The 72,089-nt window shown below is 38.9% G+C and overlaps 5 protein-coding genes and 1 non-coding gene across 7 annotated transcripts; 3 read left to right on the top strand and 3 right to left on the bottom strand.

The window, feature by feature from the left end:
• The first annotated feature begins 8,554 nt into the window (after nt 1-8,554).
• On the top strand, nt 8,555-16,764 carry LOC130471590 (uncharacterized). The gene is made up of 10 exons (XM_056841806.1): nt 8,555-8,639; nt 8,759-8,871; nt 9,007-9,028; nt 13,926-14,045; nt 14,180-14,694; nt 14,774-14,986; nt 15,071-15,166; nt 15,258-15,356; nt 15,457-15,726; nt 16,347-16,764. The coding sequence occupies exons 1-10, from the start codon at nt 8,555-8,557 to the stop codon at nt 16,545-16,547; spliced, it is 1,734 nt and encodes a 577-aa protein (XP_056697784.1). The 3' UTR covers nt 16,548-16,764.
• Nucleotides 16,765-20,759: 3,995 nt separating this feature from the next.
• LOC130471589 (elongation factor 1-alpha-like) lies at nt 20,760-21,836 on the bottom strand. Its single transcript, XM_056841805.1, has 2 exons — nt 21,818-21,836; nt 20,760-21,172 (listed from the first exon to the last, which is right to left on the bottom strand). The coding sequence occupies exons 1-2, from the start codon at nt 21,834-21,836 to the stop codon at nt 20,760-20,762; spliced, it is 432 nt and encodes a 143-aa protein (XP_056697783.1).
• A 3,080-nt stretch (nt 21,837-24,916) lies between these two features.
• On the bottom strand, nt 24,917-28,242 carry LOC110777528 (DNA repair protein REV1-like). 2 transcript variants are annotated; one of them, XM_021982141.2, is made up of 5 exons: nt 27,981-28,242; nt 27,207-27,307; nt 26,521-26,640; nt 26,245-26,337; nt 24,917-25,180 (listed from the first exon to the last, which is right to left on the bottom strand). In XM_021982141.2, exons 2-5 carry the CDS (start codon nt 27,273-27,275, stop codon nt 25,169-25,171), a joined length of 294 nt encoding a protein of 97 aa, XP_021837833.1. In that variant the 5' UTR covers nt 27,276-27,307; nt 27,981-28,242; the 3' UTR covers nt 24,917-25,168. The 2 variants fall into 2 exon arrangements, with proteins under 2 accessions (XP_021837833.1, XP_021837827.1); XM_021982135.2 differs by having other exon boundaries at nt 24,918-25,180; nt 26,264-26,337.
• Nucleotides 28,243-29,758: 1,516 nt separating this feature from the next.
• Nucleotides 29,759-31,847, top strand: LOC110777516 (NDR1/HIN1-like protein 6). The gene has a single exon (XM_021982127.2). The coding sequence runs from the start codon at nt 30,204-30,206 to the stop codon at nt 30,930-30,932; it is 729 nt and encodes a 242-aa protein (XP_021837819.2). The 5' UTR covers nt 29,759-30,203; the 3' UTR covers nt 30,933-31,847.
• Nucleotides 31,848-41,377: 9,530 nt separating this feature from the next.
• On the bottom strand, nt 41,378-41,480 carry LOC130460412 (small nucleolar RNA R71). Its single transcript, XR_008920286.1, has one exon. It is a non-coding gene; the product is annotated as a small nucleolar RNA R71 (small nucleolar RNA).
• Nucleotides 41,481-53,423: 11,943 nt separating this feature from the next.
• On the top strand, nt 53,424-56,659 carry LOC130471588 (uncharacterized). The gene is made up of 5 exons (XM_056841804.1): nt 53,424-53,637; nt 53,731-54,659; nt 54,759-55,004; nt 55,064-55,955; nt 56,106-56,659. The coding sequence occupies exons 1-5, from the start codon at nt 53,424-53,426 to the stop codon at nt 56,657-56,659; spliced, it is 2,835 nt and encodes a 944-aa protein (XP_056697782.1).
• The last annotated feature ends 15,430 nt before the right edge of the window (nt 56,660-72,089 follow it).

The raw sequence follows: 72,089 nt of genomic DNA, 5'->3' as shown, positions 1-72,089 counted from the left end.
CATAAGATAAATGTGATCTAGTATGGCCCGACTTCATCTTGAAGCTTCAACTTCAAAGTCCGTCTCGAAAATCTCCATGGGAGGCACCATTTTCTTCAAATAGAATAAGCTATGATTAAGCTAATTACAACTATTTGATGGTACGCAGACCATATTTGAATTGAAAAACAATTTTGGTACTTTAGACCAATTACATTCAAATTAATGGTACGCAGACCATATTTTCTATCCTATTTGGGCCATACTAGTCACTTCATAACCTGCAAAACAGTACATATACAATATATATCATTCACCCATTCATTATCATGAATGGCCCACATAGCTGGTTAGTAAAACACGTTATGCATCACATAAATATTTGCAGCAATTAATCAAGGGCACCAATAATCTACAAATTATTCAGTCCTTATTAATTCAAATCAAGTTGTTTAGCCTTAAGGATTTGTAGACCTAATTAAGAGTTTATGACTAAAAGGGCTCCCACTTAAACCAATAAATTCATATGCTTTACTAATTTTAAACATAAAAATGTATTTCTAGTCTAACCGGAAACATACAAATTTAATTAAAATTTAAAGCTCATATAAATTTATAATTGAATCCACATATTTAATTTATTTTCAATCGTATTTAAATTAATTCATGATTTTAATTTTAATAAAATAATTAGAATAAATGAAATTTATTATAATTATAATATTCAAAATTAAAATCCAAGAAAATAATTTAAATTATTAATTTTAAAATTAATTAAAATTACGTAAACTGAAAATTTCAAATTAAAATTTTAAAACGGTCTAATCGTAACATAAGGTACGCAACATCAACATACAACGCATAGCCATAGGCCACACGCACGCAGCTATCGCTGGCCATGTGCGCGCAGCCTATGTGCTGCGTCGCATCTGCTGCTGCTCACCATCGCAAGGCATCGTCGAAGCACGCTCGCTGCTCACCATCGCTGGGCGCGCGCCAGCGCTCGTCGCACGTGAGCCAGCGCACGCTGCGCGCGAGGCTTCGATGCAGTCGTAGCGCTCGTCGCACGCGAGCCACCGCTCTCTGCGCGCGAGGCTTCGATCGCTGCGCGAGGCAGTGCGCGTTGCACGCGACTGCTCGCTGCCTTGCTCTCGCTCTTGCCCACTCGCCCATTGCACACAGCACACGACGCAAGGCAGGGCTGCTGCCTTGTGCTCGTGCACCATGGCCTTGCTCGCTGCATTCGTACCGCATGGGCGACAAGCTCCCTTGCTCGTCGTCGCATGCCCGCACTCTACAACACCCCTTAAGGGTAACACATAGCGTCCATTGCTTTGTGCGTGCAAGTTATATGAGCGAATCGCATAAAAATTAAAAAAATTTATTTTCAAAATTAATGACAAATTAATAAATCATATTAATTTCATAATTTTAGGGCGAAAAATCGAAAATTTATTAATTAATTGATTTCCGATTAACATGGATTCAAGTCTAGGTCATAAAATTTTAAAATTTAACACAACTTTACAATTTTTATGGTGGTTTTTAATCATAGGTATCTAATTAAATTACTAACTAATTATGAAAATCAAATTAATTCTAAATTATTCCAACTTTCAACAAATTAATCATAATTACAAATTAGATTGCATAATTAACAAGGCTAGACATTCAAACTTGTTAAACATATACAGTAGGTCAATCAAAAATTCAAGATTTAACAACAAGAATCGCAAATATTTAATTTAACATCTTAAATTTACAAAATTTTACTTTCGAAAAAGTAAAACCTCCGAAAAATCATAGTTAGGCTTCGAATTTGACAATTCTGGGTTTACATAAACTGACAATTCTAAAATTTTAGAATGCCTTTTACATGCGAAATTGACACAAAAATCACTCGATTTGGATGAGTAACGAAGAAGCTGCCGAAAAACTGCGTACATATAATTAAATAAACGCAATTTGCAATTAATTAACAATTACGAAAATTAATCACCCCTTTTAATTCTTGCAAATTTGTAATATTTAACCATGTTTATGCAATTTAGATTATGAAAATAATAAGAGGCTCTAATACCACTGTTAGGTTATGATACATATGACAATACATAAATCATGCGGAAAAACCATAAAGCCAGGAAAGCATATTATTTACACATAATCATTTAGCATAGTATAGATGCATACACTTTGCAGCGTGCCTTCCCTAGCTGCGCCCGAATCGAACAAGAACAAGTCTTTAGGACTCCAAATGTCGTCCCTCCGTAGATAGTCCACAGTACGTCCGGATCCGCCTCAAATTTGACCAACTAGAATCGCCCTTAAGGTAGTATAGATTTTCGGCTAGGTTAGTGCAAGTGTATGGCTGAATTTTTCTTTCAAAACTTACCCTTTTGAATACTTCAATCGTGTCTGTAAATAATGACCCTAAGCACTTATTTATAGAGGTATGGAAAATGAACTGGAATCCTATTAGGATACTAATTAATTTAATTAGAATCCTGCTAAGACTCTATTAAATAAACTTTATCTAATAGGTTTAGGATTTAATCTTTTATCGAATCCCGATAGCTTTAGGATTCGCACACGAGCATCGCACGAGCACCATACACCCGCGCAAGCCTTGCGGCCCACGCTGAGCGCACAGCGCTCGGCCCATGCTGCTGTCCGCGCGCGCCCATGGCTTCGGCTGGGCCTGGCTTGCGCTGGGCCTGGTCGAGGCTTGGTGTGTGTTGGTGATGCGTGTGGCTTGCTGGGCGATGGCCTGGCTTTGTGCTGGGCCTTCGTCTAGCGAGCCTCGTCCGACGCTAATTCGTACGATACGCTTCCGATTAAATTCCCGAATTCGGAATTTATTTCCGATACGAACAATATTTAATATTTCCGATTCCGGAATGAATTTCCGTTTCGAACAAATATTTAATATTTCCGTTTCCGGAATTATTTTCCGATTCCGATAATATTTCCGATTCTGACAATATTTCCGTTTCCGGCAATATTTCCGATTCCGGCAATATTTCCATTTCCGATAATATTTTCCGATACGTACCATGTTTCCGTTTCCGGCAACATCTACGACTTGGATAATATTTATATTTCCGATACGATCCATATTTCTGTTTCCGGGAATATCATCGTTTCCGGAGTATTCATTTCTTGCTTGTGACGATCTCAGCTCCCACTGAAACCAAGATCCGTCGATTCCGAATATCCATAGATAGAGTATTTAATGCCATTAAATACTTGATCCGTTTACGTACTATTTGTGTGACCCTACGGGTTCAGTCAAGAGTAAGCTGTGAATTAATTATCATTAATTCCACTTGAATTGAAGCGGCCTCTAGCTAGGCATTCCGCTCACTTGATCTCACTGAATTATTAACTTGTTAATTAATACTGAACCGCATTTATTAGACTAAACATTGAATGCATACTTGGACCAAGGGCATTATTACCTTCAGTAACTTTACCTGGAACTATCATCTAACAAAAACGAATTGCTATCCGCATTGTTGGAGTCCTCCGTCATTAGGACTCTTATGCTCCCAATAACCTGCAGGGAATGGTAAAAAAAAAAGATTTCAAGAATTTTTTAAATTGGCAGCTATATTCGGAGTTTTCATTTCAATGTACACATGTCTGGTCCTAAAAACTCTGAAAATGGAGATATGGAAACTTGCAATTTGTGCCGAATCATACCCATCACCACATGAGTGTAAGTAATATAGGATGTCAGTATGATACCAAAAAGAAAAAAAGACTTACATCAGGAGATACACTTCGAGTATTATAGTTATCGTCCCAATACAAGGTACATATTTTGTACAGTTGCTGGACACTCAACACCTGAAACATAACCACATATCAACCCTGACCAAATTTTTGCATTTAACAAGTCCAATAAGGATATTATCAATTAAAATCTAACTAAGTTGAATAACCGCAAGTTTTATAAATAAACCAATAAATATCTGGCCAGCAAAATGTTACTTCTACTACAGATTATCAAAGTGGCCCGTTGAAATCATGTTTATTAGAGTCATTAGAAGAAATCAAGATCAGAAGAGCAAGGATAGCGGAGACTTACAGGGCAGATATCATTTATTATTTCATCATAAGAAATTCTGTACTTTTGATGTATAACCTGTGATAGAAAATGCAGCCTTGCGTAAGTACGTGACTCGAGTTTGAAAGACACGCCGTTAAATACATAGATATAGAGAACGCTAAAGCATGAGTTTCAAATATTTGAGGAAACATATTAGATACCTTTCTTTTCCGAAATGGAGAAATATTCATCAAGGCACTAAATAATTTCAGAGATGGAATTATGGAAAACAATTAATCAAATTACTACTCCATATCGCATATGAAGGTTAGAAGTGAAAGGAAAAAGACCGAGATTTACATCCTATAACATAATGGCAACTATAGACATAAAAGAAGGAACATACCAAGAATCCAACAGCTTGTCGTATGTGCTTGAGTTCATCCCATGATGAACCTGCATCCATGTAATTAAACTACCACGCAAACACATGAAGAATCAAGAGAATGGCTGTTGATAAACAGCTGGTGAATGATAGGAACGCTACCTCTTCCTTTGCTTGGGTATGGCCAAAAATGGCATTTTCGATCCCAACTACCAAAGAACGAACCTATTTCTACATTCTAACCCTTTTTCATGATTCATATGATTATTTATATGTTTATGGAACTCATTTCAAGTTCGTTATGCACGCCTGTGAATCATTTGGGTCGATATAGGTCATTTATGGTCAAAAATGGCATTTTTAATCCCAACTACCAACAAACGAACCTATTACCACATTCTAAACTTTTTTAATGATTCATATGATTAGTTATATGATTAGGAAACTCATTTCAAGTTCGTTATGCACGCCTATGGTTCATTTGGGTTGATATAGGCCATTTATGGCCAAAAATGGCATTTTCGATCCCAAGTATCAACAAAAGAACTAAAGTAGATGAGAATAAGGATCGGAAACTAAAGTAGATGAGAATAAGGATTGGAAACCTAATACTAAGTATTTTAAACATGTAAAGGGTTAAGAATTCCTATTTTGGTTCATTAGTTGAGAGTTGGGAGCGAAAACGGCTATTTTAGTCAAAATATGACACAAAACGATCGAACGAGCCTCAAATGTGCATAAATTGGCCAAAGTAGATGATAATTAGGATTGGTAACCTAATACTAAGTATTTTAAACATGTAAAAAGGGTTAAGAATTCCTATTTTGGTTCATTAGTTGATATTTGGGAGCGAAAACGGCTATTTTAGTCAAAATATGACATGTAAGGATCGGACGAGCATTAAATGTTCATAAATTGACCAAAGTAGATGAGAATGAGGAGTGGAAACATAATAATAAGTATTTTAAACATGTAAATGGTTAAGAATTCCTATTTTGGTTCATTAGTTGAGAGTAGGGAGCGAAAACGACTACTTTAGTCAAAATATGACACATAACGATCAAACGAGCCTGAAATGTGCATAAATTGACCAAAATAGATGAGAATGAGGATTGGAAACCTAATACTAAGTGTATTAAACATTCAAAAGGTTTAGTATTCCTATTTTGGTTCATTATTTGAGAGTTGGGAGCGAAAACGACTAATTTAGTCAAAATACGACATATAACGATCAAACGAGCCTTAAATGTGCATAAATTGTCCAAAGTAGATGAGAATGAAGATTGAAAACCTAATACTAAGTATTTTAAACACTATCTACATAATTCACAACAATAATGAGTTTCTTTTTAATGATTTAGGATTAGTTTCTGTGTTCTTACATCATGATTTAGTGCTGGTTATATTATATGAGACCTTAAGCTATACTTTTATCATGTTATGGCTGATGACTGCTCTACTGATCTACTGATCTTCTGTGTAGCAGCAATAACAGTAGCAGTATACAGCCCACTGCTGCAGCTATAACAGCAGCAGTATAGAGCCAACTGCAGCAGCAACTACAGCAGCAGTAAAGAGCTGTGTAGAAGCATTAGCAGAGTAGTACAAAGCCGGGATAAGCAGAACAGAAGAGAAGAAAAGAGCAATACAAAGAAGAGCAGACCCACAACAACAGTATAGCAGAAGCAGTACAGAAGCAGTAGCAGAGCAACAACAACAGCAGTATATCAGCAGTACCTGATAAATGGTCTTGCGGGTTATTGTTAGGCATGTATTCGTAGATAAGTGCAGTGCTCTCTCTTTCATCGCAATATCCAACAAGAGAAACCAAATTCTTTTGGTGAACTCTCATCAACAGTTCTTCCTGTCAGACATTTAATAAGAGGAAAAATCAGAATCACAGATATACTAATGTTTGCGCCTGAATTCAGGTTCAAGACTTATGTGTAGGTTTTAAAAACGTTTAATGGGTGTGGATTAACTTACCTCAATTCGAAATGATATCAGAGTAGATGGTAGATTGAGTATCTTGACTGCAACTTTAGTATTATCTCCTAGAGAGTTGTAATAAACAGCTCCAAATCCTCCTTTTCCTAAGATTCTTTGAAAATTGTTGGCCATACTAATACCTAGCAGAAAAAAATGAAATCTATCACCTAGCAGGTTCTGCACCAACTCAAGCCAAAAAGGAAAGGATTAGACCAATCAGGCAAGCAGGAAGATAAGTTGACATCAAGTTGTTGCTGAGGTGCAGAACTGAAACTATAGCTAGAATTTTAAACAAAGGACAAAAGAAATAAAAATAAAAACCAAGCAGTAAAAAGAAATTTCACTATTAGAAAATAGGCCAGACTATTTTATTCTCACACAGCCAAGGTATTCAATAACTGAGATTTATTATTCAAAAATTGATTTTAATAGAGTACTTTCCCAATGATACCATAGGGGGTGGGGGATGAACAAGACAAATCCTGGAAAACCAATAGCATAACAACAAAAGAATGCAAGCCAAATTTCTCCAGCACTGTTGCACATATGCCTCTGGGAAAAACCATTGGTGCATACGTAATGTTTTTCAATATGAAAACCATAGGCTCAATAGAGTACTAAAATCAACCAAAGAAATTTTCAACACGATCAAGTAGAGAAAAGTAGAAACTATGACGGATACATGACAACCAAAATTCAAAAAGAAACCCAATTAAACCCTCCTTAAACCCTAGAAATTCCAATTCCAATTCAAAAACAATATTCGCAACAAAATTGCAAGCTAAATTCGCACAATTTTTAAATTATATTCACAACAAAATTCGAGGAATGATTCAGCACACAATCGCACAATAATTCGTGTCTTAAATTACATAATAAATGGAAGTAATTCGCAGCAAAATCCTCTATAATTCGTAGAAACAAATCGAGCAATAATTCAATTCGAATAATAATTTGAACACAAATTCGTGGATAATAGAAAATTTATCAAAATTAATCACAAAATTAACAAAATCTGTGATAATTAAAAAAATTCAGAAATAAGCTAGCGTTGTCCAGTGGTAGGCGAGCCGGCGAAAGTGGTGGTGCGCACGAGTCTTTGTCTAGGAGAGGAGAGGCGGCGGTTGTGGGGTGGCGGCTTCCGGAAGTAGGCGAGTTGGCAGTGAGAAGCAGGGGGAGAAACACGCAGGAGAGGCGGGGTGCTTGGAATGGCATCCACAACATGGCGGTGCTTTGGGGTGGATGGTGGTGGGGAAGAAGCAGTGAGAAGCAGAAGATCGAGTGAAGTGAGGGAGACAAGAAGGAGCATCTGGGAGGAGGGGTGAAATATTTTGTTTGGGATGCGCTTTTCCAAAATGAAGGGAAGAGTTTTTTGTTTTAATTTTTTTTTTTAACCATCAAAGGTTGCACTTATATTATAAGGGCAACCTTTGATGAGCCACCTATAAGCATTTTTCCTCTAGTGAAGGTCTAAGGGTGTATATAAACCACTTGCGGCATGATTATTCTGAAAGTAAAAAACATTCAGCTAAGATATGGGTATATGACACCGAAATCATGGGAGTCTTGACAATTTTACTCTAAGTTTAAAAGACACACACTCCATAGTTACTCGAGGAAAGGAACTCTAGTACTTTAACTTCTTTACCTAATATAATCCAACACCAAAGGTAAGTGATTACACGTTATAGGTAACCGGCCCCACTAATCAAATATAACTAACATTGAATATATTCCCATCTATATATATTCCCGTGTATATGTAATCCTACAACTGTCCATATGTTGTACTCCATGTTCCGTCTCTGCGAAAGAATCCCGTGTCTTCTGGATACTGTTGTTACTGGCCCGAATCATGTGGGCCACTTCTTCCCCATTCTTGCTCTCCAAACGCCTCAGTTGCTGCTTGTAATGATGCTTTCATATACTTTTTTTCAATGAAAGAAAAAGGAAGATGAGTCAATGTCTGATGATTTCAATTGGTTAGTTAATTGTGAAACAATTCAATATATAAGTTTGATTGGGAATTTTTGTGTGCTATTGTTTACTGTGGACTTCTCTTAATTTATTTTTACACCGTGGTAGAAACTATTATTAACCGTTTGTATAATATTTTTTTCTTAAGGTCCATGATGCATTTGGAGATAATGATGGTGGAAGAAAAGAATCAAGTGGTGATGCATAGCTCGTTCAACTATGAAGCTGATATCCTTGAACCTATATTGAGTGGCCTTTGTTTTGAAGATGACATTTTAGAATAATAAGTTGGATGACATTTTTTCTGCTGCTTGGTTGCTGTTTTGGTTGCGTGTTTCTGTCTTGTTTGACCTGCTGCTGCACTGCTGTTTCTGCAGGTGTTTGGTGTTGTTTTCAGCTGCACATGTGTTGCTTCTTGCTGTTGCAGGGTGTGGGTTGTGCTCCTGATGCGTGCAGGCTGTTCTGCAGGGAGTCCAGGTGCTGCAGTCAGGTCTACATGGAGTGTGGTGTTCTATTGCTGTTGTGTGCAATCTTGTGTTGCGTACACTTTTATTGCGTCTGTTGTGTTTGGTTGTTAGGGAGTGGTCTGTACTCCTCTAACATTTTCTGTTGTTTCGTTGTTTAGATGCTTTTGTTCATACCTTTTGGTATTAAATTTGTGTTTTGGAGATATATAGTTAGCTAATTTGATAGTTTGGACATGTGTAAACTTAATTTGATGATATGATATGATATGATTTGGAGCGAGCTAAGTACGTATTATTGCATATATATATATATATATATATATATATATATATATATATATATATATATATATATATATATATATATATATATATATATATATATATATATAATCTTGTCATTTATAATTTTAAAGGTGTTCGTGCTAAATATATAGTTAATTGCATCTGTATGGTTTGGTTTTAATTAATTAGTTTCATGTTAATTTTGCTTTGGGCAAAATGAACGATTAAAAAAAAACTAAATTAAATTCTCGACGCTATATAGTGTCAAAAGATGATTCGCGCAAAAAATTGTTGGTAAGCCAGCAAAAAATATTACTACGCAGATGACCGTCGAGAAATATTTAGCTACATCAAACACCGTGGAGATTCTCGACGCAGATTGGCGCCAAAAATATTCTGTAGAGAACAAACACCGTCAAGATTCTCGACGCTGCGCAGCGTCGAGAATTTCTCTACGGCCAAATTCTCGACGCTGACTAAAACTCTGAGACTTCTAAACCGTCTACAATAAATCATAATATATGATAAATGTCAAAAAAAAGCGTCGAAAAATGACGCGTTTTGTAGTAGTGGCTTAAACTCTAAGCATTTAATCTTTCCTAAAATGCTTATGCAAACTAAAACTCTTAGACTCCTAAACCGTCTACAATACATCATAATATATGATAAATGAGACCAGGTATGATATGCATTCCTAGAAGACTCCTACTGCATATCTAACTATATGAAGAGTCCTAAGCACATACAACTATATGTACTTATGATAGGATAATATAAGAGACCAAGACTAATGCAAAGTCCTAAGTCTAATAAACAACTTATCCCAATATGGACTCTTACCTACAATATAACAAACATACTAGGATGCAAATATGAAAGTATTATATGCACTCCTAAACTCTATTAATTCACATAAGTATATCTTGTACAGGTGACAAGGAACAGGCCGGAACAATCAGACAACTAGGAACTCCTTTAAATTATTTCTGCTCTCTTTCTGGTTGTTCCTGCTGGACCATATAATGTATCATGTTCGTTCCTCCTTTGTCACTTTACTTACCACATGAAGTTTACCAATGTAAATGCTAATTTATATATAACCAACATGTATAACGTAGCCATCTTCACTTTAGTGAACAAGCTTGTTTCTTGGTTCAATCATAACTTGTTCATTCTATGCGCATCTTGACAAACATGTTAAAAAGATAATCATCATTATTTTACAATCATCAAAACCTCATTACTCAACAATCTGGTTCAAAGGCTGCAACTAATTTCAGTAAAATGTTGGGTAATGCATCTAAGTTATGAGATACACATAACTATATTCATCTTTGTAAACTGTATTTATCTTCTACGACTAGTTCTCTAGATCTTTCATATTTGTTATTATATCCATGTTATCACTTCTTTGATCTGATGTGTTGTTTTGTGTGATAAAATATCATGTTCATATCCCATATTGTTTTTCCATACTTTTTTTGGGAACAAAGAAATTGTTATTGTGGATGGAATTATGGTGGGGAAGTTGTAGAATCATAGAAAGATATTAGGGGTATGTTAGGTTGGAACAAAAATCCTTCATTAAGAATTTTTTTATTTTTTTCCCATTTTCCCATTTTTGGTCTATTCGGTGGTAAAATATTTTATTCGGGTTAAAGATAGTTTTCATTTTGGGTGTGATTGGAACTATCACTGTTTCACTTAACTTTGTTTCACCTAACATATGCTTAATGATTTTTCAGTATAATAGAAATGTGTTTGACTACGGAGTATGCATGTCGACTTCCATGTCAATAATTGTATAGAAGCTATCCATTTTCCTTGCCTTTGGCTGGTGTGAGTTTTGGTGTCATTTGGGATATGTTCTTGATGATCGATTGTTCTTGTGTTTTAATATGTTGCCGTTCAAGTCATCCTTTTACCCATCATGTAGGTTGTCTGTCAATTTCCACTCTACGCTCATTCCTGAAGCAAATATGTCGTTCACCCAAGGTGCACTAGTCTAGTACCAAAGTCTCAGATTAATTACGAACAATTAATTCAGTGAGGTCAAGTGATCGAAACAGCTGGCTGGAGCAATGATTCCGATCAGTGAGTTCTAATCCTAAGTAGGCTCACAATTTACTCTCGACTGAACTCATAAGGTCGCACCATTGGCATGTAACAGATCATCGAATTAAATGAATAGGAAATTCGTTTAATAGCTTTTCGGGATATTAATTCGGAAAACATTATTATAGGATTTAACATTGGATCATAAAATTGTATATCGTGTTGCATATATTCGTAAGTTAGTAGAAACAAATAATTGTATCTTACGACAATGGATCATCAACTACGAAATGATAAATAAATTATCGAATGATAATTTAATAGCAAAAACGAAAGCAAGCCCACTAGCCAAGAACACGAGGCGCAAGCCCTATATCTTGATCTTTAGATTGACTTCTTCGTTGATTTTCTCAGAGTTGAAGCAGAAATGCGTGCTTTGGTTAATTATTAAAGGAATTGGACCCTGTGTATTAAAATATAAGGTCCTACAGACCCTCCCTTAGAAGATGAATTTGATTGATAATTCAGGAGAACGGAAAGTTAATGGCTAATCAAATTTTGTATTGTCCTGATTGCGGCCAATAACTAAACACACTTCAATTATGAAATTCTCCCTCTAATCCTATTTGTTCTACCCATTTAGAATCTTGGGTGCACTACAAGAAACATGACTTATAACAACAAAAATCTACCAATACTTTATATATTCGTTGGTGTTAGTTGGCATTACCAACAGATATTTTATCTGTTGGCTATAATACACGGGCTCCTAAAACCACAATATTTTGCCAACAAATAGTCTTTAATTTGTTGGTAAAAGTTTTTATTACCAACAAAAATTTCACCAACTATATTAAGTATTGGTAAAATATTTCATTGCCCGCTCATTTTTTCACTCTTCCCGCTTTAACACAATTTCCAAAAGTTGAAAAAGAAAAGTATGTATTTTTAATTAGGGTGCAGCAATATCAAGTACTAGGGTAGGAATTAAAAAATAATTTCATTCATAATTTTTTTTTTTCAAAACGTGAGATTTAGAAATCTAGAACTATCCTTGTTATTTCCATTTTCATCTTCTATGTCTAGAAATCCAACAAAAAACCTTTCCATCTCCATTTTCACCTAGCAAAAAACCTCTATTCCACAGAGAAGACTATGGATTTTACTTGCTCCCTCTTTTGTTGAAATACGTAAACAAAGCCCACACAAGATTCAATTAGCTGCTTTCCGGTAGAAATTACACAAACGGCGCAACCCGATACCCGTTGCCCACCTCTCTACAGTAGAGATCTCGCTCGTTTTTTCTCCTGATCGGTGCTTGACCTGCTTTGTCTTAATTTAAAAGGTAAATTTTTAAAATTTATAGTTTAATTTGTTAATTGAAATTTAGTTTTTTCCGCCGGGTTTCATGATATTTCTTAAAAAATTGAAGGGTTTGTATTGTCAATTTCTTGTTAGTTTTGAGAAAAATATCTGATATTCAAGGTGGATGGTTTATGTTCTATTTTCGATTTTTAGGGTTTGGAAAGTTAGGTTGAGAAAGTTGTGTAATTTAATGTTCTGTCCTTTGGCATCTGCGCAAACTAAATTTTTGTAATAAGTAGGGTGATTGAGAAGAGAATAAGAGTGGAGCACTAGCACTCCCCTGTGACTAGATTGTTGAAAAAAAAATCATACTTCTATTACCAAAAGAAAATTAAAATATATTGTGGACTACTTTTACTTTCTAGGATTTTTCTACTTATAGCTCTAAAGAGATGGGATTCCTTAGACTAACATCGATAATGCTATATGTTAAGATGCGGAGACCAGATAAGATTATTTTTACTTTGTATTCAATAGCAGCTATTGTTTTGTATGACCAGAATCTTGCTTGATAAGTCAAACTACAAGTAAATAAGGAAGGGGGTACTTTAATTTATTGAAAGTATGAAGAAATTAAAACGAGTACTTAATTAACATTGGTGCCAAATTTAATCTACCTAAGTTTGGGTAGAATTAAAGGTATGTTATAGGTTGATTATATTAGTTTAAAATATTTAAGGAGAAAAGAAGAAAAAGATATCAGTGGAGTAGATTGTGACATTATATATTCATATGAACCATTATATGGTGCTATACATTGCTGTAATTAAGAGGGACTTCGCAAAAGTAGTATTTTCTAATTCTCCATGCTTTATACTTCTGATAAATTATTCCTTAGAAGTCATATCAATCAGACCCCTCGAGTCTTTACATAATCGTGTTTGTTTTTAAAACGGATTATAGGAATCAAGTGTATAGATTTTGGAAATCAAGTATTGTGTTATTGCTGGGTCTTAATAGGTTAGCAGGCTCTTCTACTCTTCATTTATTTTGGAGTAAATATAGGCTCGAGTGCTAAGTTTGATCTTCGATCAACCTTTTTACTGTTGGTATTGTTATTGCCGGGACAAATATGTATAACAAACAGAGAGACGTTGGACACCAAAACTAAAAGGGGAGGGGGGAATCCTGCAGATTAGAATAGAGATAGTGGCTACCATCTTGAATTGTTTCAAGCAAACACACGCTTCAGTTGAAATGGCGGAAGGACGCCATTAATAGTGCTGCCAGACTGAAGGACATGGATTCCTTCAAGGTGGCCAGTGGAGACCTCACTCTGGTATCGTGTGTGAAAATATTGGATTTATAAGTAACAATGATCTTTCTTCCATTTGGTATCATGTCATTTAATTAAATTTTCTTATCTTAATAGCTCGACGCCGAGAAGACCAAAATTCACAATGTCGTAATGCTTACAATAATCCACAAAGGGATAATCGTTTGCAGCAAAATTTTAACCAAGATAAAATTGTTCCTTCAAGCGTTCCTTCGGGTAAAGGATATTTTCTCTCCCTCTTTCCCTGTCTATATATATATATACATTTCATCCTTTTTTTTTCTTTTCTTTATATGTTGTTTGGATATGTATTTTCTTTTAACATTATGTATGTATGTTTTTTGTGTAAGGATTACGATGTAGTCCTAGACACATCAATTCTAGAGGTCTCAACTCAGGTCTTAGTTCAGGAGGTCTCAACTCAGGTCTCAGTTCAGGAGGTCTCAACTCACAGCTCCATTTAGGAGGTTTCAACCCAGGAGATCTGAATTCACGAGGTCTGAATCCAAGAGGTCTAGAATCTGATACATTTGCAAACTTAAGTCAACCAACGCAAGAACATGAAGCAGAGGATATAAGTCACACGATGTCCACACAAGGTGGTTATAATACCACAAACAGAAGGAGAATTCAAGCAACTCAACCAAGGAATGAGAAGGGTCGTGGGGCTAATAAGACCAAGATTTCAAAGCAACGTGTATTTGTTGAGGTAAATGAATATGGACAACCCATTAGTGATACTGAGAGGCAGCTATCCTCACTACTTGGTTGTCTAGCTAGAGATCCTAGAAGATTGCAACTAGATTGTTGGGACTGGAGGTTTTTAAGTCAAAAGAAAAAAGATGATGTGTGGGAGGAAGCAAAGGTATATGTAAAATGGTAAATCAATATTTTTTATGTCCTTGCACAAAAAATATATCTTAAGTCCTTTATTTATTTTACAGCAATCATTTGAGTTTACTGAGGGGCGAGAGCCCTATGATTGGGCAATGAAGACTAGGAATGCTGCGTGGAGACTCCAAAAATGTGAGTTAAATATAAAACATTTTGATAGAAGAACTCATGAAGAAGCTATAGATCAAAGGTTACAAGTACCTCATATACCTGAAGACATATGGAAGAAATTGGTGGAGTTTTGGGAATCTCCTAAAGGCCAGGTAAACCTTACTGAATAAAAATATAAATATATACAGTTGTTTCCATTTATTTTAAGAATTAATTATATGTTCATTAAAATTTAGGAAAGGAGCAAAAGAAATATTGAAAACAAAAGAAAGTCAATGATGTGTCACTATGCTGGTTCCAAGAGTTTTGCACGTAAACGAGGAGAAATAAAGGTATATCTACTAATTTGGTTTAACTTTTATGTTACTTTATGTGTCTGTGGTTTAATCATATTATCATGAATTTGTATTGGACTTAAATTAGGCAAAAGACGGAAAAGAGCCTGATCCCCTTGATGTATGGCTTGATACCCATGTACCTAAAAGGGGTTCTCGACTTGATGATGCTTCGGCGGCTGCAAAGGTGTATTTCTTCTACATTCATTTTAACTTATTATGACACTGAATTTCAAGCTGGTATAATTTATAATTTGTAGTGTTTGTTCTTTTGTCACAATTTATAGAAAGCAATTGAAGAGGATTTGGCTCGCCTGCCTCAAGGTTCTTGTAGTGGTGATGATCGCATATCTATTTTTAAAAAGCATGTTGGGGAAGATAAAAATGGTTATGCAAAAACTTTTGGTCTAGGGGTTAAGGTTCCCCGTTCTCGCACAAAGAGATGTGCGTTGGAGGAGGAGCGTGCCAAAAGAATTAAAGTTGAGACAGAAGCTCAAAAGATGGTTAAGAAGTTTGATAAGATGTCTAATTTGGTGATAAAACTCTTGGAGCTCCAGGTAAAACTTTTTTTTTACACCTTTTCCTTTTGTTAAATTTATTAGTGTTGTGGTTATTGATCTAGTTCTGGTTACCTGTAAAGTGGTAGTGGATTATCTACTGATATTTTTTGTTGTTGAACCCGTTGTATTTAGGTCAACAATAGACCAATAGTGGGGTTGTGATTATGGTGATAGTGTTGATTTCACATTTTAATGCTACTGTGGTTATTGATTATTTTACAATTGGTTGCTCATTGCTAAATTTGGCCTAGTAAACATGATTGTTTTTATTTGTTCCTCTATTTCCAAGTTGCATTCCATTGAGTTTCTGTATTAACTGGTGATGGTTGTCTTTAATTGTATGAAAGTTGGTAGGTTGTTTTTGGTTGGTAGTTTGGTTTATATCACTTTCTACAGATGTAGTCTTTAATTAAGATTGGTGCTTGAACTTTCTTTCACAAAGTGCTTAAGTGTTTGGTATAAATATACAACAAGTGTCTTGGGCTTTGATTCTTACTGGTTTTTAAGGATTCCATCATTGTAGGTGGATTTTGTTTACATGGTGGAAAATCTAGTGGAATTGGTTTAAGGGTGGAAAATCTTTTTAGTTTGTTTTATTGATGATTGGATATTTCCAGGGTATGTCCAAAGAAGAAATTCTTACTCTTCTATCAGATAGTGAGGATGTTGATAATAGTGATGGTGAAAACAATGATGCAAATGAGAACGAAAATTTTGAAGAGGCTAACGATGATGTAGGAGAGGAAGATGACTACAGGGTACAAGATGACTACCAAGCACAAGATGAAGAAGGCGAGGAATACTATGATTATGAATAGTAAGCAAAACATATGCATCCCAATCCTAACATTCGTTTTTGGATGGAATGAAAGTTTGTTCCTATCATGTTTTATAATCACGAGAAAATCGTTTTAGACCATGAGGTCTTTTTTGAATCGAACTTACTAGGATGTTGTTTATTGTATTGGATCTTACTATAGTCGATGGGTTCTAGTAACGTATAATGTACAAGGTTTTGCGTGGTTGGTGAGGCCATATGTGTAATGAACAAGTACATATTCTATATATGGAACTTGCTTTCATATATTTTGTGTAAGTAATTTTTAATTTGTGTACACGATTATGAAATATATAATGTAATGCATACATTACCAACAGTTTTAGGTGTGCAAATAAACTAATTTTTTTAAGGTAAAATTTTACCAATAGATTTGGATGTTGGTAAAACTATTACCAATATTTAATAATTTTGTTGGTGAACGTGTTTACAACACTAGAAACCGTTGGCAAAACATAATTACCAACAATAACTTTACCGTTGTTACAAATAATACACGCCAACAGATCATCGTTATCTGTTGGTAATACTTTTAGCAACGGACTTTTTCCCAACAGATGGCCAACAGATGAATACCTGTTGGCAAAAAATTTTACCAACAGAAAAGTGCCCTCTCCCAACAAATAAGGCCATGTTGTTAAAAGTTAGTTTTCTTGTAGTGGTGGTTTTTAAGAAAACTGGAATCTTAGTTTATATGGGTATAAGTGTAATGATTGGGTGTAAGAGAAATGGTTGTGTGTAAGAGATTGGAATAAATGAAAGAGAGAGAAAATAATAAAGAAATAAGAGAAAAGGTAGATATTTTATTATTTATAATAATAAATCAGATTATATGTTCTCATTGAGATAATTCATGAACAAAAATTCAACTAACATTACCAACAAAAATTCAAGAACATTACCAACAAAAATTACCAACATTCAAGAAGAAAAATCACCAACAAAAATTTACCTTAATCGAACAAATTCAATGAACCCAGAAAATCGAACAAAGAATTCACCAAAATTAAACAAAAATCGAACGAAAATTCAACGAATCCAGAAAAAATCAAACAAAAATCAATAATGCCCTTTCTTAATGCCCTTTTGGTTTTTGATGATATGGTAATTGTAAGTTTGTAACTGATCGACTTTTGATTTTTAATTGTTTTGTTGTTGATGCTGAATTTGTAAAGAAGAATTCATGGCCTGAACTTGCTCTATTGTTTCCACTTCTCATCAGGTAAATTTGCTCTATTGTTTCCACTTCCTGCTTCTCTAGTTTTACACGAGTACTATTTTTTTTATCAAGGTTATTGTGATTGCGATCATGATGTTTTGTATTTGGTGCTTTGGATGAAATTCTAATACAATTTTTATATTCAATTGATCAAAATAATTAAAGTGAGATTAGTATTCAACATTCGTTTAACCAACATCGTGTTGTACTGTAATATGAGTAACTTGATACAATTAAGGTTTACAGTTAAGCTTTAACTTCAGGTCCCAATTCAACATCTGATGTTGGGTATGATAATGAAATCAGTTCAGACCAATAGGCCACACTACCATCCTTTTTAGATATTGTATTACCAACATACTTCACCTTCTTTGAATTATTAGGTGAATTACAGAGAATTTCAGGTGACGAATAAGATAAAGCTATGAGTGATTTTCGAGTCGCATCTCTAACACTATCATTCACAAGCATCTTCTCAGCCATATAATTTCTACTTGCGGAATTTCAATTAAAAAGATCAATTCCAAGCTCTACTTTCAAAATGTACCATACTTTAATCACAACCTAAACAAGGCTCATAACAATCAGATGCGTGTTTCGAGGACAATCACCTCAAAAACATTTGGAGCCAGGCTCCTCAGTGAAGTACTCAATGAGGATAGTGAAAAAGAGTTGAATCGTAGAAGAAGTAGTCAAAGGTCTCCGGTCAGGCCCGAGTATGAGGATTGTGCATTTTTCCTCCGAATTAGGACTTGCAAGTTTGGATGAATTGCAAGTTTAATTATCCTCCTAATCATAACACATATCTGCTAGTTTTTAATTTGGTATTGGTTTATATTTTCTTATTTTGATTACAGAAATGAGTTGATATGTTCAGATTAAAAAGAAGATATGTTAAGAAATGGTTTTTATTTTCCTCTTTCCACTTGATTTTCCTTGCTCAATTTCTCATATTATCTGGTGAAATGTAACTTGGATATTGATTGAAATTCTGGAAATTTTTGAAATGATTTTATTTCTCATCAATCGTAAGAAAATTTTCGAAATGATTTTACTTCTAGGGTTTGACGGCTATCATCCATTGTTAACTGATTTGCATCAGAAAGATTCGATTGGTAAGAATTCGATTTAACCAAAGTCGAAGTCGATTGGTACGAATCATTTGTAAATAAAAGAACAACAACGAGCTAGGATGGAAATCACCAACTGTACCAGGGCAATCCACATTTGGGGATTTATCAGCGTTTTAGAGATAATTTTAATTCAATAGAGTTTTAGATATAATTTTAATTCAATCAATAACCCAAATTCCATTTTTGGGGAATCCACGGCTCGGTTGTACACTTGCTTTACTCTATTCACTAGGTATTGCTCTTTCATTTATGATTACTGCATCTCACATTCTATCTCCTTCATTTTCGATTTGAATTGAATTTTTATTGAAAATTTGTTTCGTTTCTTTTGAAAATTTTACAGTCCCACGCAATTCTCGAGCTCAAGAAGTCACATAATCGGTTGGTCGTTGATGAAGTCGTCGCCGCCCGTCAATGATGACAAATTGACAATGCAATTGCAATGGTTATGCATTTGATACAATGGAAAAACTTATGCTCTTTCGCGGTAATAATTTTATCATCAAGGTATAATTTTTCGCATTGATCTGGATTTAATTATTTGGTTATATTGTTATAATTTCTGTTGTTTCTATTGTTGAGTTCCAAGTTTGTTATGGTTCTAAGAATTTTATGTCTATTGAAGTTATGCTGGTAAGATGGTTTGTGTACAACTTGATTCTATGGTTAATAAAATTTTGTTAGGATTGTATGTGATTTTGATCGCTGGGACTCAGAGAAGTTTTCCCTTTATTGAATGATTTGGAGGAATTTTACTAAAAACGTCATTTAATTTACATTTCAAATACTAAGAAGAACACAATTGTTTTGGTTTTACAATGGTGCATCATTATGTATTCTGTATTTTCATCAAATAATCATTAACAAGTTCTATCCTTCGATGTACAAAATACATTTAATCTAAAGGAATAAAGAAGGAATGTTTTTGTCTGCATATTTTTGTGCCGTAAAATGTTTAATACATGCATGTGTGTTTCTATTATTCTTCTTTGTTACACTACTAAGTTATTAAGTTTTTCCTGGTGCAAATACAATTAATTAATTATACGGTGGATTATTCTCAGTGGCAAGGCAACTTAGATATTGCAGGAATAGACTGGTGTTGTTGATGATGAGATGAATGATGTTGAGAAGGATGAGAATAAACGGAAGGCGTGGCGCATTAAACAGAGTATTTTATTGTTCTGAGAGGTAGGGTTTGTAAAGCATCATGGGTTTTTGAAGGGGCTATTTGGTGTGAAGTTGTGAACAAATGAAAAATAAAAAGGAGTCTATAGGAAAAAAAAGGATACTTTGGAGTTTTTAGGCAGGACCCCTGACTTCTCTTGCGGTTACCGAAAAATGTATTGCGGTTTATCAATTTAATCTTCGGCTCTTAGCTTGTAAGATCTGAAGTGAAAAAGAAGACATGAAAATGCTAGAGGAGGGGCTATTGAGATTCTTTTTTCATTTTGAGCTACTATCAGTTATTTTATGATGGTTTCAGGTCCCAAACCCTCTTTCTTTGTCAGAACTTCTGTCAGGCCCCTCTGACAGTGGTTATGGGTAGTAATGGATGGGGTTGTGATGATGGGGTATGCGTTCTTTTTTTTTTGTTCTTCCAATTTCCGCCTTCTTCGACCTACCATTAAAAGTTGGCAATTGGATCATGGATTGTTATATGGATTAAAATTGGAAGAACAATTTACTGGAAGTGAGAGAAGGTAAAATCACGTTATTATTTACATGAAAAATAACGTGATTAATAAGTATATTTTTGGAAGGTAAAATAATATGATGTGGGTAATTGAAATGATTATGCTATGTAAAGTATGAATTTGTTTCCTGAAATTTGTTTGTTTTAGTTAAGTGAAGGTTTTGCACAATTGGGTGACTCAATTTTTTGTGCAAATTTAGGAATATTGTTCGGCGAATATGAGTGGTTCATGAAACTCATAAGCCCAAAAAACTTAAGAGGAATGTGAGAGGTGTGGTAGTCCAGCACTGGGGTGTAACCATTTCTGATCTGTGCATGGTGGTTTATGATGATGACTTGGGCAATAAAGTTAGTTGCCTCCTTAGCCGGGACATTCTTGGAGTCAGATGCCACGTATCCACGCTTGATTTCCTTCACATAAACATTCTTTACAATGAAACCAACATCGTCATCAGGGAGAGCCTCTAGAAGGGACTCATGGTGCATCTCAACTGATTTTACTTCAGTAGTGAGTACAGTAGGACTGAAGGTAACAAGCATACAGGGCTTAACACGTCCTACAGGCACAATTCCAATATCTCCAGTTTTATAACCTTAATTTTTTTATTATGAATTTTGTGAACCTTTTTTTATTTAATTTTTTATTTAGTGGTTGTAATACAAATTTAAGTTTTTATATAAACATACTAATAATACATACGAAGTATGTGTTATGATCATGAGCCTACTAGCTACAAATATACATTATTAATATACTTCTTCATTGTTGTATTTTATGTTTGTATAAGCAATTAATAACACAATACTCAAAAAATAATTTCACTATTCAAGATTTGATATCTGTGCTTTGTTATTTGAAGACAAATCATAGATTGCCCGCTGTTTTAATAATTGAAGCCATTCATAGGCTAATCCACTTACAATGTGGTGAAAATAGCCCGACGCCTAGTATATTAACTTTAAGTTTCCCCCAACCATACTCTTAAATGAATTTTGAGTCAAACAATAAAGCTTTGACTAATACGGCCGCCAAGTAAAGAAAATAATAACTCCCTTCAAACGTTCTAAGAAATTTGACCAAGAACGACTACTATGCTACCTTCCTACCACTATCCTCTATATATACATATGTGAATACAAGGAAGCACAACCTTTTTACATATCCTGCACACAAATTGTTGTGATCATGAACAACAACATACCTCTAAGAGATCCAAGCATCTACAAATGTATGCACCATGAAGATGATGATCAACATTACAAGAAAAACTCCGAGGAACAGATGCGATCATCTTCAAAGAGCTCATCAAGAAGACATAGTCACAACAACATAACGAATAAGGTGAGTCCATTAATTTCAAGAAGTGTCAGGGCAAAACGCCGGCAAGCTTTTTTGAGAACTTACCAACTGTCACACCTTAACAATAATTCAATAGAAACAGCTGCAACATCAGAATCTAAGTGTAATGACAAAATGAAATGGAAGGAGGCAGCAGCCAAGCTTAAGTCAGCTATCATATCCTTGGCCTCTGCTGCCCGCCTTAGCCTTGTCAACCGGGGATGCAGCTGCGGATACTTGCCTTCTTCATCATCAATTCGGTTGGGATGATTGACTAATTCTCTTACCGGCTGGAGTAATATTGAATGGCATTCATGAGTAGATGTTTTATCATTATGGTATTGTTAGGCATTTGAAGTAAATCTGTAGACTAATGCTCCCGAAAATGTTCCAAATTCGTATCTAAAACTAAACAAAGTTTGTTATTATGATATAATATCTTGTTAGACACATGTATTGTATATTTTCAGCTGACTATATATGTATTCTGGTATACTGTTTTCAAAATTGACTTTTCTTCCTTGGCGGCGTTCATCTATTCTTGTTAAATATATTAGCTATTAGTGTATTCATATCAGTTGAGCTATTCGGCCCATATAGCAGCCTTGGGCCTAGGTTGTGTAGTTTGTATAAAATAGCTTGTATATAAACACTACTGAACAAGAAATACAAAGAGTAAGAGGAATTGATTCCTAACATGGTGTCAGTTTGAAGTATCTGTGAAATTGGTGAGAAGTGATAATGGGACCGAATTTAAGTGTATGTTTCCGTACTTTGATGAGCATGGCATTATTTTTCAAACTTCTTGTGTCAGAACACCGCAACAAAATGGTCGTGTTGAACGAAAGCATCAACATATTCTAAATGTGGGTCGTGCCTTGATGTTTCAAGGAAATTTACCAATTGGTTTTTCGGGTGAATGTGTGCTTGGTGCAGTTTACCTAATTAATCGCACTTCATCTCGTTTGTTGCAAAATAAAACACCGTATGACGTTCTTTTCGGCAAAGCACCGAATTTTGATGATTTGAAGGTTTTTGGTTGCCTTTGTTTCGCCCACAATCAAAAAGCCAAGGGAGACAAGTTTGCTCCTCGTAGCCGGAAGTGTGTGTTTGTAGGATATCCTCACGGCAAGAAGGGGTGGAAGTTATATGATCTTGAAACGGGAGAAATCTTTGTCTCTCGTGACGTGATATTTCACGAGAATGAGTTCACGTATGCAACTAATGTGGGGTTGGTCGATGACTCTACTCATAATGTGAGGGATGTTGGTGGACCGTATATTAATGTGGCCGACAAGGATTTTCTGGACGACTTGGAATCTGTTTTGGAAGTTGGGGGTAATGCAGCGACGACAACACCATGTGTGCACACCTTGCTGCCAACTAGCCAGGACGTGCCCAGCACTGCTACTGCAGGCCAGGCAGTGCCCAGCGCAGCGACAGCAGGCCAGGCAGAGCCCAGCGGTGCTACTGCAGGCCAGGCAGTGCCCAGCGCAGCAACAACAAGCCACGCAGAGCCCAACTCACTACACTTGGGCCTCGATACTTTGCCTGCTGCAGACAGCAATTCCCACAGCGAGGCAGTGGCTCCCAGCAGTGCCCACAGCGAGGCAGTGGTGGCCATCAATGGCCACAGTGAGGCTGCGGTCTCGGACAGCAGTCACGACTCGTCTTACAATGGGTTTAACCCTCTACATTTGGGGCGTGGTCGACAGGAAAGACATCCACCGGGTTGGTTTAAAGACTATGTTGCACATACTGTTCCGGAAGTGAGTCCATCTCTCAGTTCATTGTCTGCTCCTAGCTCCTCGGGTACTCCCTATCATATAAAACACTTTGTGAATTGTGATAAATTTTCTATTCGACACCGTATATTTCTAGCAGCAATTCTTGCAGGCCTTGAGCCACGTACTTTTAATGAGGCAACGAAGGATCCCGGTTGGCGAGAGGCAATGCAAAAAGAAATAGGTGCATTGGAAGACAATGAGACATGTGTCATGGCGGAGTTGCCTCCCGAGAAGAAGGCGTTAGGCTGTAAATGGATCTACAAAATAAGGTTCAAATCAAACAGTCAAATTGAGCGACTGAAAGCTAGGCTCGTTATTTTTTGCAACCATCAGGTGGAGGGGATTGATTACTACGAGACATTTGCTCCAGTCGCAAAGATGGTCACGGTTCGGGCCTTCTTAGCCATTGCGGCGGCGAAAAATTGGGAACTACATCAAATGGATGTCCATAATGCGTTCCTTCACGGGGATTTAGATGAAGAAATATATATGAATCCTCCTCCCGTATTTCATACTGATCAACCGGGCATGGTTTGTCGTCTCAAGAAGTCGTTATATGGGCTCAGACAAGCGCTAAGGTGTTGGTTTGCAAAGTTGGCCCACTACTACAAAATAGGGCTATAGCAACGGCCTAAATGTGTTGGCAAAGATCCATTAAATGTTGCCATAGACCTATAGGAACAGTTTATATGGCGTTGCCAATAGGTGGCGCTGCTATAACTCTATGGCAACAGTTATGATTCCTTAGGCAACAACTTTATAAAACTGTTGCCATAGTAGTCATTAGTAACGCTTTTCTTAGGAAACGATTTTTAACCTTTGGCAACAGTTTTATTATATCTAAGGCGAAAATTTTGAAGTTTTAGTAACAATTATTTAGGATTTCAAGCAACAGTTTTAGTGTTTAGGCTAACAATTTTATTATCTAAAGCAACGCTATCAGCAGTCTATAACAACGTTTGTTGCTCTAATGTTGCAACACTTTTATAGTCTGTAGTAACATCTTGATACCGCTATTGCAACACTTTTACATGAGTCTATAGTGACGTTTCTTGATACAGTTATGGCGACACTTTTCATGAGTCTATATCAACGTTTTTTGCTACATTATTGCAACATTTTTATGTGGAGTCTATAGCAACATTTCTTGATACAACTATTATGGCACTTTAATGTGAGCTTATAGCAATTAAGAGTTTCATACGCGTTTATTTAGTAGCTCGTTAAAATGAAAATATTACACCAAAACATCCAACTATTACAAACAAAAAAAATTATTTCAAATTAAGTATTACTTATTATTAAAATAAAATATCCATAACAATCATTATAATAACAAAAATCTAGTATTTAATTTATTTGTCCAAAATCAGTCCAAAAGAACTTCAATCTATGCCCTTCCTGCCATCCTTTTATCTACCATTCTCCTATCTACCATCCTGTAAACAAAAACAATAATAGTCAATATAATAGGAAAATTAATGTGTGAAATTAAAGTTAAATAATTTGATCAATTATGCAAAACAACAGCTGAAAATCATACAACACAGCTGCAAGGGAAGAAACACAAACGAGAAACATAACTGCACATGAAGGGCAGAAACCTAACCACCACGACCAACCACCCCACCCCCCCTCGCGCCTGAAAAAACCAAATTAATTCAAGGGAGCAAAAAATTTGTCGCAGTCCTGCAAAACAGTAGCTTAAAACCACATCAAAGTTGCACATGAAGAGACCAAAACGAGCAGCACGACTTCTCGCATGATTTTACCAGACTGACAACGAGAACAAACCATTCCGGCAGATCAGAGCCTTACAGAATTTAACAACAACCTGCACATTAAAATCTAAAAAGCTACTAGCAGATCGGAATCTTTTATCTGGAGCTGAATATCCACACTTGCGAAACTGAACAACTACTAGCCACCCTTGCCGAACTGAACAACTACTAGTAGGTCAGAATCTTCTAACTAGAAACACAATGCAGACTCAAAACTAGAACAAACAACTCCAACAGAACCAGCAAAATTGTTGCAGGCTCACAACCAGAACAAACAACTCCAAAATGAATTAGGTTATTTTCTTGACTAGGAAAAATTGACATGTTGACAACAACAATGTAACACTAAAGTCATTTATACTGCTTCACGTGACGCATTATCCAAAAAATCAAACAAACCAACAATTTGTATCAGAAAACAATATAAAGAGAAGCTACTTTCGTATGTTTGGGGGACAACCAGGTGGAATAAGCGTGGGAAGTTAAACTTTGGAATGCAGTTTCACTAAACTGGTGTGTCCATACATACAATTGTGAACCACTAAAGATACGAAAGAACGAATAAGGAATATGTGAACCACTAAAGTTTTTCCGTAGCTAGTCTTGCTGCAAGATGTAACTCCATCACAAGTAACCTCTCAATTCCTCATAAGCAACCACCATATAAAATTTTAAGTAAACCAAAGAGGCGCAACAGACAAGTGTCATATATTATGCCAAACCTGAATGACTCCAACTAACCGGTTATCAACACCTCTGGAGTAATTCCACAACATTTCACCGGTCTTTGTTCTGAGGTCCCTCTGTAAAGCCTCCTGCAGTTTCAATACATAAAACCTTGTTGAGAAATTTTGTAAGAGAAAACTCCTTGGTAAGACTTCATAATCTTACATCCAGGAGGAACAAAGAGGCAGATAAAAAGAACTAATCAACCAATATTCCAATCAGACAACATCATACACAAAGTTTGCAATGATGGTTCTCACTAAATATTAGACCTTGGGAAACATTCGCAGATGGCCGCAAGTCTGAACTCCTTTCTTTTTCAACTTTTGCTCCAACACATGTCCAATACTTGGAAGTGTCTTTATATAGAGTTGTAACATATATTCATCGACCTGTAAGAGTGATAATTTCAGAGACAGAAAATCAATTTTAAGGGAGCAATGGCTCCAAGAGACACACAGAGAAAAGAACTTAATAAGATTTGTGTGCAAGACAGCAAAGAGAAAACCACGCGAGCTCTCAACCCGTTAAGATACAATCAAATAAAGCCCAAGATTTTCTAAATCATCCGTCTAGAGACAGAAAGTTTATTGAAATAGTAATTGCTCTGGTAGAAGAAAGAAAAAAGACAGCAAAGGAAAACCCGAGCCAATTTAGAAATCCCTAAACCATAGATTACGTAAAGCCAAAGCTGAATGAATCTCGCCTGGGCTGCAGCTCAGTTCTTTGGATTAGATTACTACCTCTAAAATTATTCCTCAAATTAGCTAGAATAAGGTAATTACAACTTTGTGCAAGCAGAAATGTAAATCTTTCATGCATCATAATCAAGCAATCTTGACTAAGCAAGATCGAGTTGAGCTTTGCACAAGCTCATTAACAGCCCCAGTCATGCAGTCATGCAAATTTATTGAGTTTCTTTTACAAAAAAACTTTTACATGAAACGCTTAGGAATACCTTCTCCGGAGAAATGTAGCATTGACCATCTGGTTTAGCAGTTCTGGTTGCAAGACGAGCCATAAGCATATTTGCAGCAATCCCTGCACTAGCTGTGCAACCTGTAGTTTTAAAGATCAGTCCAAAAGAACTTTAATCTATGCCCTTCCTGTCTATATTCAAATGAAGCTGTAGCAACTACATTTAAAACCCAAACACCATTTTTACAACCTAAGTTCAAGTTGTGTTTCCAACCTTCTAGGAAGGACCAGAAACTAACAACCAGAAAACAAAACATCACAGGGACCTGTACAAACAACTACAAAAAACTAATTACATAAAGTTTATAATGGGCAAGTATTCAACTTGTGTTTTAGAGGAAGAAAAAGGAATTGCAGAACAAAATAGGAGAGAAAACATTATAAGAATTCAAAAGATGCATACATTCGGGATAACTTCATTGATTTCAAGCACCATCAACTATCAAAACTGATAATAATCAATATCAATCAGTTTAATATAATCGTTCACACAATTCTACCAAAATTCACCCAAAACAACCCATTGATCGATCCCCAAAATTGATTGATATTGTGAAATCAACAAAGAGTTCTGTAATTAAATCGTACACGCGTCAAAGAAACCTGAGAAAAAAATCATACGAATTTCCCTAACTAAGAAACCATAATTAGCCATAAAACCACACAAAAAATAATCCAATTTTAATCGATAATAATTTAAACAGCCTATGTTCTTAATTTTATGAGGAAATTCAAAGAGAAATATACAAATAACCTTGTTCTTCTCGCCAATTCAGAAACACGATTCACCAAATTCTCTCATCTCCAATTGAAAGACCCATTCACCAATTTCTCTTATCTCCAATTCAAAGACCCAATCAACAATTCCGAAACGCAAATCTCGAAAGATCGAATGATGATGAAAAGGATGAAGGAGAACGCCAAAGAGGAAGAAACCGCACGAAGAGAGGTAGAACTGTAAGAAAGTGTTTAAGGAATTAAGGGTTTCGGGGGAGAAAAACAGGAAACCAAAAGAAATGTGGTCTATTGAAAATCTTAGTAAATTAATTAATTAATTAATTTTAATTTTAACATACTTCGTATTTCACCAAAACCGTTGCCATAACTTATGAACAAAATACAAAATGTAAAAACTGTTGCAATAGAATAATTAAAATATACAACTGTCGCCATAATTTTTCTATGGCAACACTTTTTCAAACTCAAAGTCTACTCAAATGTATAATTATTTAACTGTTGCAATAGCTATGATATAGCAACGCAAGTAAAACCGTTGCATAAAATAGCGTTGTATAAGCCTTTTTTCTAGTAGTGGCCGCTTCGTTGAAAAAGTACGGCTTCACTCAGTCCTATTCCGACTACTCCTTGTTTACGTTGACTCAGGGACACGTACAACTAAGTGTTCTAATCTACGTGGATGATCTTATTATTTTCGGCAACGACTCTTCTGCTATTGCTGATTTTAAAAAGTATTTGGGTGAGTGCTTTCATATGAAGGATCTTGGTGTTCTAAAATATTTTTCTTGGTATTGAGGTTGCTCGGAGCCCCGAGGGAATTTTTCTTTGTCAGCGAAAATACGCCCTTGATATTATTGCAGAGGCCGGCTTACTTGGTGCACGGCCGGCGGATTTCCCCATCGAACAGAATCACACACTAGCGTTGGCTAGTGGGGCTGCCATTGATTATCCCGAGATGTATCGTCGCCTCGTTGGTCACCTAATTTACTTGTCTTTTACGAGACCAGACTTGGCCTATGCCGTACACAATTGTCCCAATTCATGCAACATCCTCGGTAGGAGCACTGGGATGCTGCCATTCGCATTGTTCGGTACCTTAAGGGTTGTCCGGGTCAAGAAATACTTCTTTGGGCGGATTGTGATCTAAAACTAGCAGGTTGGTGTGACTCTGGTTGAGCCAGCTGTCCGTTGACACGACGATCAATTACTGGATGGTTGATCTTTTTGGGTGGCTCACCTGTTTCTTGGAAAAAGAAGAAGCAACACACGGTGTCTAGATCTTCGGCGGAGGCTGAATACCGTTCAATGGCGGCGGTCACCGCCGAGCTCAAATTGCTTAAGGCGCTTCTAGGTTGTTTGGGGGTGGCTCATCCTCGTGCTATGAGCTTATTTTGTGATAGTCAGTCGGCATTGCATGCACATAGCGCAGAATCCAGTGTTTTATGAGCGTACTAAACATATTGAGGTTGATTGCCATTATGTACGGGACGCGATCCAGGATGGTACTATTAGTACCTCTCCTGTGCGGACGGACGAACAACTTGTAGACATCTTCACTAAGGCATTGGGCAAACGACAGTTTTACTACTTGCTCGACAAGTTGGGCATTTATGATGTGCATGCTCCTACTTGAGGGGGGGTGTTAAATATATTAGCTATTAGTGTGTTCATATCAGTTGAGCTATTCGGCCCATATAGCAGCCTTGGGCCTAGGTTGTGTAGTTTGTATAAAATAGCTTGTATATAAACACTACTGAACAAGAAATACAAAAAGTAAGAGGAATTGATTCTTAACAATTCTTCAATTCTACTCCGTATATGGTTCACAAATTGTCAAAATAAGTACAACCGTAATTTGTCAAGCCAAGATACCATCATATATTGTACAATACAATTACTACATCTGATATGCTAACACACCAGCAATGTTGCATTTGTAAGCAAATAAACATAATTGATTCATAAACCTATACTATTTATAGAGACATGCTTAGAAAATCACTCCTATATAATAGTTGCGGATATTTAGGAGCGCTACATGTAACCTTAAAACAAATAAATAATAATGCCGGCCTTTTACTCATTTTACCTCCTCAAAAATAACAGACATCCAGATTGCCTAAACATCTGGATCAAAATTCGAATGACCTCTCCTTTTTATCATCTTTGTTAATGGTTAAGTTTAATACCATAGGAAAACAATAATCGCATTGAGCCTAATTAATTTGCCTTCCCGTAGATGTATTCTGGGCAACAGCCATCACCACCACCAAACTACTTAATGCTGGAAAACCAATATCGTACACGACCACCACCTTCCTATTACACACCACAACCTTATCCCTATGGACATGCTATCCCTCAATATCAGTCCCGGCGTTCAGGGTGCCATTGCTGTGTTAGGTTCATTTGCTGCATCGCTTGTCTTCTCTTCCTGTTCATTTGTATCTTGATAGTCGGCGTTGTTTTGACCTACACATTTTACAGGCCAATGATCCCTATATACAAAATAGAAGACTTAACTGTTACAAACTTCAACATGCAGCCTGACCTGAGTATTGTTACAGATTTTCATATAACCATTAAAGCAGAAAATCCCAACACCAAAATTGGTTTCAATTACGGGAAAAATAGTACAATAGTTGTCTCTTTTGAGGGCTCCATCTTATGCAGCGGTAAGCTTCCTTCTTTCTACCAACCACACGAGAACGTCACAATTATCAATATCCTATTGACAGGGACAACCATGTTTGGGTCTCACCTTCATAACACCCTTACTGGTGATGTACATCAGGGTCGAATTCCATTGATTGTTGAGGTCAAAGTCCCTGTAACTCTTGTTTTGGATAATATTCCAATGCGACAATTTAATATTTATGTAATTTGTCATATGACTGTTGATGATTTAAAGCCACACAAGAAACCCAAAATTTTATCTACCACTTATTCATTTGATTTCGGATTATGATCATTTTCCCCATACTGTAAGCCGATAGTCTAGGTTGGATACTACTCCATGTGTATATATAGATATGCGGATAATATTTTTCTTTTGTTTCGGAGAATTTTAGGTTTATACTTTATAGTAAACATCTTGTCCAAATCAGAGATATATTGATAAACTTATTTTTATAACAAATCATTGGATAAATGTACACATTTTTGTGTACAAACTTTTCAAGGATTTTATGCCCATTGCCCAAAACCGTAATACTCAACGATTTGATTAGAGAAAAAAAAGTATACAACATATTGTTCATGGTATGGGATTATGATTACTTTTTACTAATCAATCTTTTTTCAATATACTGTCATATTTTGAAATTTCATTCCTGGACAGATCGGGGAATTATCCAGTTGAAGTGGTCTTGGACTCGGGCACGGTCGGGCGATTTTACAGATGAGTTTTCTGTGATGTTCTCGTCCGATCAGGCGGCCTCCCCCGTCGGCCCTCGGGAAAGAAAGGCTTCTATGGCTCGTTTTTCCTTTCCTCAAAATGTACTTCTAGACTTTAAATCTGCACAAAACACAACTCAAAACGTAGTGAAAAGAACTCATTTCATCTTGCTAGTGAATAAAAACAAAGTAACAACAAAATGATCTACAATGTAAAGCGATAAATAAAAGGATTTGCATATAGTACAAAGTAAACACGTGTCCTACATAGGTTATTTCATAGCCCGTTTATCAAATATTTTCACAACGCCTAAAATTTTCAAAAATCCCGCTGGGCACGGGCGAGGGTCGTGCGCGGGGAGATGGGCAGCAGCAGTGCCCACGACTAGAGCGGGGCACGCGAGGCAAGCAGCTCGCTATGTAGCACGCACCGAAGAAGAAATAGAAAGAAGAAAGAAAGAGAGAAACATTGAGGAAACTTAGGAGAGAAGAAATAAAATTGCAGAGAGAGAAGGACCTCTTCAAATGTGATGAAAAATGAGGGATTTCCAAGGGTATTTATAGTGTGAGAAATCTTAAGAATTGAGGTTGAGGAAGCTTCCTAGAAACTTCAATTAACTAAGGTTGAGTTTCCTTAATCCTAATGAGGTGTCCTTCTGGATAAGATCAAGAAAGCTTCTTGGAAATTCCTACAGTTTGAGTTGGGCTTTTGGATTGGGCTTTGAGTTATGCTTCTTGAATTCTAATTTCAAAATCCAAATAACTTCTCAACTTGATAACTTAGTATGCTTTATAATTAATTAAAATAATAAATACTTTTAATTAGTTAAATACATTTAAATAGCTTTTTCAAATGCGATTTAAATTCACAAAATCCTAAAATGGTTAATAAATAAAATAAAATATATTTATAATTACTTCATAAATACAAGGTATTATAGTAGCCGTCAAGATGTTGTTTATATAGTTAATGGACTTGGAGTTGAGACTAACGTTGACTTGCAAAATCTCTTGTTGGCTGGAGACAGAGGCAGATGCATAGTGTAAAATGAGTAGACAAATGTCTACCCTATTTTTTAATTGAAAAATCATTTTAATAGGCTGAGTTTAAAAAAAAAAAAAGAAAAACAAAAATTTGTTCAATGTAGGAGTCAAATCCATGACCAAAGGGGCAATAGCATAACAAGATTCCCTTGCTAACCATTCTAGCATCTTGTCTTTATGTTTCAATGTAGTAAATTAAATATATAAACCTTATTTTTAGTTTGACAAGTATTTAAAATTTCTGTTTTTTTTTCTTTTTTTGGGGATGACACGCCATATTCTCATCTGATTTTTAATTTCTACTTCGTATATTTTTAAAGCTTTGTTGTTATTTGCTTATATAACACGGAGTACTCTGTATACATTCATCTTGTATAATTTTTAAATCTTACAATTTATAAAATATGAGTGAACGGTGAAATTGGTAAATTTTATGTTAACAATGTAATTAGTACTCCGTAAATTATAATTTTCATTGTATCTTTTTTTTTTAAAAAAAATTATAGTTTTGATTTCTTTTAAAAGTGTCTACCCTGTAATAGCCCAAATTTACGAAGTCCGTAATTAAGTATAAACTATTGTTATTTTTAATTTAATTATGCTCTTAATTTTCCTTAAAATTTGTTTTGAGAATATGCCTATTGTTAAGATACAATTTTTCAATTTTGATTAATTAGTGTGAAAATTCTGATTTATGAGCCTTGATATCAAATATCTAAATTGCCCTTGTGATTCTAAGAGGAGTTAGGCTACCTTTCATTCCTTTGATTCGTGTCATCTTCAAGAAGAGCCAAGATATTATTTATTTGCCTTGCTGTCATAATTCATGCATCATGATCATCATTATCATCTTTCAATACCTCTCTACATTTCAATCAAAAACAACTAAGTTGATTAAATAGAAGAAAAAACCCCCCACCTCTGTTCCACAAATTCGTACACCTTAAGTTCACATTTTGGCCATAATTCCTTCTTAAAAGTTGTAGCCCTTGAAAAGATAATCAGATTAGCCTCCGAAACTAACTATTGCTGCTGTTGTTGTAATGTCAGCACCAGCTCCTATTTCTATTATTTCAAAAACCTTATGATCATTTTGAGCTTTCGTTCTCTGAAAAAGAAGTGTAGATCTCTTCAACCTGATGAATTTAGGCTCAAATATTACTCAATTTGGAATTGTATGCTAGGAATTATGCTTCGAAGAAATTTGTTGTTGTTGTTGCCTTATTCCTTTTGCCTTTTCGGGTTTGGGTTAAGCTTAAACAAGTTGGGTTGATTTATGAATGTGAGTTTTTGAAATATTATTTGAAGAATGATCCTGGAGTTATGTATATATGAAGATCTTGTATTATGAAAGTTGGTGTATGATTGTTGGATTTCAGTTAAGGAGTATGAAAAAAAGACTATCAATTGAGGTAACTTTATGTTTAACAAAATTACTTGTGCCCTTGTGTCTGTTTTAATCTGTTTGATATATGATCATATATCCAAGGCCATGAATATCATGAATTGTATTTATGTTGGATGATTTTTTAATTTGATTGATATTGTGAAATTGTTTGTGGAATTGTTCGGAAATAATTTGTGTGTTGAAATAGATTTTGAAATTATATTGTAAACTAAAAATATGATTCTTATTTGTTTTTTTGGCATTGGATTATGAACGGATATGGAAAAGTGAGCAAGATTACAGGCGGAGGAAAGATACAGAAATTAAAGCTAAGACCGGAAGGGTCGATTTTGTGTGATATTTTGTGTTCTATGATAAGTTACGTTTGTGTCCAAAGCCTGTCCTTGCCACTGATTTGTGAAGGGAATGATCAATGCTAGCTATACGTTTTCAAATACAACAAAAGTCTATTTCCGAACAATTGCCAAGTTGTGTTTCGAAAACTCTTTTGATCAAATGGTTTCGGAAATAAAACGTTTTTACGGGCTGAAGTAAAGGTTACGAGTTTTCAACTCATTTTAAAATTTTTGTTTTTCTATGTCTTCGCTTTGTAAGCAGGTTGTGTTGAAGTTCAAATGGGATTCAAATGGAGCTTGATTTGTATTTAAAGGATTCAAATTATATGTTATATATTAAGGTTGTATTCATTTAGTATATGAATTGTTGTAAGTTTAATTGTGAGGTGAAAGGTTTAATATTTATTCAAGGATTATTTATTTGAGTTATTTAAGGTTATTTTGTGGGCCCATTACCCACAGGTCCAGGATCGAGCTTAATTAAGATTAAGGTTATTATTTTTCCGCTGCATGTTAAAGGTTAATTGTGATCATTAAAGGTTAAGTGTTCTTTATTAACAGCTCGAAAGAGCGGGCTGTTGATGAGTGACATTTATGTCGCTCTTAGCTTAGGATTTTATGTTAGTTTTTATGCTTTTTTATATTTTTTTTATAGATTTTTGGGTGAATTTTATAAGTTTCGTTCCATCTTGTGCTTTATAGGTGATTATGATGAAAAGTGATGGAAAACAAGTAGAATCAAGCCAAAACAGGGCTTGTGCGATCGAGTGATGATTTGTGCGCCCGAACAGAGGAGTGCAAATAGGCATCAAGGAATATCCAGTTCTGTGCGATCGAACGTGCTCTGTTGTTCGGTCGCACAGAATGGATTTTTTGAGGCAGAATGTCTCAAATTTGGAAAGCGACCGCACTGTCTTTATGTTCGACAGCACAGGCATTGTGCGATCGAACGTGCTCTGTTGTTCGGTCGCACAGAATTGATTTTTGGAGGCAGAATGTCTCAAGTTTGGGATGCGACCACACAAGGTTTTCTACTCGACCGCACAAGAGTTGTGCGCCCACACAAGCCCTTCTGTTCGAGCGAATCATACTGCAGAGGAGATATGAGCCAAAGAAACCCCATTCCACCGAACAGGGTTCCTCGTTCGGTCGCACATGACGAAGGAAGTGTTCTTCGCTGCCTTCGCTCGCATAGGTCTCAGTGTTTGCTCGAATGGATCTTTTACGTTCGGTCGCACAGAGGGTCCGTGCGACCGAATGGCTGCGCGGGCTGCTCTTATTCGAATTTCGGTTTCTATTTGGGGAAACTTATAAATAGATTTTTCGTTTATTTTGTTAAGTGTAGAATTTTAGTTGACATTATTAGATTCTAAAAGTTAGTTTTTCAGCATTTCTAGAGAGAGAAACTCTCCTCCATTGAAGCATCAAAGTTGTAATTCTCTAAACTCTTCTTCTAATTTTGTGCAATTCAATTCAATTTCTTAGTTCTTGCTTTTGTTATGATTGTTGATAGTTCTTTAATTCCTTCAATTCTTGAATTCTTCTTGATTTTACTTTAGTTACTTTGAACCTTAATTCTCTTATTGATTGTTCAATTGATTGTTCTAGCCTTTTATTCTCTCTTTCTAATCTTTCAATTCCATGCTTGCTAGTCTAGAATTAATGGATTTCTTGATTTCTAGTATGATTAGTGAGTAGAATTAGGTTAGGGAAAGGAGGGAATCTAGGGGCCTAATTAGGGGAACTTGATGATTTGATTGATGAATGATTGATGTGATTAAATTGATGGATATTTCGGTATTTACTACCTTTAAAATACACCACTTTTGTATTTACTACCTTATGAAATTTTTATTTTAAATTACTACCTTAAACTTCCAATTTTTTTTTACTTACTACCACTTTACATTTTTCTCATTTTAAAATTAAGATATCTCTTTCGTTTCTTAATCGTTTAAAGTGATTCAAAGTTCATTATTTTCCTTTTTCTATAGGGATTTCATTGAGAACGTCATTTCAAAGAAATTCGTTTGATAATTCATAAATATTTTAAAATTTTACAAATAATATTTAATTTGTTTAAACTTTTATGAAATGTTAAAAAGTCGGATCCCTATGGAATCCTTACACATAAATGAGAAGAATGAGCTTTGAATCACTTAAAATGATTAAGAAACGAAAGAGATATCTGAATTTTAAAATGAGAAAACTGTAAAATGGTAGTGAATACAAAAAAAATGGAACTTTAAGGTAGTAATTTAAAATAAATTTTTCATAAGGTAGTAAATACAAAAATGGTGTATTTTTAAGGTAGTAAATACCAAAAAATCCTAAATTGATTTAGTTCTAGGATTTTTCATGATCAATTGAGTAGTAGTTGCAAATGCTAGTTGATTGAATTAGATTCGAATGTATGATTTAGGTTTGGCAAGCCATTGTGAGCCTAATTCATGCAAGTGAATGATTGTTCCTATTATATGCAAGCTTATCTAGCTTAGGACTAGGCGAAAGCTCTTCTAAGGCTAGGTTGCTTCGCGTGCTCCATCCGAGAGGTGGCGAGCACGTCATTTGGTTTCATTCCCCTGTGTGCTATGTCATTGCATCATTCATGATTATTAGATGGTAGTTCATTTCCCCCGATTTCCCTAGACTATCCCCAACTCCCTAACGTTCCCCTTCCTTGATTCAATCTAGTTTAATTGTTAGTTTAGCTTCATAGTTATAATTCAAATCAAACTTCTTGTTCGATTTAGCTTGACATTTAAACTCGAGAACCATCGTTTCTTTGGGACGATCCCTATACTTACCACTATAGTTCATATAGTTGGTTAGTCTAGCGGTTCTATAAATTTTGTTTGGTTGTGGCGTTGATCTGGCGTTTCGACCGCACAGAACTGGATAATCCTTGATGGCCATTTGCACTTCTCTGTTCGGGCGCTCAAATCATCACTCGATCACACAAGCCCTATTTTGGCTTGATTCTACTTGTTTTCCATCACTTTTCATCATAATCACCTATAAAGCACAAGATGGAACGAAACTTATAAAATTCACACAAAAAGCTATAAAACTATAAAAAAGCATAAAAACTAACATAAAACCCTAAGCTAAGGGCGACATTAATGTCGCTCATCAAACTCCCCCAAGCTAAGCGTTTGCTAGTCTCTAGCAAAATAAACTCCACTAGGAAAGAATGAGCAACTAATCGAATTCTTAAAACCTACCAAAATCAAAATTTAGAAAATTTAATCAAGGCAAGACTAAAATGAAAAACACAAACCAAGAAAAGAAAGAAAGAAAAGAAGAAGAAAAGAAAAGAGAAGAAAAGAAATTAAACTAAAAAATCCAAGATAGGGCCTTTATTATGGAACGGGTATAAAATAACACTAATATTACCAATCAAATAAATGAGTACACGCTAACTAATGTCATAAATCGAGTGAAAGATTCAAGTGCCAAGCAAAGACAACTAAGGGTGAACACTAATCAATTCCCCTTCAACCGAGCATACCACGTCAAATCTCTAGATCTTTTCCACCCTTGAGAGTAGCGTCTCGAGACACCGCGAAGGCGCCGGAGAAAATAAGATAGGCTACCCAACATCTTAGCATGACAATCCCATTCCATAAACTTGACCAAATCCTCCCTCCACCGACAATGACTCAACTCTAAAGGGCAAGAGGACTTTTTAGGGTGTAACGTAGACTAGGGGTAAGGTGCGGAACAAATTTGGTAATTTGGTGCTCATACCTAAAGTGAAGCGCAATGATAGGACTCAACTCAAGCATATTGAACCAAAAACAAACTCGTACCACTTATTTGGGGTACCCCCAAGCTTATTCAACAACAATTCTAAACTACAACTCTTTTTGCACTTTTCTTGATTTGATTTTCTCTTTTTTTGTGTTTCAATTGAATCTTTTCTCATGCCTTGTTTTTCTCAATTTTTGGCTTTTTTCAAAACCTTTATTTCTCTTTTTTTTTGCTCTTGCATCACTTATTCACTATATACAACACATTTCCCAAACTTTGCCATTCATACCAATAAACATCATTCCTCAAATATGCATAATCATTCAAAACTATCAAGCATCATAACACAAAGCTTCACTATCACTTCTAAGGGTGAAAATAAAACAAAGGCTAATCAGCTTGTAATGTGCGCATAAGAAATGAAGGGGAAAGGCTCAAATGGCAAGCAAGGGGGCAATTGCAAATAAAAATATACGAGAAAAAAAAAAGAAAATAAAGTCCTAAACTAAAAAGAAAAATAGTCATCGAAAGAAATGCCTCTATCGTCCCCTAAAGTAGTTCGGTCGCGGTCTCGAGAAGGAAATAGTCAAATTCGGGAAGTAAGAAAGTCAATGCCAAGGATCCATGCCACTCAATATATATGTATGTGTGTTTGGGCTAATTAGAACATGACCCTCACATGGGAGCAAATACCACTCTCTCCGGTTTCAAATCACTAGAGAGATCGACACCATCTTACCACAAGCCAAGGGTTCAAGACGCATGCTACCCAAAGTTCTAACCAACTTCCTTAACACCAAATCCTAAATTCGACCCAAGACATTAAAAACCGTGTAAACATCTACCAATTGGGAATAAAAGCATTCTAGTCTACAAGTTCCAATTTTATTTGCCCAAATCAAGAATATTGCCTAAGAAAATCTAGAAAAACTTGCCTTGACAAAAGGAAAAAAAAAAGAAAGAAAAAGAAAGAAAAAGGAAGCAAATAAGAAAACACACCAAAAAGGAAAACAAAAATAAACAAACAAAACAAACGAAAAGAAAAGAAACTAAAATCAAACTAAATCAAACTAAAAACAAAGAAACTAACATATACAAGTGCACATAATGGTATGTTTTCCAAGACATGAGCATCACAAATAGGCAACTACACAACAAAACTCCCCCCAAGCTAGAATTAGGCAATGTCCCCAAGGCCTAAAACTAAACAAGGAGGGGCACAACTACCCATCCAACCAAATGCCCCATATGCAATATGCCCGTCCCAAAGAATGCATGTGAGATAGAAGGATATTACTTAAAATGTCGTGGGAGCAAGTCCCGCAAAGAACCGGTAAAAACCGAACAAACTCACCAAAATATCGACGAACAAGGCATAGGTGGAAAGTGGGAACCCACATCAACGAAACCAAACCACGAAGAACACTAAAAAACAATCAAGAAAAATGTTAGTAGACAAGGCCAAATGGCCAAAACAAACTCAAAGTAAGAAAAAACTCATCATCATATATACAACCACATGAAGTGGCAAGAAGATCACACCAAAAAACATCAAAAACTCCTCATAGCAAACCCCACGTCACATATCTCCCCCTAAGCTAAATAAAAGCATACCATCACAATAAGATGGGGAGAAGTGGAGGGAACCCTAAGAGGTGCTTGAACCCTCCCCACGATGCTCAAGATCATAAATCCTCCAATATTTATCCATTTTCAGACGATGAGCTTGCGCCTCTTCGTCCGTAAAAGGGGTGAAATTGTAGGTGGGGTCCACATCGGAACCCGAAGCGTCGGTATATGGGGGCCAAGCATACTCGGGCATAAGGGGGTAGTTTCCTTGGGGAGGCTCTCCTCGGGGCCCATCCTAACCACAAATATAATCCTTAGGCCACCCGGTGAAATCCTCGGGCCAACCATCGGGCCGATCAACCGGTGGGGGAGTGGGATACATTGGATCACCACGGTAGTCACTCCCTCCCATCATAGTATAGTCATAGGGAGGAAAGGAGGGGGGAGTGACACCGAGTTGGGAGGGGCTCGTCCAATAGGGGTAAGTGGGTGTACGCTCCTCATTCCAACTAAGGATGGGCCCTTGTTGGGGAGGGTGGTAAGGGTAGTTGACATAGGGGGCAAAGTCCCCTTTGTCAACATGGTAGTCATACACCCGCCTACCGTAGTAGGACGAGTCAAAATCGGGAAAGGAATCCCCCGTGCAGCTCCCTTGAGGAGCAAGAGAAGTTAAGACACGTGCTTGGTCCCCTTGCCCTTGCAAGATAGTCGCAAGGGTGGATTGCAAACCCGTCATGTCAAAAGGAGAGGAGAGAGGTATATTACCCGCATTCGGGGGAGGAGGACTAGGAGACCGAGGAGGAGCTTGAGTATAGGTACCGGTAGGCTCGGTAGTGGCGGCGGCGGCCTTGATAAACTTTTGATGCAGCGGAAGCAAGAAGCGGACATTAGGGGACCACGAAGTGATGAGCGGGTGCGGAAGAAAGAACCAATCGTTCTTCCTCACAAGCCAAATCCATTGTGCCTCATTGGTGGCGTAGTGGAGCCAAGTGGCATGGTACATCGCCCGGATATTTAAGAACTCACCACCGGCCACGGGAGGTAAAGCTGCCATCTCCTTGGCATGAGGGTTGTTCGGTAGAAGCCGAACAAGAAGAGTGAGCATGCCGCCAAGGAGGATGTCGGATTTATTCAAGTGGCTATCCCGAACCTCGATGATCCGGGAAATGAGCAATTGCCCGAAATCAAGTACCCCTTGTTCCTCTTGTGTGGCCAACCACAAACCAGGTGCCGTTGCCGGGGAACGGTTGTTGTTTTTGAGTTTAAGTTGAGACTAGTTCATCATTAGAAAATACAAAAACATTTCAATTGTGCTTAGCTTTCTTTTTCCCTGGCATTGCTCACGGTTTTCTTGAGTTTGTATGCTTGTTAGTGGGCGTGCTCGTCAAAGGATCCTCCATCCTCTTGATCTCGAATTGGAGAGGACACTAAGGAGGCTAAGACGTGTTCGGTCTATCTCATCAAGCCATAACAGATTCGAATCGTTGAGTGTTGGTGAGGAACAACAAGAGAGTGAGAAAGTGTTTGAGAATATGGCGCTCCCAGTTAAGAACTTGGGAATACCGGGGGCATTCGAGGCTACATGCGGTATTCAAGCCCCCACAACAAGTGCCAACAACTTTGAGATCAAGCCCGCCTTGATCAATTTGGTCCAAAGCCACCCCTTTTGTGGGAAGAGCAATGAATCACTTCAAGAACATCTCAAACAATTCGAGCACTATTGTGACACAATCAAGCACAATGGTGTCACATCGGATAACGTGAGGTTGACATTGTTTCGGTTCTCTCTACTTGGGCGAGCAAGTGATTGTCTTGACAAGGAGGTCAAGCCCAACTCACTTCGCACTTGGAACAAGGTGACTAGTGCTTTCTTGACCAAGTTTTACTCGCATGGGAAGACGACGGAATATCGCCACAAGATCCAATCCTTTGAGCAAAGGCGAGATGAGTCACTCTTCGAAGCTTGGGATTGTTTTAAGGAGTACCAAAGGGAATGCCCTCACCATGGGATCCCTAAATGGTTGTTGCTTCAAACCTTCTACTTGGGGTTGAGTCCAAGTTCAAAGACAAGTCTAGATGCGGGCGCGGGAGGTCCCATCATGAACAAGACACAAGATCAAATTGAGGAGATAATTGAGGACGTGGTCCAAAATTATCAAGCTTGGCATGTTGGTTCAAGGGATTATGAAGGCAAGGGAAGGAGTGATGATGGGAAAGGATCGGTCTATGCTATGGAGCAAGCACGGATCATAGAGAAGCTTAGCTCAAGGTTGGAGAAACTTAAAAGCACGCCAAGCCAACCACCTTCACCATTTCCGGGAAGAGCATCAAGCCAACCACCATCACCATCTACAATTCCACCTCCTTCAGCCACTCTTCTCACTAAGGGGAAGAGCAAGGTTAGTTCCTATGACACAATGCCTCCGGGCACCTCTTTTTGCGATAATTGCCAAGACTATGGTAACTTCCCCAATGCATGTCCCTTAGTTCATAATGTGTCTTTTGTGGATTATGGCCCTTCGTATGAAGGTGATTTTGATGTGGAGTATGCTCATGCCTTAAATGAGAGGTCTAGGAATGATAACCCTAACAATCAAAATTTTGCTAGGCAACCTAGAGGGCCCCCTATGTATGGTTCCCACCAAGGCTATGGCCAAGGAAGTGGGTATGATAGCCAAAATTGAGGTGGCTATAGAGCACAAGGCTATCAAAGCCAAGCGCCCTATGGTCAAGCTCAAGGTTTTGGCAATCAAGGCCAATACAACCAAGGTAGTTATAATCCCAACCATCAAGGTGGAGGGGGTTACAACTACTCTTATGGGAAATTTAGGGGTGCCTCTAGTGGGGGTTATCCTTTGAACTCGGGAGGTCCTTATGGTGCATCTCAAATACCTCCTCCCGGATTCAATGGACCGAGGACCTTCTGCAACCAATATCAATCAAACCTTAGTGGTTATGGCATTGCACCTCCACCGCTCCCGCCTCTCAAGTCTAATCTTGAGGCTCTCATGGAGTCATTTGTGGGGGCGAAAGCCAAGAAGAATGTCGAGTTTGAGGATGGATTCAAGCAATCCAACACTCACTTGAAGATGATTGAGACCCAACTAGCACAACTTGCTAGCACTATCAAAGAGCAACAAGTGCATACAAGTCTCCCACCCAAAGGTCAACCTCCTAAGCAAATGTATGCAATTGTGACAAGGAGTAGGAAGACTTTAGATGATAGTGCTACGCATGTTGAAGCTCCTAGCTCTCGGGGTGAGAGTTCTATGGGAAATGAGTCCTCGGACCGTGATGTTGCGGAAGAGAAGTCTCATGTCGACGACATGAGTGATGGTGATAAGTTGAAGGAGACTACTCTTCCTCCTCTCCCAATTCCTCCTCCCCCCTATCCCCAAAGATTTAATAGGCAAAAGTTAGATGTGCAATTCTCAAAATTTCTTGAGGTTCTTCGACAAATGTATATCAATATCCCCTTTACGTTTGCGTTGAAACAAATGCCAACCTACACAAGATTTCTTAAGGAAATCTTGAGTGGGAAGCGAGATTGTGACGTAAAGAAGACGGTGAACCTCACCGAAAATTGTAGTGCTATCATTCTTAACAAAACGCCACCCAAACTCAAAGACCTGGGAAGTTTTTCTATCCCTTGTGCTATTAAGGAGCTTGAAATAAGCGATGCCTTGTGTGATTTGGGTGCTAGCGTTAGTATAATGCCTTATTCGGTGTTTGCCAAGCTTGAAGTTGGTGATCTTGTCCCAACCAACATCACCTTGCAACTTGCCGACCGTTCGGTCAAGTACCCTATTGGCAAGGTTACTTTCCTTGTGGACTTCGTCGTCTTGGACATTGATGAGGATGCCCATACCCCCATTATCTTGGGGAGGCCATTTTTGGCCACCGCGGGTGCTCTTATCGATGTGCAAGGAGGACTAATCACCTTGAAAGCGAGAGACGCCAAGGCTAGTTTCAAGCTTGCAATTGATGAACATTGTTGCTCTAAGATGAAAAGTTGTATGAAAGTTGACACTCTTGCTTGTGTTCAGCACAATCATTCTTGTGCTAATGCTTCTAACAATCCTTGTGTTCTTAAGTGTGATTTTGAGTTTGATAGGAAGGTGAAGAAGGATATGCACGAGAGCTCCTTTGCGCTAGGCGATTCTTATGATGACGTCATCACCATTCCCGACACATTCGGGATGGATCTAGATGATGTGGGGTCACTCCCTCCGGCATCTAATGGTAAGAGGTGTATGAGAAAGAAGTCTAAGCAAGGAAATCCTATGCCTAGGAGGACTTGGTTTGGTCCCCACTCAATAAGTGGTGGTTTGGGTAAGTTGTTTGTGCCCAAGGAGGCCAAGAAAGGTTTGTTGACTAGTGTTGACACGAGGTTTGTTGTGTTTGACCCCCCTTGACTTTTGGAGGTTCCGTCAAGCTAATGACGTTAAACGAGCGCTATCGGGAGGCAACCCGTGTATTCGTTTCCTCTCTTGTCCCCCCATGAGCTTTGGGGGGATTCGTCAAGCTAATGACGTTAAACGAGCTCTACCCAGGAGGCAACCCGGTTGTCTAACTCCTAGTTTTAGTTTTTATTTGATTTTATGCATTATTTTCCATTAATTAGCTTAATTTTAAATTTAAAGGGGAAGCTTGTGAAACATTTGCAAAATCATGTTTTGTGCGACCGAACAGGATTCCTCGTTCGATCGCACAAAACTGGTTTTTGAGGGAGAATGGCCAGTTTTTGGAAAACGATCGCACAGGTTTAAGAATTTGATCGCACAGGTCTGTGCGATCGAATGACTTTTTCTGTTCGGTCGCACAGACTGGCGGGGCTGCCTCTGAACTCTTTAATTTGAAAACACGCGACTCCCCTTCCCATTTTTTCTTCATTTGTGCGACTCCTCTCATACTCTCCTCTCCATTGCTCTCTTCTCTCACTTACTACTACTACTCCTCATCTATGTCATTCACTTCCCTTCACAAATTTCACTTCCCATTCATTAAATACACTCAATCTCATTCATCCCAACCCCCAAAATCCCCAAAAATTCAGATTTTTGCAAAATCCCCAATTTCTAGGGTTTTTGTGAAATTGGTCATAATTGTGTGTGTGGTGAATTGGAACTCTTGAGGCTACTTGGGATCGATCCTAGACCACTTCCTTTGCTTGTGGTGATGATTTCTTTCCCTTAATTCTTGTATTTCATTCCATTTTCACCATGATCATATTGTTTTTTATTTTTCTGAAATTTTTGATTTTTGGGTGTTTGTTGATGCTTGTTTGTATTGTGATTAATCTTTAATTGTTTAGATGAGCTATGCATGTTTGATTCCTTGTTCCATTTAAGCTCTATACTTTGTGAGATGATTTTGTGAGATTTTGGGCTACCTTGATTATACTTGTTTGTGGAAGTGTTGGTTGATTGATTGTCGTTGTTAGTGTAGAGTAATGTGGTTAGATCATATTTGTTGGTAAGTTGGTGTAATGTTTGGAGCTTGTTGAAGAATTGATGGAGATAGTTTATCCTTAGCTCTTGTAGTTGTTGGTTTGTCCTAGATTGTGCACTAACTTAGTTTACTGTACTTTGTGTGTCTTGGTTTGTTTCTCTTTGTTTTGTAGATTTTTGCTTAGCTTCAACTCATCTCAATGGCACCAAAGCGCTCAAAGAAGAACCCCACCGCGACCGCGACCGCTACCACCTCTACGTCAAAGAGGAAGGCACCAACCCCGCCGAACATGAAAACCTACGGCATTGAGTTCTCCGAACAAAGATCTTGGGATTTCTTTGAGCTCCTTTCCAAGAGGACCATTAAGCCCACCAAGTTCTTCCATCGGGAGAGCGTTCGTAGCTTGGGGATCGAGGCCGAGGTTTACAAGTTGATCAAAGGCCTAGGGTGGGAAGAGTTCGCAAAGGTGAGTGCCCCAACCTACAAAGGGTTGACATTGGAGTTCCTCTCCTCGGCTCGGAAGAACCTTGTAGAAGATGAGGATGGTGATAATGTGGTGGAATTGAGCTTCCAAGTCTTCGGTCGCCAATACAAGTTGAATCACAATCAAATCAATGCCCTCTTCTCCATCGACTCGGAGCATGATTTCGTCACGAACCCAAGGTCCGAATGTGCTAACAACTATGATGAAAATAGTTGGTGGAGGGAGCTCACCGGAGACGACGGGGATTTCTTCTCCGCCTCGGCCAAATCTTCTTCATTCCATCATCCGGCCATCCACAGCATGAGCCGGCTTCTCATCTATTCCCTTTCCACTAAGGGTGCTACCGGTTCCTTGTCGGGCACGGAACTTGGTGGTTTGTGGTTGGCCACACAAGAGGAGCAAGGGGTACTTGATTTCGGGAAATTGCGCATTTCCCGGATCATCGAGGTTCGGGATAGCCACTTGAATAAATCCGACATCCTCCTTGGCGGCATGCTCACTCTTCTTGTTCGGCTTCTACCGAATAACCCTCATGCCAAGGAGATGGCGGCTTTACCTCCTGTGGCCGGTGGTGAGTTCTTAAATATCCGGGCGATGTACCATGCCACTTGGCTCCACTACACCACCAATGAGGCACAATGGATTTGGCTTGTGAGGAACAACGATTGGTGCTTTCTTCCCCACCCGCTCATCACCTCGTGGTCCCCTAATGTCCGTTTCTTGCTTCCGCGGCATCAAAAGTTTGTCAAGGCCGCCGTCGCCGCCGCCACTACCGACCCTACCGGTACCTCTACTCAAGCTCCTCCTCGTTCTTCTAGTCCTCCTCCCCCGAATATGGGTAATATACCTCTCTCCTCTCCTTTTGACATGACGGGTTTGCAATCCACCCTTGCGACTACCTTGCAAGGGCAAGAGGACCAAGCACGTGTCTTGGCTTCTCTTGCTCCTCAAGGGAGCCCCACGGGGGATTCATTTTCCGATTTTGACTCGTCCTACTACGGTAGGCGGGTGTACGACTACCATGTTGACAAAGGGGACTTTGCCCCCTATGTCAACTTCCCTTACCACCCTCCCCAACAAAGGCCCATCCCTAATTGGAATGAGGAGCGTACACCCATTTATCCATATTGGACGGGCCCCTCCCAACCCGGTGTCACTCCCTCCTTCTTTCCTCCCTATGACTATACTATGATGGGAGGGAGCGACTACCGTGGTGATCCAATGTATCCCACTCCCCCACCGGTTGATCGCCCCGATGGTTAGCCCGAGGATTTCACCGGGTGGCCTAAGGATTATGTTGGTGGTTGGGATGGGCCCCGAGGAGAGCCTCCCCAAGGCAACTACCCCCTCATGCCCGAGTATGCTTGGCCCCCATATACCGACGCTTCGGGTCTCGATGTGGACCCCACCTACAATTTCACCCCTTTTACGGACGAAGAGGCGCAAGCTCATCGTCATAAAATGGATGAATATTGGAGGATTTATGATCTTGAGCATCGTGGGGAGGGCTCAAGCACCTCTTAGGGTTCCCTCCACTTCTCCCCCATCTTATTGTGCTGGTATGCTTTTATTTAGCTTGGGGGGAGATGTGTGACGTGGGGTTTGCTATGAGGAGTTTTTGATGTTTGTTGGTGTGATCTTCTTGCCACATCATGTGGTTATATATATGATGATGAGTTTTTGCTTGTTTTGAGTTTGTTTTGGCCATTTGGCCTTGTCTACTAACATTTTTTTGTTTTTGTTTTTGAGTGTTCTTTTTGGTATGGTTTCGTTGATGTGGGTTCATACTTTCCACCTATGCCTTGTTCGTCGATATTTTGGTGAGTTTGTTCGGTTTTTACCGGTTCTTTGCGGGACTTGCTCCCACGACATTTCCGGTAATATGCTTCTATCTCACATGCATTCTTTGGGACGGGCATATTGCATATGGGGAATTTTGTTGGATGGGTAGCTGTGCCCCTCCTTGTTTAGTTTTAGGCCTTGAGGACATGGCCTAATTCTAGATTGGGGGGAGTTTTGTTGTGTAGTTGCCTATTTGTGATGCTCATGTCTTGGAAACCATACCATTATGTGCACTTGTATATGTTAGTTTCTTTGTTTTTAGTTTGATTTTAGTTTCTTTTCTTTTCGTTTGTTTGGTTTATTTCTTTTTTGTTTTCCTTTTTCGTGTGTTTTCTTATTTGCTTCCTTTTTCTTTCTTTTTCTTTTCCTTTTGTCAAGGCAAGTTTTTCTAGGTTTTCTTAGGCAATATTCTTGATTTGGGCAAATAAAATTGGAACTTGTAGACTAGAATGCTTTTATTCCCAATTGATAGATGTTTACACGATTTTTAATGTCTTGGGTCGAATTTAGGATTTGGTGTTAAGGAAGTTGGTTAGAACTTTGGGTAGCATGCGTCTTAAACTTTGGGTAGCATGCGTCTTACTTCCCGAATTTGACTATTTCCTTCCCGAGACCGCGACCGAACTACTTTAGGAGACGATAGAGGCATTTCTTTCGGTGACTATTTTTCTTTTTAGTTTAGGACTTTATTTTCTATTTTTCTCATATATTTTTATTTACAATTGCCCCCTTGCTAGCCATTTGAGCCTTTCCCCTTCATTTCTTATGAGCACATTACAAGCCTAATAGCCTTTGTTTTATTTTCACCCTTAGAAGTCATAGTGAAGCTTTGTGTTATGATGCTTGATAGTTTTGAATGATTATGCATATTTGAGGAATGATGTTTATTGGTATGAATGGCAAAGTTTGGGAAATGTGTTGTATGTAGTGAATAAGTGATGCAAAAGAAAAAAAAAGAAATTGAGAAATAAAAGTTTTGAAAAGCCAAAAATAGAGAAAAACAAGGCATGAGAAAAGTTTCAATTGAAACGCAAAAAAAAGAGGAAAATCAAATCAAGAAAAGTGCAAAAAGAGTTGTAGTTTAGAATTGTTGTTGAATAAGCTTGGGGGTACCCCAAATAAGTGGTACGAATTTGTTTTTGGTTCAATATGCTTGAGTTGAGTCCTATCATTGCGCTTCACTTTAGGTATGAGCAACAAATTACCAAATTTGTTCCGCACCTTACCCCTAGCCTACATTACACCCTAAAAAGTCCTCTTGACCCTTTAGAGTTGAGTCATTGTCGGTGGAGGGAGGATTTGGTCAAGTTTATGGAATGGGATTGTCATGCTAAGATGTTGGGTAGCCTATCTTATTTTCTCCGGCGCCTTCGCGGTGTCTCGAGACGCTACTCTCAAGGGTGGAAAAGATCTAGAGATTTGACGTGGTATGCTCGGTTGAAGGGGAATTGATTAGTGTTCACCCTTAGTTGTCTTTGCTTGGCACTTGAATCTTTCACTCGATTTATGACATTAGTTAGCGTGTACTCATTTATTTGATTGATAATATTAGCGTTCTTTTATACTCGTTCCATAATAAAGGCCCTATCTTGGATTTTTTCGTTTAATTTTTCGATTAGTCGCTCATTCTTTCCTAGTTGAGTTTAGTTTGCTAGAGACTAGAAAACGCTTAGCTTGGGGGAGTTTGATGAGAGACATTAATGTCGCTCTAGACTTAGGATTTTATGTTAGTTTTTATGCTTTTTTTTATAGTTTTTATAGATTTTTGAGTGAATTTTATAAGTTTCGTTCCATCTTGTGCTTTATAGGTGATTATGATGAAAAGTGATGGAAAACAAGTAGAATCAAGCCAAAACAGGGCTTGTGCGATCGAGTGATGATTTGTGCGCCCGAACAGAGGAGTGCAAATAGGCATCAAGGAATATCCAGTTCTGTGCGATCGAACTTGCTCTGTTGTTCGGTCGCACATAATGGATTTTTGGAGGCAGAATGTCTCAAATTTGGAAAGCGACCGCACGGTCTTTATGTTCGACAGCACAAGCATTGTGCGATCGAACGTGCTCTGTTGTTCGGTCGCACATAATTGATTTTTGGAGGCAGAATGTCTCAAATTTGGGATGCGACCGCACAAGGTTTTCTACTCGACCGCACAAGAGTTGTGCGCCCACACAAGCCCTTCTGTTCGAGCGAATCATACCGGAGAGGAGATATGAGCCAAAGAAACCCCATTCGACCAAACAGGGTTCCTCGTTAATTCGGTCGCACATGACGAAGGAAGTGTTCTTCACTGCCTTCGCTCGCACAGGTCTCAGTGTTTGCTCAAATGGATCTTTTACGTTCGGTCGCACAAAGGGTCTATGCGACCGAATGGCTGTGCGGGCTGCTCTTATTCGAATTTCGGCTTTTATTTGGGAAAACTTATAAATAGATTTTTCGTTTATTTTGTTAAGTGTAGAATTTTAGTTGACATTTTTAGATTCTAAAAGTTAGTTTTTCAGCATTTCTAGAGAGAGAAACTCTCCTCCATTGAAGCATCAAAGTTGTAATTCTCTAAACTCTTCTTCTAATTTTGTGCAATTCAATTCAATTTCTTAATTCTTGCTTTTGTTGTGATTGTTGATTGTTCTTTAATTCCTTCAATTCTTGAATTCTTCTTGATTTTACTTTAGTTACTTTGAACCTTAATTCTCTTGTTGATTGTTCAATTGATTGTTCTAGCCTTTTATTCTCTCTTTCTAATCTTTCAATTCCATGCTTGCTAGTCTAGAATTAATGGATTTCTTGATTTCTAGTATGATTAGTGAGTAGAATTAGGTTAGGGAAAGGGGAGAATCTAGGGGCCTAATTAGGGGAACTTGATGATATGATTGATGAATGATTGATGTGATTAAATTGATTTAGTGCTAGGATTTTCCATGATCAATTGAGTAGTAGTTGCAAATGCTAGTTGATTGAATTAGATTGGAATGTATGATTTAGGTTTGGCAAGACATTGTGAGCCTAATTCATGCAAGCGAATGATTGTTCCTATTATATGCAAGCTTATCTAGCTTAGGACTAGGCGAAAGCTCTTCTATAGGCTAGGTTACTTCGCGTGGTCCATCCAAGAGGTGGCGAGCACGTCATTTGGTTTCATTCCCCTATGTGCTATGTCATTGCATCATTCATGATTACTAGATGGTAGTTCATTTCCCCTGATTTCCCTAGACTATCCCCAACTCCCTAACGTTCCCCTTCCTTGATTCAATCTAGTTTAATTGTTAGTTTAGCTTCATAGTGATAATTCAAATCAAACTTCTTGTTCGAATTAGCTTGACATTTAAAGTCGAGAACCATTCGTTTCTTTGGGACGATCCCTATACTTGCCACTATAGTTCATATGGTTGGTTAGTCTAGCGGTTCTATAATTTTTTTTTGGTTGTGGCGTTGATCTTTCAACGACGGAAAAATGCCCTGTCAGCTGTTACACATGGTATCAGAGTGGGCCTGCGACCGTATGCCGAGTTATTAGATGACTTAGCTACATAGCAGGGAAAAATATCTATGGGATTAGTTGTGATTGATTAAGAATATTAGATATGAAAGTTTGTGGATTGAAATATAGGATTAGGAGTTGTTAAGGGAGAGTTGATATTTGAAATGGGGTAATGATTTGATGGAACTAATAAAGTTATACAAGTTAAGGATTTTGCTGTTGAGGTTTGGAGATTTTAGCGAAATATCGATCTGTGAGTTAGTTAATGATTAAGTTAGTATGAGTTTTGTTTAGCTTTGTTTTCTTTATGTGATTCTTTTTTTTAAAACGATCTAAAAGTTTATGTTTACAAATTTCGAGGACGAAATTTGTTTTTAAGGGTGGTAGTATGTAATAGCCCAAATTTATGAAGTCCGTAATTAAGTATAAACTATTGTTATTTTTAATTTAATTATGCTCTTAATTTTCCTTAAAATTTGTTTTGAGAATATGCCTATTGTTAAGATACAATTTTTCACTTTTGATTAATTAGTGTGAAAATTCTGATTTATGAGCCTTGATATCAAATGTCTAAATTGCCCTTGTGATTCTAAGAGGAGTTAAGCTACCTTTCATTCCTTTGATTCGTGTTGTTGTGGGAAAAATTACCATGCCAACGTTTACCAATAAAGGTACGACACTTGTCACGTATTAAGCCCCGTAAGCAAACCATACGACTTCTATTCTGATGTATAAATACCTATCTAAATAACTACGAAGTATACGTACCAGTATTCATGTACGTATAAATGTATGTATTCTCGTCTATACATAAGTGGTGTACGTGGCCAGTACCGTATGATGGCACAAAAGCCCAAGCAGCCCATTTATGACCTAAGAAGCCAGAGAACTGCCAAAGGAAAGGACACTTGTCCTCCCCTCCTACTTCAGCCAATCATGTGAGGGAATGTTAGGTCATTCCCCAAATAACCTAGTACTATATAAAGCCCCATTTTCCAAGAAAAAAGGGTCACAATCACAACACAATCAAGGACATTTACTGCTCTGCCTTCTCTCTACTTTCTCTCTCTAAAAACGCATCCTTGCTTAAACATCGGCTACCGAAAACCTCCAAGTCTAGCTTACCGGAAAACCCCACAACATTTGGCGCCGTCTTTGGGGAGGTACGGTAGTTGGAAGAGCAACGGCAGGAAAATGATGCTGGGCGGCCTGTAAGGGTGCAGTGGCCACCCCTGGAAAGGGAAATGCCGGCTGAGCAGCAGCAGACGCCGGCTCCAAGAATCACAGGAGTTGCCGCCCGGGTTTTTGCAGCAGGTCACACACCTCGTCATGCCGCCGAGGTGGAAGTGCTCAGTGAGGAGGACGAGCAGGCAAACCGCACTCCCCTGGTGGACACCTAGATCCTCAATCAGATACAGTAATGGAGGAAAATCCAGACATGCCCGTGTCCGTGGGTGCCCTACGAGCTATCTTGGCCGAGTTCCAAGCTGATATGGGCAAGACAGTCAACGCTGAGGTGCAGAAGGGCATGTTGATTTACACCACCACCGCGGCTGCCAATCATGAGAGGCCGGCAAATAATAGGCCATCATTGTCTCTGCGTCCCCCAAACGTCTGGACCAGGCAGACAGGCGAGGATGTCAGGAGGTGGCTGCCAGCAAATCAGGCCAATCAGACCCTGTCTTACCTACCGCGCCGACTGCCTCAGCGGCTGGTCGGAGAAACGTCTCGAGGACGTGAGCAGCCACACGCAAAGCAGGTACCTGATTCAGAATCTGAACTTTCTGATACAGGGTCAACCCCCGTCATGCCGGACAGACCTCTACCTCAACCAACTTACACGCACTTGAGTCAAGCGCGCCCAGGGGCCACTCGTTCAACTCTTCAAACTCGCCGTCGTGAGCCTTCTCGGCGGGAGCCGTACTCAAGGTACCAGAGTCTTGTGTATCACATTCAGGAGGGAGTGTCTAACATGGCCCTAGGACATTCCACCCGTTTTGCAGATAACATCATGAGAGCACCGAGGGAACCCAAGGTTAAGCCGCCCAACATTGATGCCTATGATGGGACTACAGTTCTAGACATGCATCTCTTAGTTTACCGGCATCACATGTACGTTCAAGGAACAACCGACTCAACTTGGTGTAAGTATTTCCCAGGTACACTCAAAGGAGTAGCGTCTAAGTGGTTTGAGAGGCTTCCAACTGGAACCATTCGCTCTTTTTCAGAGCTCGAGTTATTGTTTTCTACTCGGTTCATGGCTCACAAGGAAGAAAAGAAGACGAGCATGCATTTGAGTCGAATTCGGCAAGGGAAAGATGAGTCTCTGAGGAGCTATGTGAAAATATTCAACTTAGAGGCAGGGCAAATTCCAGATTTACCGGATGGTGTTGCATTTGATAACTTCATTAGAGGGCTTGGGCTCATTCAAGTTTGATCTGGTAAAGAAAAGTGTGCGAACCATGGGAGAGGTGCTAGATGAGGCCGAGGCCTTTATCCACGCAACAGAAATTTGTAGCGTCCCAAAAGAGCCTCGAGGAAGTGATACCGCTGAGCCGGCAGCAAAGAAAGAAAAATTTGAGAAGAAGAGCCGGCCTAATGGGACTTGGGCTATTGCAAAGGAGTCAAACCGGGCTCCCGGGGCGGTAGGTCAGAAGAGGTCCAGAACTTATGACCGAGAGCGATTTGAGTAGAACACAGACATGTACACAATCCTGATGGACGTTGGGTCCAAGTATGAGATTGACCGGCCATTTCCCATGAAGTCGCCACCACAAAGTAGGGACCCCAAGCTGTATTGTCACTTTCATAGTGACATTGGACATGACACCAAAGAATGTAAGAGCCTAAAAAGGGCACTGGACGGCCTAGCTGCTAAGGGATTCTTAAAGAATTATATCAGCAGGAACACAGGAGGTTCTGGAAAACCGTTCTACAAAAAGAACAAATCACCTCCCTAGGAAGAAGATGGAAACCGTACTGACCCAGAGTTTGTGGCCGTCATATCAGGAGGATTGGCCGCCGGAGGTCCAACCATGAGAGGTCAGAAAGATTATGCCAAGCGGCTGGGGCAAGTGATGTTGTCGGGCAAAGCCACAGCCGACCCGTTTCTAAAAGTAGAAATCGGCGAGGCCGACCGTGGAAAAATAGCCACCCCGCATGACGACCTGTTGGTAATTGAGTTGAAGGTCGGCAATCTGAGGGTTAGGCGTATCTTGGTTGATACAGGAAGTTCGTCAGATATAATCAGTCTTGAGTGTTTGAACCGGCTGCAACATAATTCCTCAAAGATAGAGAAAATTCACTATCCCATTATAGGCTTCGGAGGTAGTGTCATCCATCCAGCCGGCATCATTTCTCTCCCTCTGCGGATGGGAAATAAGAAAGAATCTCGTCAAATGGACGTCCATTTCCTCATAGTGAAAGATCTGACGGCCTATAATATTATTCTGGGGCGTCCTACTTTGAACAGGGCAAAGGCTGCTATTGTTACTCACTTGATGCTTCTTAAGTTTGTCTGTGATGATGGGAGCGTCAGCACCATGCATGGTGATCAACAGCAGGCTAGAGACTGTTATTTAACCACCCTGAGCCCAGAAGCATGGGGATCAGGTGAAGAGAAAGACACGTTGGGAAACAAACGACAGTGTGGCGGCACACAATCCAAATCCCTGAAAGAGACACTAACTATCTCAGCGGCGCACATGGAAGAAAGACGACCAGAGCCTGTTGGGGCTCATTTCAATGTGGTATTAAATACAGATAAGCCAGAGAGAGTAGTGCCCATTGGAATTCCTCCTGACGACCCGCTGGCGGTAGAGTTGGTTCACCTATTGAGAGAATTTGAAGATATCTTTGCCTTTACTGTTGAAGAAATGCCGGGCATTGACCCTGCCGTGGCCGTCCATAAGCTAAATGTGGACCCAAATTTTAAACCGGTCCGTCAGAAGAAAAGGAACCATGGGAAAGATAGAAATCAGGCGGCAGCGGCGGAAATACAGAAGTTGATGGATGCAGGGTTTGTTCGGCCTAGTCAGTATCCCGACTGGGTTGCTAATGTGGTCCTCGTCAAGAAACCAAACGGCGCCTGGAGGATGTGTGTTGATTACAACAACCTCAATAAGGCATGTCCCAAAGAAACCTTCCCACTGCCAAAGGTCGACCGGCTTGTCGACTCCATGGCGGGACATGCCATGATGAGCTTCATGGACGCATACTCAGGGTTTCATCAGATCCCCTTGTGGCCTGATGCCAGGAAAAGACGTCATTTGTTACAGAACAAGGTCTATATTGCTACAAAGTAATGCCGTTTGGGTTAAAGAATGCACCGGCCACCTTTTAGCGTCTTATTAACACTGTGTTCACCAAACGGCTCGGCAGAAACATTGAATCTTACATTGATGATATGATTGTGAAAAGGAAGCAGCGGGCGGCACATATAGCTGATCTGAGGGAGACATTTGAGACTGTTCGAGCTTACACTATGAGATTGAATCCTAAGAAGTGTGTGTTTGGAGTAACGTCGGGTAAATTCTTAGGTTTCTTGATTGATGAAAGAGGAATTGAAGCCAACCCGGACAAGATCCAGGCAGTAATTGATATGAGCTCACCAAAGACAGTAAAAGAAGTGCAGTGGCTCACAGGTCACTACTTTTTTAGAGCAATCAGAAAGAAGGCCGGAGACAAATGGCACTACTTTTTTAGAGCAATCAGAAAGAAGGCTAAGTTTGAATGGTCGGATAAAGCCGAGGCGGCACTGGTAAGATTAAAAGATCATTTGCACACCTTACCTCGTCTTCTTAGCCCTTTGCAGGGAGAGACTTTATACATGTATCTTGCTGTATCTGAACACTCGCTGAGTGCCGTTCTACTGACAGAGAGGGAAGGAATACAGATGCCAGTGTACTTCGTCAGTCATGTTCTTCACAATGCTGAAATTAGATACCCTACAGTGGAAAAATTTGGTTTAGCCTTGTTCATGGCCAGCAAAAAGCTTCGTCCTTACTTCTTAGCCCACAGGATTATGGTCTACACGGATCAACCGCTTAAACTGCCTTTCACGAAGCTGGAGGCGTTAGGCCGACTGAATTGGGCTATCGAGCTGAATGCCTTTGATATCACTTATGAACCCAGGAAAGCCGTCAAGGGGCAAGCTTGTGAAGACTTTATTGTTGAAAAGACGAGGCCTGTCTTTTCCAAGAATACGAAGACGGTGTGGACACTGTACGTAGACGGTTCGTCCACGCAGAACGGATGTGGAGCCGGGATAATCTGTCAATCGCCAGAAGGGGATACTTTGGAGTATGCTACGCGGTTTAACTTTCAGGCGTCCAACAATGAGGCCGAGTATGAAGCCCTGCTTTATGGCATTAAAATGTGTAAAGAGGCCGGCGCCGAGGAGATCTTAGCACTATCTGACTCTCAATTGATTGTGAGCCAAGTTAATGGAACCTACGAGGCTAGGGATCCGACGATGATTAAGTATATGCAGGCCATCCACCAAGAGGTGGAGCAACTGAAAAGCTTTGAAGTAAGGCAAGTCCCTCGCTCAGAAAACAACCAAGCCGATGCCTTGTCAACATTGGCCAGCTCTGCATCTTGTGATACCCCTCGTCACGTGTTCTGGGAGGTAATGGAACATAAAAGCGTTGAGCAGATGGAGGTAGAAACTCTGGACAGGACCTCCACGTGGATGGATGACATAATTAACTTCAAACTGAATGGAGTCTTGCCAGAAGACTCAAGGCAAGCGAAAAAACTTCAGAAAAAATGCTCCTGGGGTGAAATGTGGAATGGCACTCTTTACAAAAAGGCCTACTCCCGTCCTTTGTTGAGATGTGTGACGCCTGAAAAGGGGCAAGAAATTCTAGAAGACCTTCACCACGGACTGTGTAGCTCGCATATTGGGGGAAGGGCCTTGGCAGAAAAGGCACTTTGAACCGGCTATTATTGGCCGACTCTTAAGGATGATGCAATCTCATTGGTCAAGAAGTGTGACAAATGTCAACTCTTGGCTCTCCTAATACACCGACCGGCTCGAGTTCTGACACCCATCACGAGTCCAATTCCGTTTGCTAAGTGGGGAATGGATCTCCTAGGCCCGTTTACTGCCGCTCCTGGAGGGAGGCGTAATGTCATTGTTGCTGTAGATTACTTTACCAAGTGGGTGGAGGCAGAAGCACTCAAGAATATAAAAACCAGTGATGTACGAGCGTTCATTTGGAAAAATATCATGACTCGTTTTGGAATTCCACAGGCTATTGTCTTTGATAATGGGCCTCAGTTTGAGACGCCTAAGCTGAAAGAATGGCTAGCGGACCATGGCATACACAACTGTTTTGCCTCTGTCGGACGTCCCCAAGGCAATGGCCAGGTTGAGGCATTCAAAAAAATAATCTCTGAAGGGATGAAAAAGAAGCTTGACGAAGCCAAAGGTCTATGGGCTGATGAGTTGCCAATTGTCAATCCGCACCACGGCTAAGAACTCCACCGGCAAAACACCCTTCTTGCTAGCTTATGGTGCCGAGGCCGTCTTACCCATAGAGATGTGTGAACCAACTTTGAGGGTCATGATGTACGACGAAAATGCTAACTGGGAAATGATGAAAGCGGCCTTGGATTTGTTGCTTGAGGTTAGAGGAAATGCAGCCCTAAGACAACAGCTGTACAAGATAAGAATGGCGAGGGAATACAACAAGAAAGTCTCTAACAGAGTGCTCAAAGTTGGAGATTTTGTCCTCCGAAAAATGGAATCCACAGGCCGAGCCAATGAACAGGGTAAGTTGACGCTTACCTGGGAAGGACCCTATGAGATTTATGATGAAGTCAGGGATGGAACTTACCGCATTCAGGACATGCAGGGACGGCCTATTCTGCGCACCTGGAATGCTGACAATCTCAAGAAATATTTCTTCTAGGTATATGCTAGCTTCGCCTTACATAGAAGGATCTGTTGCTTAAGAAGCGACCTCTAATGGTCTCAATAGGGTAGTAATCACTTTTTTAATTGGCTAAATTCGCCTTGCAAAGTTATAAATAATACTACTCTACTTGTTTCATATTATTTATTGCTCGCACGTCGAACATATAATTATTCACCCCGTGCATACCAAAGCCTAATTGAATGACAGCATGAGAAGTGGCCCAGATTAGCACCTATTCGTAACAAGCCTAATTGTTTGAAGCCTAAGAAGTGGCCTAGATTAGCACCAAGTTGTAGGCTGATCACCTATCCAACTTTCACCTCAGCGGCTCAACATGCCGCTAGCTAACCCATACGCAAGGGCAAGTCCCTAATTCGCATGCGGCATAGTTAGTTGCCCGCGGCAAGAATGACCTTGAGACAAAGGTTGCTTGCCCAAAAGTTCCGCGTCACAAATGACCTTGAGACAAAGGTTGTTTGCCCAAAGGCTCCGCGGCAAGAATGACCTTGACACATAGGTTGCTTGTGCACAAGTTCAGCGGCACAAATGACCTTGAGACAAAGGTTGTTTACTCAAAAGCTCCGCAGCAGAAATAACCTTGGAGCAAAAGTTGTTTGCCCAACAGTTCGGCGGCGCGAACATCCTTGGAACAAAGGGTTGTTCGTGCAAATTCCTTGGTCATCCATTCCATTTGACGAGCATGCCTAGCGGCAATCATACCTATTGATTGACTTGCGTCAATCAATATCGTAGTAGACACGCTCGTCAAAGAGTGTGACGACCACATAAGTGCCGAGCACATACTCAGGTGCCCGCGGCAGAAATTGAAGGAAATAATGCCCTTGGTCCAAGTATGCATTTAATGTTAAGTCTAATAAATGCGGTTCAGTATTAATTAACAAGTTAATAATTCAATGAGATCAAGTGAGCTGAATGCCTAGCTAGAGGCCGCTTCAGTTCAAGTGGAATTAATGATATTAATCCACAACTTACTCTTGACTGAACACGTAGGGTCACACAAATAGTACGTAAACGGATCAAGTATTTAATGGCATTAAATACTCCATCTATGGATATTCGGAATCGACGGATCTTGGTTTCAGTGGGAGCTGAGATCGTCATAAGCAAGAAATAAATACTCCGGAAACGATGATATTGCCGGAAACGGAAATATGGATCGTATTGGAAATATAAATATTATCCAAGTCATAGATGTTGCCGGAAACGGAAACATGGTACGTATCGGAAAATATTATTGGAAATGGAAATATTGCCGGAAACGGAAATATTGTCAGAATCGGAAATATTATAGCAATCGGAAAATAATTCCGGAAACGGAAATATTAAATATTTGTTCGAAACGGAAATTAATTCCGAAATCGGAAATATTAAATATTGTTCGTATCGGAAATAAATTCCGGAATCGAGAATTTAATCGGAAGCGTATCGTACGAATTAGCATCGGACGAGGCCTGCCAGACGAAGGCCCAGCACGAAGCCAGGCCATTGCCCACCAAGCAAACACGCAACAAACACACGCCAAGCTCGACCAGGCCCAGCGCAAGGCCAGGCCCAGTCAAGCCTTGGCGCGCGCGCATAATGGGCTGCGGGGCTGTGCACCGTGCGTGGGCCGCGAGGCTTACGCATGGGCGTGCGGCTCGTGCGTGCGTGAGTTTTTGTGAATCCTAAAGCTATCGGGATTCTACATATGATTAAATCCTAAACCTAAAAGGATAAATTAATTGATTAGAGTTCTACTAGGATTCTAAGATTAATTAATTCGTATCCTAGTAGGATTACATGACCTTTTTCATAACTCTATAATAGGTGCCTATGGTCACATATTTACATCTAGAATTGAAGTATTCAAAGGTAAGATTTTCAAGAAAAATCAGTCACTCTCTTGCCCCATAATAGCCGAATTTCATACTACCTTAAGGGCGATTCTAGTTGGTCAAGCTTAAGGCGGATCCGGACGTGCTGTGGACTATCTACGGAGGGACGACACTTGGAGTCCTAAAGACTTGTTCTTGTTCGGTTCGGGCGCAGCTAGGGAGGGCACGCTACAAAGTGTATGCATCTGAACTATGCTAAATGATTATGTGTTAATAATATGTTTCCTGGCTTTATGGTTTTTCCGCATGATTTATGTTTATTCATATGTATCATAACCTAACAGTGGTATCAAGAGCCTCTTATTATTTTTATAATCTAAATTGCATGAACATGGTTAAATTTTACAAATTTGCAAGGAATTAAAGGGATGATTAGTTTTCGTAATTAATTGCAAATTGCGTTTATTTAATTATATGTACGCAGTTTTTCGGCAGAATATTCGTTACTCAACCAAATAGAGTGATTTTTATGTCAATTTCGAATGTAAAAGGCATTCTAAAATTTTGATAAAACTAGTATTTTTCGGCCGAACCCAGAATTCCCAAATTCGAAGCCTAACTATGACTTTTCGGAGGTTTAAGTTTTTCGAACGCAAAAGTTTGTAAATTTAAGATGTTAAATTGAATATTTGCGATTCTTGTTGATAAATCTTGAGTTTTTTTTTATTGACCTACAATATATGTTTAACAACTTTGAATGCCTAGACTTGTTAATTATACAACCTAATTTGTAATTATGATTAATTTGTTGAAATTTGAATAATTTAGAATTGATTTGTTTTTCATAATTAATTAAAATTTTAATTAGGTATCCATGATTAAAATCCACCATAAAAATTGTTAATTTATGTTAAATTTTAAATTTTTATGACCTAGATTTGAATCCATGTTAATCGGAAATTAATTGATTAATAAATTTTTGATTTTTCGCCCTAAAATTATGAAATTAATATGATTTATTAATTTGTCGTTAATTTTGAATTAAAAATTTTAAATTTTTATGAAAACGCTCATAAATGTTGCACGCACAAAGCAAATGAAGCTACGTGTTACCCTTAAGGGGTGTTGTATAGTGCGGGCACGCGACGACGAGCAAGGGAGCTAGTCGCCCGTGCGGTACGAATGCAGTGAGCGGCATAGCATGGCGCGCGCGCGAAGCAAAGGTGATGGCCGTGTGTGCTATGCGATGGGCGTGGGCGAGGGGCAGGGCAAAGCAAGCAGTCGCGTGTGGGCAGCAAGCGAGCTGCGCCACAGCGCGCATTACCTCGAGCCAGCGAGCGAAGGCTCGCGCCAGCGAGCGCTGGCTAGCGTGCAGCGAGCGATGCCTCGCGAGGGAAAGCAGCAGCAGGCGCGACACAGCATAGAGGCTGCGCGCAGCGTGGCCAGCGATGGCTGCGTGTTGCGTGGAGCTATGTGTTCCTTGTGCAGCGACCAGTCGTGCACAATATGGGACTTGGGCGCAAGCTCAAGTGCTCGTCGTGTTACGATTGAATCGTTTTGAATTTTAATTTGAGATTTTGATTTCGGAAATAATTTTAATTAATTTTAAAATTGATAATTTAAATTGTTTTCTCGGATTTTAATTTTGAATATTATAATTATTATAAATTTTATTTATACTAATTATTTTACTAAAATTAAACCTTGAATTAATTTAAATTCATTTAATTCAACTGAAAAATAAATTAAATAAATGGATTCAATTATAAATTTATGTGAGCTTTAAATTTTAATTAAATTTGTATGTTTCCAGTTAGACTAGAAATACATTTTTATGTTTAAAATTAGTGAAGCATATAAAGTTATTGGTTTAAGTGGGAGCAATTTTAGTCATAAACTCTTGATTAGGTCTACAAATCCTCTAAGGTTAAACAACTTGATTAGAATTAATAAGAACTTAATAATTGGTGGATTATTGGTGCCCTTGATTAATTGCTGCAAATATTTATATGATGCATACAATGTGTTTTTACACTAACCAACTATGTGGGCCATTCATGATAATGAATGGGTGAATGGTATATATTATATATATGTACTGTTTTGCAGGTTATGAAGTGACTAGTATGGCCCAAATAGGATAGAAAATATTGTCTGCGTAGCATTAATTTGAATGTAATTGGTCTAATTCACCAAATTTGTTTTTCAATTCAAATATGGTCTGTGTACCATCAAATAGTAGTAATTAGTTTAATTATAGCTGATCCTGTTTGAAGAAAATGGAGCCTCCCACGGTGAAATTCAAGATGAAGTTCCCAACCATTTTCAAGACGGACTTTGAAGTTGAAGCTTCAAGATGAAGTCGGGCCATACTAGATCACATTTATCTTATGCATTCTTTAAGTTATTTATTGTTTTTAAATATGTATTAAATATGCATGAGATCGAAGCTTGATTATGTTGCATGATTAAGGATTTTAGTTCACTTAAAATCTAACCAACATAGAAAGAGCCTTAAGTTCCAAACTTAAAAATTGAGTTAAAAGGTGTCATGCCAAATAACACTTACTTGGATAACCTTTACATCAATCTAGTAATAGATTACGCTCAGCGAGGTGTTACTTATTGATCCTAAAGGGGTAAGGTACACAAATAATTGTGAGTACATGTTAGTTTTGGTGAAACTCAACGATATAAGTAAGGAGTCCTTTTATGTCTTGCAAAATCGATAGGTTTACCTAATAAGTTCTTAGACGTACCTATCAACCAAGAGTAGTTTCTAGACTATTAGCAAAAGGCTTTTGCTTACCTAAAAGATTTTAGAATTGAGTCTAAATACATAATGTGCTTAATTCTTCAATGGGTTTTAGGATCTTGGAATCATTCTATTCACACCTGCCGGAACACATAACTTGAATAAAATGCTTAATGAACATTAAATTATGCATGTATGCTAGAATTTAAGTTTATTAAGAGAAACATTGAATGATTATTTATTTGTTTTTTCTTTTTCTATTGTAGTTTTACTATGGCAAACAACAATCAAAACATCATCATGGATTCTGAGCTTATGGTCAAGCTGAACCTAACAAATTTTCTTGAATGGGAAGCTAAGCTAGTTGAAATAGTCAGACTCAATGGACTTGAGTATGTACTGTTACATCCCATGCCAAGCTACTATGCCAGAGACATGACCCCTGAAAGATTTGCCGCCTGGGATGCGGATCTCAAAAAGGTTATGAGTCTCATGCTGAACAATATCCCTGATGAATGGGCTAGAAGGTTTGTAGCTTACGAACCTTTTACGCTCATCAAGAATCTGAGGGATATCTGTCGTGGAAGCACGGAGGACAGGGACCTGAACGTCCATGAGTTGATCGAATCAATGTCTGATCCGAAGGTTAGTTCTCCCAACAGTTGTTATAGGATGGAGGTCCAAGAAACACATGTTCAGCTCCTTCGCACTAGACAAAGGGTAGGCGTCCCACTAAGGTACCATGTGGATCTTATGCTTCCATATTTTGATCGCCTAAGTCTGCTAGGAACACCAATAAGCGAAAGGATGGGAGTCTCTATCTTGCTCAATTCACTGCACAGTGGGTTTGGTCGCTTCAAGCAACTATACCTAAGTGAACCAAGAGAAGAAACAGTTGCAGAATTTGTTCACCTTGTCAGAAAGGCTGAGATAATACTGGACTGTGAAGCCAAAGATTTACTCAAGGCTAAAGGGAGACCGTTTAAGAAAGGTGGAAAGTCCAAGGGCAATGCTAAATCAAAGTAGGACAAGTCCACATCAAGCTGTCTTTATTGTGATGGAATAGGCCATTACAAAAGAGAATGTCCAAAGCTAAAGGAAGATCAGAAGAACGGAACAGTCGTTCCATCTTCAGGTATTTTCGTTATAGACTGTATACTTGGTAATTCAACTTCTTGGGTATTAGATATAGGTTGTGGCTCACACTTATGTTCCAATCCACAGGGACTAAGAAGAAGTAGAAGGTTAAGCAAGGGTGAAGTCGACCTACGAGTGGGAAATGGAGCACGGATTTCTGCATTAGCTGTAGGAACTTATTATTTGTCGTTGCCCTCTGGGCTAGTTTTGGAACTGGAAGAGTGTTTCCATGTTCCAAGTCTTACTAAAAACATCATTTCTGTTTCTTGCTTAGATGCTAAGGGATTTTCCTTTTTAATAAAAGACAATAGTTGTTCGTTTTATTTTAAAGAGATGTTTTATGGATCTGCTAGATTAGTCAATGGACTTTATTTATTAGATCACGACAAAAGTTTATAACATAAATACCAAAAAGGCCAAAAAGGATGATTCAGATCTCACCTATCTGTGGCATTGTCGATTAGGCCATATTAACTTGAAACGCATAGAAAGACTTCAAAAGGAAGGAATTCTAGAACCATTTAACTTAGAGGATTATGGTAAGTGCGAATCATGTTTACTTGGAAAAATGACAAAGCAACCTTTCTCTAAAGTTGGAGAAAGAGCAACTGAACTATTGGGTTTAATCCATACAGATGTATGTGGACCAATGAGTACAAATACTAGGGGTGGTTTCAGCTACTTTATCACTTTCACTGATGACTTCAGTAGATATGGTTATGTCTACCTAATGAAGCATAAGTCTGAATCCTTTGACAAATTCAAGGAATTTCAGAGTGAAGTAGAGAATCAATTAGGCAAGAAGATTAAGGCACTGCGGTCTGATAGAGGCGATGAATATCTGAGCTATGAATTTGATGACCATCTGAAAGAATGTGGAATTCTATCAGAATTGACTCCTCCTGGAACACCACAATGGAACGGTGTGTCGGAACGGAGGAACAAAACCTTGCTAGACATGGTTAGATCAATGATGGGTCAGGCCGAACTTCCAATAGAATTTTGGGGACATGCACTAAATACAGCTGCACTCACTATAAATAGAGCTCCATCTAAAGCTGTTAAAAAGACTCCATATGAGTTATGGTTTGGAAAGCCTCCAAATGTGTCTTTTCTTAAGATTTGGGGATGTGAAGTATACGTCAAACGATTAATTTCAGACAAACTTCATCCAAAATCTGACAAATGTATCCTTGTGGGCTATCCAAAGGAAACAAAGGGGTATTACTTCTACAATACATCTGAGAACAAGGTGTTTGTTGCTCGAGATGGTATCTTTTTGGAAAAGAATCACATTTCCAAAATGACAAGTGGGAGAAAAGTAGACCTCGAAGAAATTCGAGTACAACAACAAACTCTAGAGAATGCTCAAGATGACATTCAGGATGAAACTCAGAGATCTTTAGAAGTATCTGGTGAGAATCATGGTCAATCTAGAAATGTAACCCCGCGTAGATCGCAGAGATATAGATCTCAACCGGAAAGGTACTTAGGTATTTTGACGAACGAGAGCTATGACGTTCTATTACTTGAAAGTGATGAACCTGCGACTTACAAACAAGCTATGACGAGCCCTAGCTCCAAGCAATGGCATGAAGCCATGCAATCTGAATTAGACTCCATGTCTGAAAACTAAGTATGGAATTTGGTCGATTCGCCAGATGGCTACCAAGCCATAGGAAGCAAATGGGTTTTCAAACTGAAAAAGGACAAGGATGGGAAACTTGAAGTTTTCAAAGCTAGATTGGTTGCAAAAGGTTACAGGCAAGTCCACGATGTGGATTACGATGAAACCTTTTCACCAGTCGCAATGCTAAAGTCTATTCGGATAATGTTAGCAATCGCTGCATATTACAATTACGAAATATGGCAGATGGATGTCAAAACCGCTTTCTTAAACGGCGTTTTAACAGAAACTGTGTTTATGACACATCCTGAGGGTTTTGAGGATCCAAAGAATGCTAAAAAGGTATGCAAGCTAAAGAAATCAATCTACGGATTGAAGCAGGCATCAAGGAGCTGGAATATACATTTTGATGAAGCAGTCAGTGACTTTGTTTTTATCAAGAACGCAGACGAATCTTGTGTATACAAGAAGGTCAGTGGGAGCAAAATTGCTTTTCTAGTATTATATGTCGACGACATATTACTTATCGGAAATGACATTCCTATGTTGAACTCTGTCAAGATTTGGCTTGGGAAATGTTTTTCGATGAAGGGTCTAGGAGAAGCACAGTACATATTGGGCATCAAGATTTACAGAGATAGATCTAAAAAGATGATTGGACTTAGTCAAAGCACTTATATCAATAAGGTGCTTGAAAGGTTCAAGATGGCAGACTCCAAGCGAGTCTACCTACCCATGTCTCATGGAATGACTCTAAGCAAGACTCAGTGCCCAAAAACACTTGATGAGCGTAGACGAATGAGAGGGATTCCATATGCATCATTGATTGGTTCAATAATGTATGCTATGATATGTACACACCCGGATGTTGCGTACGCACTCAGTGCTACGAGCAGATACCAGTAAGACCCAGGAGAGGCACATTGGACTGCTGCCAAGAATATTCTGAAGTACCTGAAAAGGCACAAAGATGACTTCCTGGTCTATGGTGGAGATGATGAATTAATTGTTAAAGGCTATACGGACGCAAGTTTCCAAACCGACAAAGATGATTTCAGATCACAGTCTGGGTTTGTCTTCTGCCTCAACGGAGGTGCAGTAAGCTGGAAATGTGCTAAGCAAAGCACCATTGCGGATTCTACAACTAAAGCGGAGTACATTGCTGCACATGAAGCAGCAAAGGAAGCTATATGGCTAAGGAAGTTCATAGGTGAACTTGGTGTAGTCCCCTCCATTAAAGGACCAATAGCCCTATATTGTGATAATAACGGAGCTATTGCACAGGCAAAGGAGCCTAGACACCACCAAAGAGTCAAGCATGTACTTCGTAGATTTCACCTTCTACGAGAGTTCGTTGAAAGAAAAGAAGTCGAGATAAGCAAGATTGGAACTGATGACAACATATCAGATCCATTGACTAAACCTCTGCCGCAGGCGAAGCACAACTCGCACACTGCAGCTATGGGAATCAAGCATATTGGAGAATAGCTTTGATGTCCTTGTTTAATGTTTTAAAGTTTTAGAGTTTAATACTTTGTAAAACATTATTGGTTAATCATTCACAATAAATGAATAGAATTCATTTTTCCATTTAATTTGTGGTTTATTAAATGATGAGTCCCTTCAATTTGACGATATATTCAAGATAGACTGTCAGAACCAGTCCTATGACTAAGAAATGTCTATCAAGTGAACTTGAATGTCAAAAGTTGAAAATGGTCCCTGGTCGGAGTTTTCTATAAAAATGGACGCATAGAAAACGTTAGACGACTAGAATGCAAGATGACTAGTAGTTATGTTTCTTGAACTATGTGGACATGGCAATGTCGTAATCATTTGCATAGATACTTACTTTGGGAAGACTAGTATCGGACAGACCTATGAAACTTTACTGTAAGAGATGAAAATCTGTCATAAGTAAATTTCATTAAAATTATTAGACACTAAATCCTCAATACCTGAGTGATTTGAGATTACTTGTTTGAGAACTGGTTGCTTTGACGTTGACCAACCGTCGCACCGTAAAAGGAGGCTATAAAGGCAACGCTCAGGTAATCACCTGTCAAACGAAGTCTAATCTCAAGATCGCAAGATTGGGATTGTCCTCCCATAAATCGGGATGAGATGCTTAAAAGTTGTACAAGGCCACTCGGAGAGCTAGAAAGTGTAAAATGTATGGCCGTGCTCGGATGAATCATAGGCTATGATTATCTGTTTATTTGATCAGTTGAACTCTGAAACCGAGAAACACCTCTGGACGTAATAAGGATGACAACTCTTACCTTATGTTCAAGAGCAAGCATCGAGCGACAAAGGAATTAGGAAATGCACACTTGTCCCTAAGGACAAGTGGGAGACTGAAGGAAATAATGCCCTTGGTCCAAATATGCATTTAATGTTAAGTCTAATAAATGCGGTTCAGTATTAATTAACAAGTTAATAATTCAGTGAGATCAAATGAGCTGAATGTCTAGCTAGAGGCCGCTTTAGTTCAAGTGGAATTAATGATATTAATCCACAACTTACTCTTGACTGAACCCGTAGGGTCACACAAATAGTACGTAAACGGATCAAGTATTTAATGGCATTAAATACTCCATCTATGGATATTCGGAATCGACGAATCTTGGTTTCAGTGGGAGCTGAGATCGTCATAAGAAAGAAATGAATACTCCAGAAACGATGATATTGCCGGAAACGGAAATATGGATCGTATCGGAAATATAAATATTATTCAAGTCATAGATGTTGCCGGAAACGGAAACATGGTACGTATCGGAAAATATTATTGGAAATGGAAATATTACCGGAAACGGAAATATTGTCAGAATCGGAAATATTATCGAAATCAGAAAATAATTCCGGAAACGGAAATATTAAATATTTGTTCGAAACGGAAATTAATTCCGAAATCGGAAATATTAAATATTGTTCGTATCGGAAATAAATTCCGGAATCGAGAATTTAATCGGAAGCGTATCGTACGAATTAGCATCGGACGAGGCCTGCCAGACGAAGGCCCAGCACGAAGCCGGACCATCACCCAGTAAGCAAACACGCAACAAACACACACCAAGCTCGACCAGGCCAGGCCCAGCCAAGCCTTGGCGCGCGCGCATAATGGGCTGCGGGGCTGTGCACCGTGTGTGGGCCGCGAGGCTTCCGCATGGGCGTGCGGCTCGTGCGTGCGTGAGTGTTTGTGAATCCTAAAGCTATCGGGATTCTACATATGATTAAATCCTAAATCTAAAAGGATAAATTAATTGATTTAGAGTTCTATTAGGATTCTAAGATTAATTAATTCGTATCCTACTAGGATTACAAGACCTTTTCCATAAATCTATAAATAGGTGCCTAGGGTCACATATTTACATCTAGAATTGAAGTATTCAAAGGTAAGATTTTCAAGAAAAATCAGTCACTCTCTTGCCTCATAATAGCCGAATTTCATACTACCTTAAGGGCGATTCTAGTTGGTCAAGCTTAAGGCGGATCCGGACGTGCTGTGGACTATCTACGGAGGGACGACACTTGGAGTCCTAAAGACTTGTTCTTGTTCGGTTCGGGCGCAGCTAGGGAGGGCACGCTACAAAGTGTATGCATCTGAATTATGCTAAATGATTATGTGTTAATAATATGTTTCCTGGCTTTATGGTTTTTCCGCATGATTTATGTTTATTCATACGTATCATAACCTAACAGTGGTATCAAGAGCCTCTTATTATTTTCATAATCTAAATTGCATGAACATGGTTAAATTTTAAAAATTTGCAAGGAATTAAAGGGGTGATTAGTTTTCGTAATTAATTGCAAATTGCGTTTATTTAATTATATGTACGCAGTTTTTCGGCAGAATATTCGTTACTCAACCAAATCGAGTGATTTTTATGTCAATTTCGCATGTAAAAGGCATTCTAAAATTTTGACAAAACTTGTATTTTTCGGCCGAACCCAGAATTCCCCAATTCGAAGCCTAACTATGACTTTTCGGAGGTTTGAGTTTTTCGAACGCAAAAGTTTGTAAATTTAAGATGTTAAATTGAATATTTGCGATTCTTGTTGATAAATCTTGAGTTTTTTATTGACCTACAGTATATAGTGGCCCGTCATTAAAAAGGACGCCCGTCCAAAACAAAGTGACGAGGCGTACCGTAGCAATCATAAGCCACTTACAAAATAGTGGCTCGTCATTGAAAAGGACGCCCGTCCAAAAGAAAGTGACGAGGCGTACCTTAGCAATCACAAGTCACTTACAAAATAGTGGCTCGTCATTAAAAAGGGCGCCCGTCCAAAAGAAAGTGACGAGGCGTACCTTAGCAATCACAAGTCACTTACAAAATAGTGGCTCGTCATTAAAAAGGACGCCCGTCCAAAAGAAAGTGACGAGGCGTACCTTAGCAAGCACAAGCCACTTACAAAATAGTGGCTCCTCATTAAAAAGGACGCACGTCCAAAAGAAAATGACGAGGCGTACCTTATCAAGCACAAGCCACTTACAAAATAAGCGGCTCGCCATTAAAAAGGACGCCCGTCCAAAAGAAAATGATGAGGTGTTCCATAGCAAACACAAGCCACTTACAAAATAAGCGGCTCGTCATTAAAAAGGACGCCCGTCCAAAAGAAAATGACGAGGCGTTCCATAAAAAACGCAAGCCACTTACAAAATAATGGCTCGTCACCACCAAAGGACACTCGTCACTAATTTTGGACGAGCAAATTTAATTCACAAAAAGGACGAATTGGGAAAAAAATTGATACTCACCTTCTCCTCCAACTCGGTCTTGGCCTTCTTCATCTTGGCCTTATAGATGTCGGCCATCCAGTCAGTCATGTTGCCCTTGCCAATATCCACCGCACACAGCTTGCTCATCCCTTCCTCTGCACACAAAAAGGAGTAATAGTTAGAAAAATATTAGAACAGAGTCGGGCGGCATATAATCTAACATTCTACCTTGGGTCATAGAATACCCTAAACCCACGGCAGCCAAAAATGCTTCATCTCGCAACTGGCTTATGTGCGGCAACCACTCGGCGGGCACATGAAAAGTCTTATCAGCAGTCAGATGGTGGGTGTTGGCCTTAAACAACACCATTATGTGATCCCACTCGTCCGCGGTGAGGGGTGGGAGAGCCTCGTCATGCTCCATGAAGTTTGCCGTGCGGCTCCAGCGGCTCATTCTATCGTACATCTCCTCGTCGTCAGTATGAAACACGACCCATCTCTTCCTCCACTTGTGCCATTTGCTGAGCTTACCCACCACAGTTTGGTAGGTGCCTCGGCTGCTGAGGTTAAACCATCCCTCGGCGGCCTTGGGAGAGCGGGAGATAGAGACCAAATGCAAGAAAGCATTGAAAAACGGCTGCACATTGTTCAGCGCGCATTTGGCTATGTAGCCGAAGATGTCCGCCCAGGAATTTGGGGTCAGTTGAGCCACCCCAATATTGAACCCATCTAACACCTCCACAACAAATGGATGTGGGGGGAACCTCATGCCTAGTTTAATGGTGGCAGTATAGACGGGAAACTCTCCGTCGGCTAGCAGGCTGACTGTCAAGTCCATGCCAGCCGGCACCCGCATCTCGTACCCCTCACCAACGTAGAGGCCGTCTCTCATTTCGGCCCCTTTCTTCTCCAGCCATCTCATTCAGCCGACGTCCGGATGAATCTCCGAAGGAAGAAGTTGAGCTTCTTCTCGGCCCCTCGGCCTAACCATTGTTTCAGCAGCCTCCGTCTCCTCGACAACCAAGGGCAGTAAAGCTACGCTCGACTCCCCGACTGCCCGGCTCGCTGTATGCTCGGACGAGCTTGTCGTTTGTTCCCCTTCAGTCTCAGCATATTCGTCGATCTCTTGAAAGAGGTCGGCATACTCGTTGTCTACTGTCGGGTCGGTAGAAGAATAGCTCTCCATAGGAGGTGTAGCTGGCCCCTCTCGCAAACGCAGACGAGTAGGGTCTGCCGTCTGCTTTGTTCTTGCCATGCTCTTTGCATAGTGAACAGGGCACGGCTTAGGGGTGACTAACAATGAACAAAAAGCTGTGACTAGGCGTCCGCCCCGACAAAGGACTAGCGGCGTAAATGCCTCATTCAAACCCTAAAAATCTTTACCTAATACTAGGGTGCCGACTACCAACGGGGATAAAAATGACGAAGATATGACAAAAAAACATGTAAGAAAGGTGAAAACTAACCTTGAAAGATCTGAGAAGTAACTGGTGAAGAACAGGTTGAGTCTCACGAAGAACAAGTTGAATCTGATGAAGAACAGGTTGAGTCTCACGGCGGCCGAAAATTGCCTGCTAGTGGTGGAAATACGCCGGAAATCGCCTGTCTTGAGCTCTGTGAAAATGAAACGTAAAAAATGAAAATTTACCCCCCCTATATATAGAGAGGGGCAAAAAAGAGAAAAAGTGACACTTGTCACTATCTCAACACTTGTCCCAAAAATGCACCTGAATATCAAAGGTCAAGAAGCGATATCCGAAAGATTGTTTTCAGAAATGCCCTTCTTGAGGGGCAAATATTGTGGGCAAAATTACCATGCCAACGTGTACCAATAAAGTTACGACACTTGGCACGTATTACGCCCCGTAAGCAAACCATACGACTTCTATTCTGATGTATAAATACCTATCTAAATAACTACGAAGTATACGTACCAGTATTCATGTACGTATAAATGTATGTATTCTCGTCTATACATAAGTGGTATACATGGCCAGTACCGTATGATGGCACAAAAGCCCAAGCAGCCCATTTATGACCTAAGAAGCCAGAGAACTGCCAAAGGAAAGGACACTTGTCCTCCCCTCCTACTTCAGCCAATCATGTGAGGGAATGTTAGGTCATTCCCCAAATAACCTATTACTATATAAAGCCCCATTTTCCAAGAAAAAAGGGTCACAATCACAACACAATCAAGGACATTTACTGCTCTGCCTTCTCTCTACTTATTCTCTATAAAAACGCATCCTTGCTTAAACATCGGCTACCGGAAACCTCCAACTCTAGCTTACCGGAAAAACCCCACAACAGGTGTCATCTTCAAGAAGAGCAAAGATATTATTTATTTTCCTTGCTGTTAAAAATTAAG

The sequence above is a fragment of the Spinacia oleracea genome, chromosome 4 (assembly GCF_020520425.1).
Source record: "Spinacia oleracea cultivar Varoflay chromosome 4, BTI_SOV_V1, whole genome shotgun sequence".
NCBI classification, from domain to species: domain Eukaryota; kingdom Viridiplantae; phylum Streptophyta; class Magnoliopsida; order Caryophyllales; family Amaranthaceae; genus Spinacia; species Spinacia oleracea.
This window is presented reverse-complemented; position numbering and strand designations above follow the sequence as displayed.

Coding starts and splice junctions, on each gene's coding strand:
- LOC110777528 (XM_021982135.2), bottom strand. CDS start 27,275: ATGCTTATGGCTCGTCTTGCAACCAGAACTGCTAAACCAGATGGTCAA. Junction 26,641..27,206: donor GCTACATTTCTCCGGAGAAG/GTATTCCTAAGC, acceptor TCACTCTTACAG/GTCGATGAATATATGTTACA. Junction 26,338..26,520: donor ATCTGCGAATGTTTCCCAAG/GTCTAATATTTA, acceptor TTGAAACTGCAG/GAGGCTTTACAGAGGGACCT.
- LOC110777516 (XM_021982127.2), top strand. CDS start 30,204: ATGTATTCTGGGCAACAGCCATCACCACCACCAAACTACTTAATGCTG.
- LOC130471588 (XM_056841804.1), top strand. CDS start 53,424: ATGTACACAATCCTGATGGACGTTGGGTCCAAGTATGAGATTGACCGG. Junction 53,638..53,730: donor TATCAGCAGGAACACAGGAG/GTTCTGGAAAAC, acceptor CCGTCATATCAG/GAGGATTGGCCGCCGGAGGT. Junction 55,956..56,105: donor GTGGACACTGTACGTAGACG/GTTCGTCCACGC, acceptor AAATGTGTAAAG/AGGCCGGCGCCGAGGAGATC.
- LOC130471590 (XM_056841806.1), top strand. CDS start 8,555: ATGGTGGAAGAAAAGAATCAAGTGGTGATGCATAGCTCGTTCAACTAT. Junction 15,167..15,257: donor GTAAACGAGGAGAAATAAAG/GTATATCTACTA, acceptor GACTTAAATTAG/GCAAAAGACGGAAAAGAGCC. Junction 15,357..15,456: donor ATGCTTCGGCGGCTGCAAAG/GTGTATTTCTTC, acceptor CACAATTTATAG/AAAGCAATTGAAGAGGATTT.